Here is a 72089-nt window from a genome sequence, read left to right as displayed (position 1 = left end):
ATATTGCGCCACCATTCTACAGTGTTTAGCTTCCTCTGTGATCCACTGGACGCTGGCCAGTGTTTTGTCATGTACTAAAGCGAGCGGAGCGCTGTGGCTGCACATGGGTGGCTGGTCGCAGCACAGAGCTGTGGGGAGCATGCATGAGTGACAAAGAGGCTGGAGGCTTACGCAACAGAGGAGAACGCATGCACCGCAGTCGTCAGTGTGAGGGGGTGCGGAAGCTCATGGGCAGGTTGTGTGGCACAATAAAATACTGTAGCCTGTTCATTCATGAGCCCGGAGTCTTAAGGACAGCATGGCAAACATCTCACAGCTACACAATACGTGATTCTTTTATTAACATCTGAGAGCTTTGTGCAGGTGGAGGCAGTCTAATGTCACATTGTTTGAGGACTTTCATCATAACTGAAAACCATCTGATTCTGTTGCTTACATTTTCAACTCAACCAGTTCATTGAGTGATTTTAGTATTTTTATTATTATTATTTATTTTTCTTGTAGTTGGTAAAGGGTGAGATATCCTCACAGCAGTAGCCTACAGCCACTGAAGTCTCAGGAAGATGATGCCATGCTGGTATGTGGAGTATCCTCCGACTGCTGAGAAGTAGACAGAACATGTCAGTCGGCCTTGGCCCACACTCAGGGAAACATGAGCCTGGCCTGCGCACTGCTTAAGATAGCTCCAACACAAGAGTTTCCTTTCATCCGACAGTGTTGCACCTCTCTGAACGGGGTTAGACTACTGAAGGAACCACAGGCATTATCACATAGCCACTGCACAAACATTACCGTACCTGGGTTTATGGCTGATGTTATGGTAGTTTCATTAGCACATAGCCACTGCACAAACATTACTGTACCTGGGTTTATGGCCGATGTTATGGTAGTTTCATTATCACATAGCCGCTGCACAAACACTACCTGGGTTTATGGCTGATGCTATGGTTTCATTTTCAAAACCTTTGACATTAAGAGCAGACCACACATGATCATATTCATGGAAAAGTTTAATGGTGTTGATTATAATCAATGCGCAAATGTGATATTGTCATACCCAATAGGCCACCATGCACACAGTACATCATTTCACAGTCAACTCTGTAGAACACTTCTAGTCTATAAAATATATTTTCTCTCTAGCTGAAGTTAGTACAGTTTCTTGTTTTATTGTTTATGTACAGTGTTACATGTGTGTTTCTGTCAAGTGTGATTATGATAAACTGTAGGCCTACATTAGAAATAGATTTTGTCCACATAGTGTCCATATGTGATGTATTGGTGTGCGAAAGGTAACTGTGCAGTACAATACCAAACTAACTCACAATGCAAATGAATACAGCTTGCCGCATCAACAAGTACACAATGATGTAAAACACATTCACATATCAGCCAAGTGAAAAATGCAATATCTGCTCTGATTCTCATAAATATAAAACATCAGACAGACACAGTGGGAATATATGGAAATGTGTCTAGTGGTGACGAGTGAATAGCATCTCTAACATGGAGGATAATCTTCTACTCAAATCCCTCAACACCAATGCTTTTTAGCTGATATTTGATTTGAGCAAAACTTATTCTTTACCCTTCCTTTTTATTCTACCTGTCATATACCCTGATTCAAAACCAACAGTTTGTGTAACCCACAGATATAGCAAATAATCACCAACTTTCGAAGAACTTGCCTTGAATGTCCCTTTTATTTCTCTTAGCTGCACTGCTTGCTTCATAATTGCTTCATATTTTTTCAATATTTACGCAATTTTATTCTAGTCCTTAAAAATGCCCCAATTTATCATTTCATTTTTTTTTAACAGTTTCTACTTCCATATATATTTTAGGTTTTACATTTTAGACCTTTACATTCAACATTACTCTTTGACTTTCATTCCTTAAGCTTACCTGATACCTGAAACAGTTGCTTCCTGAACCTGACCGTGGCTTGAATCGGTGCGTAACACATGTAGAAGGCGTCATGCACATTTACAGCCCAACCAGTGTCATTTCAAAAGTTATGCATTAACTTCATATTCAACATCTGTGTCTAATTTTAATTACGACACCTCATTTTGACTCTAAGCCATTTTCTTGATGAAGCTGTTGACGTGTGAAGTGGTAGTGATGACAGCTCTGTCTCGGATTTCAGTTGGACTACTGCAAACCAGACAAATGCTTACTACAGTACATCAGCTCATCAATTACATTACCCTGCTTACCCGCAGAGGCGGCAGAGAGTTTGAATGCCTGTTTTTCCTCTGTAGTGAGCCAGTCCCTGGATACCTGGTGTTGGAGGTGAGAGGCTGTGCAGGCCTGAAGGGAGGCCCGTAGATCGTTGGCTTGGATGGGGACACTGATCTGATGGGGGAGGACACAGGCAGGAAATGAGGCTGGGGAGAGAGCGGAGAGACTGGACTGTGCCCCGCCGGCTCGTACGAGACCCTCTGCTTCCACTCCAGTGGCGGCTCGGGCAGTGACCTGCGGTGCATGGCCGCCGCAGACGCCTGCGGACCGTCCTGGAAGGCGAAGGCCTCGTCCACCAGCCCCAGAGGGCTCTTGGCGGCTGCCTCCCATGGAGAGAGCGGCTTGACGGGCTTCTCTACCCAAGAGGAGTGCCTCTCCAGTGGGGTCCGCGCTGGGCCAACACCATGGGGGTATGGAGAGACTGGGGACTTGGGGGACACAGATGACATGGACCTTCTGGGCAGAGAGAGAGAGCGGCTTCTGCCAAGTACCTGAAAAAAAAAGAGAATTAAAATGACAGTGAATTTCTATGAGAGGTCATAGGGGTTCATACCGACGAAAAGTGTGAAAATTATTTGCTGGTTGAGCATTCTCCCTTCTGGCACAGAGACAACATAAACTTTGCACTACTGCTAACAGAGCGGGATCATGCTATTCTTAGAACCTTATCCAGTTAAGAGGCTAGGAAGGACACAGAACACCACTGAGACAAGTCTAGAACTCTAGTGAAAATAATAATTAAAAAAAAAAAAAAAAAAAAACATGTCCTGTTTTTGAATATTCCTCACAAATTATCTTATTGGGTTTTCAAATGTTAAATATGTATCAAAACTGTTTGCAGTTCTTTGAGTTTTCACAAATGTTGGCCTCAATTTAATTTTGAGAGATGATCGACATAAGTACAAGATGTACCAACAGAATATATATATATTTATATATTGGGAACAACTGCGGCAGACAATTGGCCAAACATTACTATTTGGGATCTACTGCCACCCTGTGGTCAGTAAGCTTAGAAGTCCAAGGGTGCAATGTGGGAAGGTTTCTACAATAGTTGATAACACTATTGCTAATCCATACTTTACTTTCCATCTTTTACAAGTGTGCCGTGTATTGAAATAACAGGCAAATAACAAATCAATGATGGGAAATGAACTGCACTGTGTTTGTCACAGAGTGATTTATGATGTCCTTGCAGTGCCAATTTACTTAAGAGTGTGTAATTCATGGATCTACCTCTCTGCAAAAAAACCCCTCATCTGTCACAAAGCCAAGTGTACATAGAAAAACGCTTCAGTCTATATGATGCAATGCTGGAGAACATTACTGGGTAAAATGTGCTCATACCCCAAACATATCTCAACTTGATGAGATCGCCACACAAGAAATAGCCCTGTGGTTGCCAGCCCCCGGGGGCGGGAGAGAGGGGGGGGGGGGGGGGTCTCTGCACTTACCTCCATGTGATGGCACTCATGCCACATTCAAGCAAGGGTGGATCCTGCTGGGTTGCTAAGCAGAGATAGCTTTTTAATAGGGACTGCATGGTCACTCACTATAATGTAGGCTCTGCCTTATCATTAGCATCTTGCAAGCTCTAGTGTGGAGTACAAATAGACCACAGTGAAACAGATACTTTACGGTATCCTGTGACCAAAAAACCCTGTGAATGTATTTGAGTGTATTTAATTCCTGTGGTTATTGTGTAGATGGTATATGGTGGTTGATTATTACAGTTCTCATAACCTTTGGATATAGAAAACTGATCAACTTTCAGGCATTTCAGAACACCAACTCACCAGCAAATATATGTCAATATTTTTTAACAGGTGCAAATAAGCAAGTGTGTCTATTCTATTCTAGTCTAGGACACTACACAAACGGCAAACAACTTACAAGAGAATCTAAATATCGGTATCTGTGCTTCATGCTGTAGCCTACTAACAATAGCATCTAACTATAGCAGTGGATCTGAAGTTGTGTTTACATTGTGACATATCACCTGTCTAGACAGAAAATATACAACATTAACAGACTGGACATAAATAGAATGCAGGCAAGATGTGTGCATGGTCAGGCAGCTATGTGAAAGAACAGGAGAGAGGAAGGACATGTAAACCTTTCAGGGAGATGTTTAATTGCAGAGGAAGAATTCAGGAAGTGCAATATTTAAAAGAAGACACAAAAGAAAAGGACAGGAAAGATTTTTTTTCAAGTTTCATACAGACAGAAGAACATATAAATGTAACAGCAGCATGGTAAAGCATAAGACTTCCATTATGTAGTGTTGCATGTCTGTGCTATTCATCTCCAAATCATTCCATGTAGCCTACAGTATACTTCTTCTGTACTGAGCATGGACAGACCCTTTGAACTATTAAACCACTTGGATGGTTCATCTGAATACATTTGGTGACAAATTGAAAGAGGAACATTTCCACGGTTACATACAGTGCATAATGGAAGTCAAGAGGTGTACAGGCGTCAACAAAAAGACCTACAAACACACAGTGGTGCGTATTACATTGTGCCAGGATCAGTGAAGGCTTGCTTATATTACACCACTCAACTGTTTGGAATGAGACTAGCAAAGCAGGAGATTTTACATTCAAAACTATCGCTCCTTTGAAATGAATGTGGCATGACATAAGTCTAATTAAAATTAAAGTTAGGTGAGTCTATCCTGGAATAGTTTGGATTTGATAATGTCAACAAACGTGATGTCACAGCTCTCTCTTAAATGCATTTTTCAGGAAATCAAATAGTTAAACATGTGAGTGGTATACTTGCAACCACCTTCCAGTCTTGTTTTGAAACATTATGCCACGTCTATTTATAGTTTGTTCAAAACGCTGGCATGTTGATTTAGGTTCTCCTCATTCTTTTGGACTCTAACCACCCTACTTAGAACGTGTTCAGGGGAAGAGGGGGACTGTGCATATTAGTTTTGCCTGCCTTCACACTGATAAACATGGCCCTTAAGGACCATCAACAATATCACATTACAAACACAGGGACAAAGATTTTTGATTTTGTTTGCATTTCCTGAGAATTCTTTGCAAAGTGTCTCTGATAGTACAGACATCAAAGCCATTCATACACTTTTCAGTTTAGTGCACTTTCAGCAGCCAAAATGCTGCTCTTTCCAACCTCAGCGTCCGTCAGTGATCAGTCATCATGTCTGTTGCTCTTACTTTAGTTTCCTGTGACTCTCTCTTATAGTAACAGAGATATTCTACCAGGACCAGTGGCCTGTGTAGTTTACTGTGATGCTCCAGCAAAACAGTGCATGCAGCGGTGCAAACATACTCATTTGCAACCACACAAAGTGATGGCTAAAAGGTTTTGGATCAAAACATCCAAAGTCAACATTCATTTTTAATTTCCAATATCCTCAAGGTTATCAAAATAGGGATAAATAAATGTGCAGTGATTGGTTACTTGGAATTTCCTATTTTCAGATTTATCAAATAAAATATTTTGAGTTAAGGACACACAATTATGCTTGTGTGATGAGAATAATTAAGTCAGAGGTGCCAATTTTGTACGTGCCCAATTCTCTACCATCCCCTAGTGTAGCATAACTACAGGTTTCCATTGTTTGGCTGTAACTGCAGGCTTTTTAGCTGAGAATTTAGGTCTTGGGGCCAGTGGAAGAGCACATCTAGAGATTAAATCAGCGGGCAAAGGTGATGAAATGGGAAGCGTGTAGGAGCTGCCCCCCGTGGGTTTGCTGGACGCCATGTGAGGCAGAGTAGATGGCACAAAGAAGTTGGACTGGGCTGGGCGGTCATGCGCGGCAGGTGATGCAGAAAGCTTCTTGTCCGGGGCCTGAGCAGCTGGGGCAGACTGCTGAGTGGATGGGTAGGTGACACTTACCGGGGCGTTGGCTTTAGTCGGAGAGTCATGCCTCGGTACCTGAGCTGACTCCGGAACAGGAGGGACTGGGGAAGATTTGGGGCTGGGCTCATTTACCTCGGGAACGGAGTTATACATGAAGAGGGAGGTGTCAAGCTGATAGGGCTTATGTTTCATAACATCCAGGGCATTGAGATGTTTAGGGGCTGGTTTGGGTTTCTCCTTCTTTGCTTTGGGCTTAACCATGGGGCTGGTTGACGGGGGCTGCTTTGTTGCTCCGGGGGGGTAAGAGGGGGAGAGAATGGGGTTGTAAGAGTTGGGGGGTGGCGCACGGACACTGGATGAGTATTTCCAGGTGCTTGGCAGTGAGGGAGTTGGGGAAGGGGACTTGGCTATGTTGGCCTGCACAGATTCAGCATCCACCACAAACTTCTCCATGCGGGACTGCCTCCGAGCAAACAGTTCCGCACCTCTACCCTTCGGCTTATCGGTGCTTAATTCAGAGACGCGCTCCAATGAAGAAGCAGGTGGTGCCTTGGGTGCATGTGAGTAGGAAGTCCCACGTGGGGCTGGGGGACAAGATGCTATTGAACCCATATCAGTTTGGGGCTTTGTCCATGGGGCCTTTGGCTGGTTTGAACCAGCCGGTGTCGGGCTTACAGATGGCATACTCACTGGGGCTTGCTGTGGTTGAGGCATCCAGGACCGTTGAGGCTGTGGACTCGCCGGGGCCCAGTGGTTGTTGGGCGCCTGGGGATACCCTTGAGTGGGAGATGGAGACATGTGACCCCATGTGTTGCTTGCTGGTTGGAGCTCTTGCTTGGGAGCCCAGTTGGGTTGTGCTGGAGGATAGCCATGACCGGGCATCATAGTGGGCATCCCAGCCGGAACTGGGGAGGACGCAGGCACGGGGCTGCGAGGGGCTTGGACAGGCAACTGTCCAGGAGAACCAGCAGACCAAGGTGGACAAGCTTTATTTATTGTGGGTTTAGGGGCCACGGGTGGGGGTGCCCCCTTGTGCTTGACCCGTGGGGCTTGCATAAAGTTACAAGCTTCTGCCCCAAGGCTAAGGTAGTCCTCTTCAGGACCAGACTCAATGAAGGATCTCCGATCGCCTTTAGTCTGAAGCTGAGAATTCACGCCAGCGTTTGCTTTGTTTGCTCCTCTCCTTCTTGTCTCTGGCAAGATGCCTGTTTTGATGGCCGGAACAGCAATGCGTTCGTCACGAGAAGCAATAATGTCTCCAGTTGGAGACCAGACCTGTGGGGCTGAATTGACAGGAACGGGCACCTTAAAGATGTGGTCCTGTTTCTTTTGAGTTGGACTGGGGACACCACGCACTGGCGAGAAGGTGGTTGGCGCCCTACTTTGGCCACCCAAAAATGGCTTGGCGGTTCTGTTCGCCACTAGGGCTTTTGCTGCAGATCCAAATTGGAGGGCATCCAGACCGTTCATGCCATTGGGAGAGTAAGGATATTCTGGACTTTGGTACTGCTCCTGCTGCTGATACTGTTGTTGTTGTTGTTGTTGTGGCTGGTATTGTGGTTGCTGCAGCTGTTCTTGATGTTGGTAAGCACTGGCATCCATATAGGCCGGACTGGCATAGCTCTCCTCAGGAGTGAAAGGGTTGGGGGTTTCAGGTTCGGGCTCCATGACACCTTCGACAGGAATGCCCCTGCGCCTCATCTCCTCATGCTCGGCAGCAATCTCATCCATCCTCTGACGTCGCTGGGCGAACATTAACACTCCCTTTCCTTTCGTCTGTGGAAGCTTCTCCATTTTTCTCCAACTGAATGTGTCTGGCGGGTCGACTTGCCTGATGCCCCAATTGTAGTTATAGTTCAGATTAGCGTCAGATTTTCGTGCATTAACGTAGTACTCGTCCTCAAATTCAGAGTCGCTTGGTGTTGAGAGGGTGATCCGGATGCTTTGTCCGTCTTTGTCGTAGTATCTGTAGTCTTCGTACTCTGCAGCGCTGTCCCCCTCGTTCTCAAAGTCCGCCTCTCCTGTCCCGTAGCTCACAAGTGTAAACTTCTTGGCCCTTTGGCGACGTTTCTTAAACATTAACACCCCCTTGTTCCGGGGGTTTGGTGCATTGGTGAGGAGCGAAGCAATACGTTTACATTTAGACTTGGCTTCCTTCTGCTGCTTCTCAGATTGGCTCTGGCTCCGTCTCAGCCCTGAAAAAGGGGGAGGGGGGGTGTCAAGGAGAAATACAAGGTGGTCAGAGAGAGATTTGAAGGGGCAAATTAAGATTACCTCAAACTGGATTATTTCACTGATGAACAAGCATGCTAAAAAGGTTGTATTTCTGGGGGGAAAAGCTTGTAGATATGAAGATAGGATTCCGCAGTCATTCATTTTCTGTTTTAAGAGGTTCTTGACAGGATGTAAATAGTAAAGGGAACTTTGGATCATCTCTCATTCTAATATTAAATATGAGCCAATACTTATTCATAGTACAACTGATTGAAAACCCCCACCATATAATTGCCTCACACATGCTAGTGGGAAATTGATGGCCAAATTTAAAACATTTAACACACTCAGGTGCAATTTCACAGACCCTCATAAAAGTATTCCCACAAGAAATAAAACATCTACAAATTCCTGCAGTCACAAAAACTGTAGCTATTACTTAATGAAGACTACAACAGTTCATTTATCATCGGTAATCACAGAATATTATGGCTACCAGAACTCTGTGAAGTTATATTAAGTGTATTATACCTTATCTGGAATAGACTTAATTTCAGAAGTCAACTTGCTGAAGCAGCACCACTAGCTGTTAAGTCTTATTTTATACCATGGTCTACAGCACTTAATGAAGCACTTCAAATTCCTTGCTTGTATGACATCAGCATTGAGGATGCAATGCAAGCACCGCAGATGAAAAATAACACAAGGTATCAATATTATATTATATTTTCCTCTACACAAAGCCATCGCCAACAACACTTACAGTGCTATCTGTATTTCCAGAGTATTTGCCAAGTTTACTTCAGCTGACTAGAAGTTTGAAGGATAAAGACCTCCACTTGCTGCGTTTCATTCTACTCAGAAGCACCTGCAGCTTCAGCGGTCTTATTTTAGTTACACAACATTACAAGCAGCGAGCAATAAAAAAAAAAAAATCTCCCCTGGTGAGGGTCTCTCTGCAGATCTAATGCCGTCAGGCAGAGGGGGAAACTGAGGCGCGGCTCACTTTTCCACTGCGCTTTGGGCTAGCCAGGGGATCGGGTGACTCGCCAGCGCTGACACATGTCCGTGTCCGTCAAGCCCCTCTCTCAGCAGGCCACCTCATGACGAGCTGCCGCTCACTTTGGTCCGCCTCAACCAACATGGGATTTGGTGCATGTATGCAGCGTGTCCATTTAATGGAAACCACACAGTTGACACATGCCCACTCAAATAACAAGCCAGGCACAGTAATAACCAAGCCAGCATGACCTATTTTCTTGTTGCCCGTGTCCTTTTTTGTCCATTTGACCATGTATTTAGAGAGTGGACATGGTCAGGTCTGGAGATATCGCTCTGAACTGATGCTACACTGTGTATTTATAAGCACATGACAGTATGACTAAAGAACATAACAGTTCCAGGTAATAACAACATAACAAATCAACAAGTCTACCATGCTGGACAGGGAGTATGTGGGGAAATCGTAACATGTTTCTGAGGTACAAAAACATATGCATGTAAGTATAATGCCAGTGGTAGAGCCGCACAGCAATGTAATATTAGTTGCATGGCTATATATAGCGGTGCTGAGCAGCGAGATGTGCGCAGCAGTGAGAGAGGAGGGGACTTACGTGCGTCTCTCGGCCCGTTCCTGCTGGCTCTGTGGAGATCTCTCTCTCCCTCTGAGCCCCAGTCCTCTGCCGCCTCAGCACCCTGCACAGGAATGCCAAAGGAAACGCAAGCAGGAGGTGCCTGCGATTGCCCTCCTCCCTCTCCTTCCTCGTCCCCTGGGCTGCCTCCCGCTTCCTCCTCCTCAGGTGAGCTGGTGACGCGGCGGCCGGGGTCAGGCCGGGTCACCACCTGACCCGACAAGGAGGAGTCGGTGCGTGCGGGGTCACGCCGAGGCTGACCTGGAGAGTCACGGTCAGAGAAGGCATCCTGGGCAGGAGAGGGGGTGGCATAGCGCGAATCGGCCTCTGAGCCATGGGAGTACACAGGAGAGTTGCAGCTCCTGTCCCCAGTGCGGAGGTCTGATCCAGGGTCTGAGCCATGGGAGTACACAGGAGAGTTGCAGCTCCTCTCCCGAGCATGGAGGTCTGATCCGGGGTCTGAGCCATGGGAGTACACCGGGGAGTTGCAGCTCCTGTCCCCGGTGCGGAGGTCTGATCCGGGGTCTGAGCCGTCATACTGCTCCCTGCCAGGGTTGGGCTCGTCGCCACTGTAGTCAGAGAAGGAGCGCTGGCGAGGTGGAGAGGAGGGGGAACCACTTAGGTCTCGGTCAAGGTCATCCTGCAGATTCTGCTCAAGGTCATCCAGCCGGTGTTGGTCAAGGTCATTAAGCTGGTCTTGGTCAAGGTCATTAAGCTGGTCCTGAGCCAGGTCATCCAACTGGTCTTGGTCAAGGTCATTAAGCTGGTCTTGAGCCAGGTCATGCTGCTGGTCTTGATCCAGGTCATGCTGCAGGTCTTGGTCAAGGTCATGCTGCAGGTCTTGGTCAAGGTCGTTGAGCTCTTTAGGGTCGACTTCACTGTCTGTCTCATCATAATAGTCTTCATCCTGGAAGTCATCGAGCTCGGCGGGGGTGTTGGAGCCTGACCACGCATCGGGGTCAGGGCTTTCTCTGTCCTCAAGCACTGGCTCCATCTACTCTGAATGGGCTGAATTGGTGTCTGAACACTGCCAATCCTACAAAGACAAAAATCATACTTTTGAAGACACATCATCATACACATCAGGACTAGCAATCTTTCCTGTTTTCATGTAGACCATATTCATTTACTTAATTAATTTGTTCAATCATTTATCTATTAATTGATTTATAGGTCGTTGTATCTTTCATAATTCAACTTCACAAAAAACACCAAACATTACTTAACATTTTTAATTGTGTTCCTTATGAACAATTGCAAAAAAGAACCATTGGCCACCATTGAAAACATGATCCCTCCATTTTGAGAGTGAGGTTTGTCGTGTTAATGCTATATTTGTTCTTGGCCATGTTCATCATGTCAAAGAAGCTTACAGCTTGTTTGTGCAAGTCATTTTTAGAATTCAGAATGCAGAGGAGCACTGCACCAGTTACTAGGAAACCAAAGCAAAACCTGCGCTGGAGAGCCACAGGGATGACTCTGCTGGGCTACACACACCTAGACCAGCCACACAAGACACTGTGCAGCACAGCAACTCTCAACATGGGGCACGCACAAGACCGCAACCTCGTTAAATAAACACACTCAAGCAGTCGGTGACAGCCATATATAGAAACCGGCCGTCACAAAACAATCTTTAGCTCTCTCAGCACATTGGTCAAGAAGCAAATTCCAAAATTAATTTACCGGTAAGATGTTTCAAACAGATTTGGGTCATGAGACAAAATTGTGACTAAAGTTAGCATGATGACAAGCAAAGATCTTGACGATCTTGTGAGCCACACTCACAGCCACATTTTACAAAATGTTCCCCAGCGAGGGTGAGGGTGGGGGTGGGGGGTGACGGGTGGGGGGGTTTGGAATGATTCATCATTCACTAGCCTACTGGTGCAGACAAGTGACATAACAAGCCCAACATGTGCTGGACAGACCAGTTAACAATACAGCGAAAATACTTGTTTTGTGATATTTTGATAGCAGTGCTATGCACGTAGCTCAAGCATTGCTAGCCTGGAAGGAGAAGCTAGAGTGCATCAACTAATCAGTGCTCCTCATTCCTCTGCCTCAGTAGGGGACTGCAGCAGCCAACACTAGCCATTTGTCTGGGCCTACACTCTCTCTACATGGAATGGTATTCACTGTTTGGTTCTGCCACTAAACAAGCACTGGTTTCCAACAGTCCTGATAAAAACAATTAGGTGGGTGTTTTCCATGGTTGGATTTCAGCATGCTGTGGTGTTTTTCCCTCCCCCTTTTTCCTGATGGAGCTGATCCATTTGTCAGAGAAGTCTTACTCAGCCCATTGACATTTCCATTTAAGTACTTGCACAGACGCACAGTGCTCACATGTGAAGAACAATGTAATTACAACCAATGAAACGTTAATACATTTAATTGTGATAAAATCTTCTCACCCCTAGTGCTGTCTATAAGAGAATAATCAGGAGTTTGCATAGTCAGATATAATCATAGTTCAGTCCAATCAGGTGAGGAATATACTCTCTTGTTTTAGAACTGCAAAGGAACACAGACATCAATACCTAACTCTTCTATTATTCCAGTCATTAACTAAACATACATATATGTGAGCGTGCACACACACCGCACGCGCATGCACACACACACACACACACAGACACACACACACACACACACAGACACACACACTATACTAAACACACACACACACACACACACACACACACACACACACACACACACACTCCTCTACACTACACTACACTACACTACACACACACACACACACACACACACAAACACATAGTTTCATCATAGAGACACCCAGAAGTTGATCCAGACCACAGACACAAAAGGCTCTTATGCACATAATTCTTTCGACAATGAAGGAAACCAACCAAGATAACTTTTTGCAGCATGAATAACTGTTACAGTGGCACAGTGTAACATTTTGTCTTTTGTCTTTGTCTTTTGTCTCTGAAAACAAAGTGAAAGCTTTTGCGATTTGTTTATAGGACAAAACACTTTCAAATGTTGCTTGTTTTTGTCATAAACGACATTCCATTCCATGACGCAACCACACATTCCCCCGGTGGAACGGACAGGTGGACACTCCTAAAGAGACAGGCTCTGGTGCTATGGGACCCCTGACCTTCAGATGACAAGAGCTGCCAGCCTGGCTACTGGAACACTGGTGCTGCATCAGATGCTTGCACGGTTTCTTTGATATTTAATTCTCTCTCTCCGCAGCAGATCAGGCGTGTCATGCACTCTCATATGGATCAGCTCTCGCACGTCTAGTGACAAATCGGTTATGTGATCTTCAGTGATACAAGCCAACTGGGGACCAGCACATTCATGGCATACTGTAGTAGCATCCATGCCAATACGCATTGCCCGTGATTGATGATGTTGTGGAAAGTCCTATAAATGTAATTTCTGTTATTGTTTTGTAATAAGAATAGGAACTAATATGTTCATATATCTAAGATATTCCAAGTTTCTTGAAATACAACATATTATTTTGCTGTCGACTGACGACATACAGTAAGCCTCTGACACATCAGAATAACAGAATTGTAGTCAATTTTCCGTTTGTTTTCTGCTGAACACGTCTAAATAGTATACATGTTGTATGTGCACTGAGATAGGCTCCAAAATACTGTATATGGCCACATCGAATTTACTGTAACATCTTATATCCTGCACTTCAGCCCCCTCTATCGGTTATCAAAGCTAAAGTGCAGTGTTAAAACCAACCCCCCGCCTCTCTCTCTCTCTCTCTCTCTTTCTCTCTCTCTCTCTTTCTCCAGATGAATACAACGAGCCCTCTACTGTCTTAACATACTTTTACATAGATATGGTGTTTCCTTAATTTCTCCCAAGAAATGGTGACACCTTGAATTGAATATTTTATGATGGCTTTGAAAATACTGAAAACTGTATTTCCATGTGCTCAGAAATATAGCCATATGTCTTCCCTGGAATAATGCTATTACTGTAACTATACAGTTTGACATCCAGGAATGCTAAGAATTTCCATCATGAGCTATTTATCTGTGTGCCCATCGATCCAACAATGAGATTGGAATGATCTTTTTAATCCCTCTCTTTTACAGTAAATCTCTCTGATTTCACAGCAGGGTGGGTGGGTGGGTGCGTTAGTTCTGTCTCCAAGTAAGGAGATGTCGCACAGTGAGACTGTTCTATCTCTAAGTGGTCATTAGTGTCCATGCTCTGCTGGATGACCCCTAAAGTCTCAGTTCAGGGATTAACATTTTCCATCTCTCCTAATTGCCCCAGTATTATCTCAGTTCTTTCTGTTGACATGAAAGTGCTGCGACTTGTCTGCCACTCTCAGAGCTCCAACAGGCCATCACTTTTGAAACAGTATGTGCTCAGCTTTAAGGCAATTCAAACAGATGAAATTATAACAGAGCCCTTTCATGATTACCTTCCAGAAACTATCCCCTAGAAAAGTTTAGTTTTTTCATTCTAACATTTCATCTAGAGAGTACAGGCCTTTTAACAATGTGCCACCTTGGCATGATACACTTTGTCTGCTGTCACTTCACTGCATTGCTATCCTGAAACACACCAGAGAGGAGGAACAAGAGCTGAATTTGTCATTAATTATTTTCTAAAGTACACAGGAAGTTATCATAAAAGGCGGAGGCTGAACTTCTCTACACGTAAACAAAATGGAAGTTCCTTTCAAGAAAAGTAAACATCAGACCTGAATGCAAGAGGCATAATACAATTGCTGTCCTTCAGTGCCCAGGTGTCTGTGTTCAAATGCCAAATTCTGTTGGACAGCATTTTAGTGCCATCTGCAGTGCTGGCCACAGGCTGACAATTTGTGCACCACCTACAGTAAACTATATTTATGCACAATAAAGCAAAGACAATCATACCTCATGAGCTCCATAATGATGAGTATGGTATCAAACTCTATCACTCGCATACAGTACATACATGTATACAGCTGCAACAAGCAAAGGTTAATCTCTCGTGTTAAGGTTTCACAGTTTTACCTTAAAACGACGTCCTTTTGATGCTGCTGCAGATATCCTTCTGGTATCTCCACAGGAAAAGGGCTTCTCCGCCTGGCCTAGCATGCACAAGTCAGAGCACTGGTTGCCATCAGAAGGTAGAGAGCCGCCACATTGTGTGCAGGAGCAGATGGATGCAGTGCAGTCGGCTGAGGAAGGGAGCTTGCTGTAAGATATAAGTTGGAGAGCAGACCTCCAGCCCCCTGCTATTGTATAGAGCACACATGAGGAGGGAGGGGGGGGGAGGGTCTAGTGTCTGAAGGATCAACAGTGAGAGGGCTGCTTCTACAGTGTGGCCAGTTATCAGAGACTTTCACCTTCACAATGGGGATGATGTAATCCCATTAGCTCAGGACTGGCTTTGTCATGTGTTTTTTCGGTAATTAAAATGTCCTGATGCGCTGCTGAAGTTCAGTCTAAATATAGTCTGAAGTCAAATTCAGCCACGTAACCTTAAGTACAATAAAACTTAACGATCCAAATAACTTTTTCGCAATAACACACGGAGCTTCATCTCCTTTCACTCCATCTCACTGAGGATCAGCCAAAGGCAATCTGCTCAAAACTGCCATAGAGCAAAATCAGTTAGTTATGATTTACATTTCTCAAAAAAAGTATTTTAGGTTTTTTTGCAGCTGTAATGTTGTTACAGAAAATAATATTACATGGACAGCCTAAATCACATCATCAAGAATTAGCATGATTTAATAAATGCACTGACCTTCTCCTCCACTTCTGGCACGTGTTGCTTTTACGAGCTCATATGTCTTCCTTGAGGTCAGACCACAACATTAAGGCTTAACCATTATGCCCTTACATGGAATCAGTTCCTCTTCCCAACTGGGAACCTCAGAATCAAGCCCAGCTTGATTTTATAGCAGTCATCCCCCCATGAAGGGAGAAACATAAACTCTTCTCTGCTGGAGTCATTAAATCACTCTAAAATTAGCACCCCTAAATCTACTGTAAAATGGTCTCTGATTACTAATAGTCCTAATGAGAGAAGACAAGCCAGGGCTATAGTGAAAATCATTCGCCATCACCAATGCCTTTGAGTTATTCACTCACCTACACTCTAAACGTAAACTTTTAAACGTGAGATCATCACACAGCAGGCATAGTTATGCATATTTCAGTCCTGAAGCACTGTCTTCACATCATTCTTGATCATGTGTTTTCTGCTAAAAAAGGCCATAAACAACACCTCAATGTATAGTTTTTTCCTCGTAGTTCTAGTGGCTTATATGTTAGTGTACATTCGCAAAATAATGACTTCTACATTACAATGCTGCACTGTCACACCCTCTTGGCAATTGATCTATATTATCCAACAAGGTCCTGATATTATTTGGGCATGTTCTCTCTGTACTGTACCTTGAAATACAATACTCAAAGACCATTGCAAATATGTTCAGGTAGACTGTGTGTGTGTGTGTGTGCAAGCTCACAGTGTGAGCCCATTTCAGAAGAGAAGGTCTATGGACTGCCTTATGCAATCAACTTTGTATATACCTATGACTCTTGCCAGTCAACCCTAACTATGTACACATCACACATAATGCGAATGTGGTTTTGTCATGACTTGACTCTGAGTGTATGAAACTGTGAGTGATTGTGAAATGTCCTCCAATGAAAGTGTCATTAGAAACAAGACCGTCCAGCATAGAATCCTCTCTCTTTGGACTGTCATGTTCTTTGGGAAAAGGGCCAGTGGATAAATGTTTCTAGGTGTTCTCTCCTGAGGATCTGTCTGTTTATCTATAAACATTTTATGTAAAATACAGAAACAATCTTTCTGGCGATTAATGCCTTTGAATGTATCCATTCCACTCTGAGATTGATTACATCCAGATAAATGGATAATGGCATTACTTGCCCAGATGGCCAAAAGGCATGTCCCACCACAGCTCCCCACCTTGAACCGTTTGCACCATGGATTGATTAGATCAAGTGCCCTGGGCCTGGCCACAGTGCTGCCAAGTGCATCTCATGCAGCCTTTTGATCATGTGGCTAACTATTGTTTACAGTCTATGGGCTCAATCCAGGGTCACTGAGAGCTAGAGCAATTGTACTGTATTAATGAAACCTTCATGTCTTTAATTTATCCTCCTTATTACATTATGTGCATGGGCAGCAGTCTCGTCATTGCTCCATTACAGTCTGAAACACGTCCCATAGTTTTATATCCCACAATCTCTTCTGGGCCTTGATCAATGGGACTGTAGTGTTATCTAAGGGCCTCAAGGGATTAGATAGATAGATATATAGATATATAGATATAGATATATATATATAGATAGATAGATAGATAGATAGATACTTTATTGATCCCCAAGGGGAAATTCAAGATTGGCAGGTGGCAAATACTGTACAAAGGGATGGGCTCTGGGGTATAAAGCCAAACAGCTGAGAGTGTTCAGGCTCTTCTGCTCTTGTCCTGCTGCTGCCCTCCTGAGTGTGAGGGTCTTTGGGTCCCCTCATATCCTCTACTCTTTCACCTGCTGCCCTCCTGAGTGTGAGGATCTTTGGGTCCCCTCATCTCCTCTATTCTTTCACCTGCTGCCTTTCCTTCCCATTTCTCACTCACTCATCAAGTTGGTTTTGTTTATATCTCATGCCTTCAGGTTTTTTTTTTGTTTTTTTAGCTTATTCTGTTTAGATTGTAATTACTGATACTGTAGGTAATTTACTAATGGAGTTAAATTACTTGTATTTTCTGCAATATTCACAAATCTAATCTAATATTCACACACACACACACACACACACACACACACACACACACACACACACACACACACACACACACACACACACACACACACACACACACACACACACACACACACACACACACTCCAGGAATGTCATATGAGCAAAACAAGAGGACACTTTTTGTTCAACATTCTTGTGGACAATTTACTGTATGCATCTCATAATCATTAAATACATTGCATTTGATTAATTTAATAAATAAAATCCATAAATAAAATGGAGAACAGAGTAACAGGAAAATATGTATGTCAGAATCTCTGGTTTCTATCACATACCTGTAGCCCTGTATCTGTTCAGACTGTACAGACAGAGATAAAAATAAGGGAACTGTATTCTTGCCCTGACTAAACCAGAGGCTGAACTGTTCAAAACTCATCGCCTCTAACACTTGAATGCATGACTGAAAACCTCCAGGTTGCGCAAAGCATAGGTGAAGATCACCTGTGTTTCCTCCCATCACCTCTACTCAACTCTAATCATAATTTTAAGTCAATTTGTGGATTTAAAATACAACGATTCACATAATTCAAGTGAGAGCCTGCAACTTGCAACCTGTTTTATCTCTAACAGCTCCATGTCTGTTCTTTTTAAAATGCTTTTGAAGGCAATCTGGACCTTCACTAGTGCAGTCAACGTACGTTATGTGGACATCAGAGGAAGCTGTAGTGCTATAAGACCTTCATTCTTCACATTGAGAACATTTAAACATTTGAACATCCACGTGGGAACACTTACAGATACAATCTCTGCACCTCACAAACTTCTCTTTCATTTCTAGAGGGACACGAAGCAGACCGCCTTCTTTTGCCAGAGATTAGTTGCAGTGTAGTCTACAACCCACCGAACCTACACTTTCTCAAATAGCAAATATACTGCATGCACCATGCACACAGACACAGACACAGACACAGACACAGACACAGACAGACAGACAGACAGACAGACAGACAGACAGACAGACAGACAGACAGACACACACACACACACACACACACACACACACACACACACACACACACACACACACACACACACACACACATCGGACTTGTGTCCTACTCGCCTATTATAGTGCTGCTGAGCTTTCCTGTGTATTACAGTATAGAAACTCAGTTAATTATAAGTGCTTCATTAAGGATCCCATGTGGCCATTCGTCAACAACCGATTTTGTGCACATGTTGCCTATAGGTGGTGCTGTAGGCTCTCACAGGAATCAGGAGTAAAGTTGAATGAAGATGGAGAAATGTGGATTATGAATTATGAATACTGAAATACATTCAAAAGCAGTCATAATTTTGTCATTGCAAGTCAGTTTGGGTCATTTTGATTCAAATCATTAACTAAGAGTTTGCAACATTACAACATAATCTAGTTATCTAACATATTTACATCATAGTGTGTTTCTGTTGTAAAGCAGGGGATTGATGACATTTCACCCCATGGCCTACATTTCTCAGCTACAATAAATCTCACAGCAACTGTGCTAATTCGCAAGTAATCCAAGAAAGTTACAAAAGCAACAGAATTAATGGACATTTTCTAAACCCTAATACTTTATCTGGGGCTGTAATTTCCCAAATCCATGCTTTGCTTTGATATAAGTGCACGATTAAGAGTGTGTTTCACCATGTTTTTGCTCTCCTGTAAAATATTTTAGTGGATAACTGAGCATCTGGCCTGTCAAAAATAAGACAATACAATAAAAATGCATTGTGCCACTCTTGTAGGATGTTTGATACCTTCTTCCTATTACTTTGCATTTTTAAAATTGTTCTGTGTACGTAGAGCCACTTAGTTCTAGCCAGAGCAGAAAAAATACCTCATTCATCAGAGCTAATCTGCTGTTGTCTCTTTTCAAATGGAAGGAAATGCTCTCTCCAGCAGGATGGAAGGCTTGACAAGACACCGATGACCAGGCACTGGGTGATCATGTAGCTCTGCCCATGCATTTGCTTCAGATTGCATTTTCAAAAACGTACATAGACTTGACTATGTTTTCTTCCTATGGGGTAGAGAGGGATTATTTGGATAAGGTAATACCTGTGAAATCAATCAGAAAGTGATACAATCATGACTAAGGAATAAGGATTTACCTTTTGGCAACATTCAATAAATTCATCAATGGTGATCACGCCATCTTGGTTTTTGTCCATTTTCTGGAAAGGCATAAAGAGCAGAAAGAGCTTTAAAATGTTGGTAAGACTACATTAAGGAGAATAGCAATAATAAACATTAATGTCAATGCAAGCAATAGCCTGATAAAAAATAAACAAATATTCTAATACACAAACCATAACTCATAAGAAATGCTTAATTGACTAAGTGCATGCTGAACAGATATGCCTTTAGACCCCTCTTGAAGGACCCAAAACTATCACAGGAACCGAAAGCACTGCCTAACTCATTCCATTACCAAGAAACCACCAAGGAAAAGAGTCTTGAATTTGACTTAGCGTGATCAACTGGCTGGTCAACACAACAGACGCTCATCAGAAGACTGCAGTTTGGTGATATACAGTACAGCTTGATGATATTGATCTGATATTCCTAATGTTCCTAAGGACAAACCGACTGGATTTTTTGCAGTTGAGGCTACATGTTCAGAGAAGTTAAGTGGGTTATCAATTATAACGGCCAAATTATATGGTGATCTAGTTAGGGTCAGTGAAGATGAGTCAAGCTGGATGTTAATCTGTTTGGGAATAGCTGTTTTAGCTGGAAACATCAAAAGCTCAATTTTTGAGAGATAAAGCTGAAGTGCTGATCTTTCATCCAGACTGAAATATCCTAAAATCATGCAGAAAACTGATGGGAAATGGTCCACAGGTGGGAAAGACAGGTAAAATTGAGAATCGTCTGTGTAGCAGTGAATGATCTCACCCAAGGAAGTGGTGTAAATTGAGAAAAGTAGGGGCCCCAACACAAAATAAAATGAAAAAAAATACATCACCTGAAAGAAAATCTCTGTGTGCTGTCTCGGTGTGTCCTCTGAGAGTCTGGGGTTGAGTGACGTTCCCATCATTTCATATATCGCATTCATGATGTCCTGCATTTCCTAAATGTGTGACACAACCATTACACAGTGGTACTGTACATCAGAAAGCATATGAAGGTAGCTGGAAAAGAAGTTGCAGGTCATCCGAATGCTAAACAGACTTCAAAACAAATGTACTGACGAAGCTATATCCACCATTATCCTATTATCCTATATCCACCATTTTAATGAATTTTCATAGATCATTTTTTTTTTTTATCTTGGGTTATGTTTAGTTGATTTATCTTGACTCAATCAAAACAGAACAACTGCATTTTTATGGATATTATCTGAAATACACATTTAAATAACATGACTTATTAATATTTTCAAAAATGGATTTATAGCATTTTGGAAAATAGCTCTTCAATTCTAACCTCTTTTGTTATGCATCCATCTTTATTAATGTCATATAAGTTGAACACCCATGTAAGCTTCTCCTCCACTGGCCCTCGTAGCAGTGCAGAAAGACCCAAACTGAAGTCCTGCAGTCACATATTATTATTATTATTATTATTATTATTATTAATGGATAAACTGGCATTGAAGACATGCCATTATTTACAGAACACCAGATCCATTACAGAACAGCCTCATACCATACAAGCTGAGCTGGAAAGCTGTGATATAGCTATGTCTTTCTGTCTAGAGCTAAGAAGTTTTTACAACTTCAATAAATTATTGTATTTTCTATATTTCTTTATCAATTGCATTGACACTAGTCCTGTAATGCTCTAAATAGGTTATAGGATATTCTCACCTCAAAATTGACAGACCCAGTTTGGTTCCTGTCAAAAGCACTAAAGAGAAAATGGGCGTAGTTCGATGAATCTGAAACAGTTGGAGAATGAGTCAACTTGAAGGAGTGGAAAAGTGCAATAATGTTTACAAACCATTAACAGCAGGCTATCATGACAAAAAAATCATGCTAACCTCCATGAGGGAAAAAGTTAGCATAGATGCTTGCAAAAGTGTCTTCATTCACAAGACCACTTGGACATTCCTGTAAAATAAAAAAATAAAAACAGAATATGTCACTGTAGTCGCTGTTGAAGTGGAAAGCTACTGTGCTGATATATTGGCACAGATATGTGACACGGTAGAAAACAGACAAAGCAAGGTGGAGATGTGGACAGGAGATAGCGGTGTTAGTTGGCCTACATTTTTGAATCCTCTGTAGAGGATCTGCAGTTCTCTCCTGGTGAAGTGGGTCTGGGCCTCCAGGCTATCTAAGGTCTCAGGTCTATGTCTCTGAGCCGCCTGCTCCTGCTCCTCATCGGCAGGGTCTGGAACAGCAAAACACAACAACATCACCTGCAACTAATGGACTCATGGCTGCAGCCGTTCACATTCACAATATCTGTGCATTAAAAAAATAGAATATATACTTTTTTGATCCCATGAGGGAAATTCGTTTCTCTGCATTTAACCCAATTTAACCGAATTAGTGAACACACACAGCACACACACAGTGAGGTGAATCACACACTAACCCAGAGCAGTGAGCTGCCTGCCCAACCAGCGGCGCTCGGGGAGCAGTGAGGGGTTAGGTGCCTTGCTCAAGGGCAATTCAGCCGTGGTGGACTGGTCGGGGATCGAACCGGCAACCCTCCGGTTACAAGCCCGAAGCCCTAACCAGTACACCACGGCTGCCCAAGAAGCTCTTGCGGATGGCATTATGCATTGAAAAAGAAACATGTATACCGGTACACACAAATATGTGGGGTGAAGGGAAAACACAACAATAATGGCTCCTGAAGAGTGAAAAGGTGTTGTTGAAACACATGTCCAAAAGAGGGAGCTGCTGAGATCAAAAAGTCAATCAGATAGTAAAGTAACACCAAGGCAATCCATCTGTATCACAGTGTCCTTGCCTAATGGAATGAGGGTATAAGGGTACCTGTCAATCACCTGCGTTCCCGAGTTTGTGGTCTATATGTGTGTGTGTGTGTGTGTGTGTGTGTGTGTGTGTGTGTGTGTGTGTGTGTGTGTGTGTGTGTGTGTGTGTGTCACAGGCCAAAGGACATTATAGCTCACACAGTTCAAATATCCTAGTGCAAACAAAGACACGTGTCTTTTCAATGAATAATACAGAGTGGGTGAGTTTTATGACTGTTATGCTTGAAGAAAACCAATAGGAAGGGCAGAATCCTGAGTAAGTGGCACAAGATGCATAGGGGTCGGCAGAAGCAGGTTGGATACATCTCACTATTTGTCTTTCATTACAGCGTTCCAAATATTTCAATCACATCAGAAACCATATACCATGTGGAAGGCAAAATATAGTATTATTATAGGATGGTATTATATAATACATTTCATACACAGAGGCAATTCAATGTGCTTTACATATATGAAAGTTCAGTAAAAATATATAATAGCCAAAGTGAAAATACAGAATAGTTTGAGAAAGTACGTCACATTAAAAAGAATATCTACAAGAAAGTAAATACTCGAGACACAGAGAAATAAATAATTCCATGGAAGACCTAAAGGGTAACAGGACTTCATCGTCATCTATATCTGCACAAAAATATTATTACTTTGTGCACTCTGTAAAATTGGGGTTAGGATAAGACATCAATACTCAAAAATAAAAAATGGGCCATTAAAAAATGGAGATGGGTATACAAAATATCAGTTATATGATATACACGACCAGTGACATTTTCATTTTTGGATGATATTGTGTGTACATTTTTGTTTGGAAATAGAACAACGTCAATCACTGCAGTTTTATGTAAGACCGGCATGTGTATTTAGAACTGAATAGCATATCGCATAAGGTAGCCTTTGGGGATAGGTTGAAGGAAAACCTGTTTTTACGCCCTTAAACTAGGCTAAACATTTAACATCTATGCTAATTCACAAAAGAGCCAGAAACAAACATCCCCGCACAAACCCATCCATTAAAAAAAGAATTAAAAAGTTCCCACACCCAGGAGGGTGGCTGTGGGGTTGAGGTTTACCATCAGAATCTTGCAACCTGACTGAAGTCTTAATGGTTTGAGGTTTATTTTCATAATAAAAAACTGAGAGAAATAGAATAAATGTGATCAATTAGCAGAAAGCATCACTACAGTACAGTTTGTTCATAAGTCAAGATTTGAAACTGGTTACAGTGGGATCATCTGAAAGTTGGTTCCAAGCTGCATGGCTGCTAAAAGCTGCTTCTCCATGTTTAGTTCGGTAGGTTTTACCAACAGATTGTAGAGAAATAGGGCATACAAACTCTCTCCTAAAGATACAAAGTTAATTTATTACATTTTCAACTGAACCAAGCACTTCACCCATTGACATGGGATAAGCTCTATCCCATGTGACAAAAGTAAAGGAAGTCTGAAGGAAGTTTCCAACTGCGATCATGCTAATTATAACTATCCAGGTGTTGAAAATGTATCAGTTACTGATCAACTTCAAGGGCACTTGACAGGAGACATCTTATTATGGCATCCCAAATAACAAGCTAAAGACAAAATAAGCCTTGATTTGATGAATTACCCACAAAACCACATCCAGAGAAAGTGTGAAGGATTACAGCCTGGTAAACGCATTGGCTTATATGGAGCAAAGGAGAGGTGTTTTTCCAGGTGATAGAGGTCTAAACTCACGACACAGGGGGGACCTTCTCTCTCGTTCATTTTAATGAGCTTGATTAAATATTCACCACCACACCTCTTTTGAGCAGGTAACTGAATCAGTTTCACCAAAGTGCTTCAACTCATGTTAAGCCAGTGGCCCACTTTGCAGGGCTCAGTGATGACAATCCCCATCATCCACTGGGGCCTAGGCCACAGAACTCCACTCATGAGGAGCGTGTTCACAATGTTTGGCTTGCACTCAGACTTTGGCTTGGAGAATGTAGTTCTGTCTGTCAAATAAAAGGGCTTCATTAACCGTTTACAGTGTTTGCTACTGGATAAGCAAATATTCTGAGAGAGAAGAACTGTGGTAAAAAATAAATTCTCACCTATTTCAGTCACCCACACTCAAATCCTTCTCTAGGTGTTTGGTGACAAACCAGTGTGCTTTAAATGCTAGAATTCATACATATTAATGCAGCTTAGGACTCAATTTCAGTTTCATGAGGACTACATCTCCTGAAGCACATATCAATCACTCTGGTCTGGTGACATTTCAAACTGATAGAATATGTAGAAATATGCGTGACAAGATGAGACTGGTCTTATGCCTTCAAAATGTTATTACCTGAATAATTCATACAGGAATTAAAGTGGGGTGATTCAGCTTTAAGTGACATTGAAATTGACACCAACTTATGAGGCAGTAATGAAGACTGAAGATTTAATTTGTCTGTCAATGCCACTATATGTAGTTAGTGTGTTTTTCGAGCTGCAAAGGGAAAACCCATGATTTCCGTACCCCAAATAACATAATTGTTACAACTGCTGTCTGACTGACCAACTTCGAAACACATGACTCACAACCAGTGCCATGTAATCGCAGGTCAAGACAGAGCAAACAGATTTGCTTTCTGAGACGCAACCGAGCAGCTGAGATACCCTGAGAGGGCCAGATCGTATCGGGCTCTGGTCACTCTATCCCATATCAGTGGCAGCCAAAAGGGGCTCAGCCTTTGTCCAGCAGCGTGGCAGTTTTAAGACAGTAGGCATCGGTTCCAAAGGCCACAGCCTGTGTGCTGTTAAGGTATAGGCTACACAGCTCTGGTAACTTAACCATTGGATTCACACTAAATCGTTCAGTAATCGTTCAGTACCTAATGAAGGCATAAAGTTTTGCTTGATACATTTGCAAAATAAAACAATGAGTCACATTGAAGAGTTTGTGTGACTGATTTAAAATTGACCAAAATGAGAAGACATATAGTATAACGTTGTGTAACATCAGCTGAATTCCTCTCATCACCTGTGGTACAGAGTGTAACTCTGTAACCTTGATGAAAAATGCACTGTTGAAATCTGTAACATAAGTCCGCCATATGAACCTATTCAATGGTCTTAGCGTATAATAGATCTTATAGTACAGGAAAACTTTCTAAGGAGAGTAGTCAGGAAGAACTGTGGGAGTGCGCACAAATAATTCTGTTGTCACGCTGTTTAGTGTTCTGGATGATGTTTTTTATAAGCAATAAAGACCAATATTTACAATAGATGACCTGTAAATCAAAGGATTTCTTTCCAGTATAATGCTGAAACGTGTGTGTGTGTGTGTGTGTGTGTGCGTGTGTGTGTGTGTGTGTGATTGGCTAGCTCAAAGTAAAAGACTACAGCGTTGTCCTGTCCTGTCCCAGACGGCTGGTGCAATACCCATGTCTAGACTACTCATGTCTGCCTCTTTTAAGCCAAACCATTATCAAGACAGGACAGTCCTACTCAAGCATCAAAGTGTCTACTGTTTAAGATCATCTTGTATGTATGAAATAGTGCTACAACTAATTGCAATGATTTTCCCCCGAGATCAATAAGCATATACGGTAGCTCAACTGAAATCGCTTAATCTAAGTTCATCTACAGCTGAGGAATGCTTGGTGGAAGCAGACGCATTCCAGCTTCATCTATACGGAAAACTGGAAACAATGGACTGGGCTGTGGAACTATTCATAGTGAATGTCTTTCAATTGAGCAGCAGACCTCGCAGCTGTTGTGTATATTGGGAAAGGGCAGAGCCTACGAGACGAATAAATCAAAAATAGTTTACATCACAGGAGCCAAACAGGGGATCATTTGACGAGGAAGAGACACATAATAACATTATTTCAAATTGCCGTGTGCCATCAAATAAATACAACTGTCCACTGCAACAAGTAGGCCTATTGATTATACTGCAAAATTACCTAACTAAGTTTGTGAAATACCAAAATACCACTCAGAATAAACAAAACAATCCGCAGGTACAACATTTGCATTCAAATAGAGATGTGTGCAATGAGTGAGTGGACTGATTGGCTGTAAGCTCTGAATATTATCATAATCAAATTAAACAACTAGCATTATAATAATAGGCCTGAATGCAGGGACTTATGGGGGGGATCATGCAATTAACAATCGAGGGTATGAGGAGAATGCATGTATGCAATCCTTTAATGATTAGCATACAAATTACTTACTATAATGACAGTGCCTGCCATCAAATGCACCTCAGATATTGCATTCTTAATGAGCAAAGTGGTACCTCTGGCTGGGAGCAGTGCATAGGGACATTCCACAAAGGCTTATGCCCATGCAGGAGAAAGCTGTATCATTAAGAAAAATGTTTTTGGCTTTTACGTTAAAGGAAAATTCAATTGTTTTGTTGTTATTGATAACAACTTCTCTTAATGAGTGAAATGCAAAAGTGTGATCAAAAATATAAACAGGACATTTATTTCAGAAATAGAAGGAGAAGGCAGAGTGGTACCCCAGTTTTGACATTGAATTCCCATTAAAGTATGACACACCTATCTCTTTACCTCCTCTTCATTAATGCCTTCCTTCTCTGTCCCCACCCCCACCCCTGGGGTCAGCAGTGGAGGTTCTCTGAAACATTGCTGCACATAGGAGCGTCACCTGAGCTGCTTAGCCTCATTTGTATTTAATGTATGGCCACAGTATAGGCAACAGCATGCCCAACTGTCACAGTAAGCAGTGGCAGGGAAGAATGTATAGAAAAGTATAGCTATACACATTTGTATATGATTTTCTTGATGGTTTAGGCTGGTGGATGGTTTGGCATTATGCTATGATGACACGATGCAAGGTATGGCATGTACAAAGCCATACAAATTATGTTCCAAATCCAAGGTTCAGCCTCAATACAGAACTAAACCTACCTGAAAAGGGACGACCCAAGTAGGCTACAAGATGCGCCACTGTCATTCATGAAAGTCAACTGTCTTCAACCAAAAACGGTCTTGAAATTGGGCATAGGCCATTAATCAGTGAAGCTTCAGTACACAGGATAACTGACGATATAAAGCAACCCTCGTGATAACAAGTTAATTTAGCCTACCTGAATTGAGAGTCCCAGTAATAAACCTGACGACGTTCTGACCGAATTTCAGGATCTGGCGTTTGCATTTCTTCCTCCGACTGCTCATCTTTACGGTTCAGTAGTCAAAGATTCATCCGTTGCCAAGATTTCAGGTCAGGTTTTACTACGTGTCGTTGTGACCCGGTTTAACTTTCTGTCAGCTTGTGTGCGCCTACAACACAACACTGACACATCTCAGACTCAAACTCAGCACGTGTGGCGGTTCTTTTTTTCCCTCCCCATCTCGAGAAGGCTACAGGCTACAGCGCAACTCGCCCATTTGGAAGGTGATAAATAATAGTAACGTAATTAAAGAAAAGATGACATAATACATAATAATACATTGGATGTTGTGTGTGATAGCCTACAACTAAATCATTGACAACAAAACTGAATCGATGGCAAAACGAGCTTTTATTTTTGACATGCAAAAGTAGTTACAGTAAATGTGACAGCTTTTGACTGCAAAACAATGTGGCAACATTTAGATAATGTTTTACCCTTTGTAGGCTACATTTTAAAAGTAGCCTAAACAGAAATGTTCCCAACAGATTTTCTTTTGTATGAAATTTGAACAGTGGCACAAGAAACCATCCTTGAGTGACCAGAAATCTCTTCTGAAGATGTGTCTCACTATTCCATTTTCCAATGAGGGGCTGGTGCATGTGTTTCTCATTCCAACTAAGTTATGTTTGAAGTTGGTAAACCGTTATAATTTGTAGGCTATAGCACACACACATACAGTAGGCTACTATTCTGATCCTGTTGGACCTCAGTGCTGCTTTTGACACTGTAGACCATGGTACACTTCTAAAGCGTCTTGAACAGTGGGTTGGCATTAAGGGTATAGCTCTAAACTGGTTTCACTCCTACCTCCACCAGAGAACCTTCTCTGTATCCATAGGCCAGTGCACATCATCATCTGCCCCTGTGTCCTACGGTGTTCCCCAGGGATCCATTTTGGGTCCAATACTCTTCTGCCTGTACATGCTCCCCCTCGGTAACATCATCAGGAAATTCAATATTTCATTCCACTTCTATGCAGACGACTCCCAACTGTACATCCCACTTAAGGCTGGCAGCTCCATGCAGCCTCTTTTAGACTGCTTGGAAGAAATAAAGATCTGGATGGCCAACAACTTCCTTCAGTTAAATGCCAACAAAACTGAGGTCATTGTCTTTGGGCATTCAAGACCCAAAAAATCCATCCCTGTCAACCTTGGCCCCCTCACCCCCTATCTGAAACCTCATGCACGTAACCTGGGTGTCATTTTAGACTCCCACCTTAACCTGGACAAGCAAATTTCATCTGTTGTAAAGACCAGTTTTTATCAGTTAAGAATAATCTCCAAACTCAAGTCTGTCCTTTCATACAATGATCTGGAAAAAGTCATCCATGCCTTCATAACCTCCCGTCTAGACTATTGCAATTCCCTCTACCTTGGACTTCCTCTGACACTGGTGGCACGACTTCAGATGGTGCAAAATGCTGCAGCTAGGTTGCTCACCAACACAAAAAAGCGTGAGCATATTACACCTGTCCTAGCCTCCTTGCACTGGCTTCCAGTCCAGTCAAGGATACATTTCAAAACCCTGCTTTTGGTTTTTAAGGCTCTTCATGGCCTGGCACCCAGCTACATAGCTGACATCATCCATCCCCATGTAGCCCCCAGGTCCCTCAGATCCTCCAGCCAAGGCCTCCTCCACGTCCCACGGTCCCGGCTAAAACAAAAAGGTGACAGAGCCTTTTCTGTTGCTGGCCCCCAGCTGTGGAACCAACTGCCACTTGACATCAGAAATGCCCCCTCAATAACCCTCTTCAAATCCAGGCTTAAAACACACCTTTTTACATTGGCCTTCCCTGTGCGTTAATTGTCTACCCTGTTATGTCTGTAATTAAGTGTTGTCTGTTGATGTCATCTTAGCCTAAATCACTGTTCTGTATATGTATTTATTTGCTTATCTATTTTATCCTATTTTTTATTTGTTAGTTTATGCACTTTGTACAGCACTTTGGACAGTGTGAGCTGTGGTTAAATGTGCTCTATAAATAAACCTTACTTACTTACTTACTAATTATTATAATAATAATGCTGATAATAATAATAACAGCAATAATAACAACAAAAAATATATTGCTCATTTCAAGCGTTAAAGCAAAATAAGCAACACAGTATGCCAATAAATAGTTAAAGTCTATGCTTAAGGGGTAATATAGGCCTACAAATACAGCGATTAGAATTTACGAACGGATAAATGTGCTTGGTGCGCTCCGAATGGCAATTTACGAACGCGCCCCTAGATCCCGATTTTAATGAGGAGTCATTAGAAAAATACACATTTGGAGATACTGCAAGTGACTCGGGATAGCCTATGCTGTGATGGTCTGGCAATATAACAAAGGGGGAAAAAACAGTTATTCCAAGCAAACTGTTCTGATTATTTAGTTAGAGGAGGATATATTACAATAACTATCCAATCTGTCTTGTCATCTGCACAATTCTGAAGGTAAGCCCATGTAAACAAAACCCAAATGACATAGCTCAGTAGAACCCTCTTCTGGACAGTTAGTGCAACTGATTTAAGATGGTAGTTCAGGCCTACCGTTTGATATACAGGAGTGCGCCCCCCTCAGACCTTCTCCTGTCAGTGCACGGGGAGAGCAGGGCTGGGCCTGGTATACCGTACAAATAAATTGACTTGACTAAAAGAAATCTTGAAATTTGGAATATGTGGATTTTAATAAAAGAGCGCTCCATAAGATAAACTGGTAGTGGTAGAACACTGTGTCAGTTTGACCTGGCCGCACCAGAGATAACATTGAGAGAGAGAGAGAGAGATCTTTCTGTTGGTTATTCTGTACTTATTCATCAATCATCTGTTTTTTTGAAGTGTTTGATATTGTTAATCGGGTGTTTCCTCATCTATTACTACAAAAGAACTAAAGAGGAGTCTATTGTAAACATCTTTAGACCAAATAGAAGCCTAATTGAAGATTGAGGTGAGAGGAGAGTTGAGAGGAGAACGTGGCTGCTTCATGGAAGCCATGAGAGGCATCTTCAACACCGTCTGAGACCAACAGACCAAGGAGAGCACAACAGAGGACCAAGAATTATAGGACCTGTCACAACTGTGCCATGGCCAAGATCAAGTCGGAGAAAGAAAGATAGCAACCTGAAGAAATAACTGTCATCTGTGCTGAACACGAGGATAACCAACAAAAACCACTCAGCTAATATAACGTTAAAACTGGGAACACTGCTGAGAGAATGTTTCAGGAAGAAGAAGCTCCTGGAGAACTCAAGGAAAGACTGAAGTCTTCTCTACAGGTTTTTCAAGTGACACTGGGTGCTCCAGAGAGGCTGGGGACAAATCAACATGGGGAGGACCCTCAGGCCAGAGAGGATCTTTGGCCTACTGAACCAGCCAGTGAGAAGGGGGATATGGAGGATACTTGTGAACCAGATCTTCAGCCTGCTGAACCAGCAAGTGAGACGCAAATAGCATAGACCTCGAACTACAAATTTATGACCACAGTTTAGCTTTTTATGGGCATAGCATTGACCATAAACCGCTTATTCATGCAACAGCTAACCTTTTTCAAACCTTTCTAATAGGCTGGGCTGTGGCCAGATTTGATGGGACATAACAGACCAAGATGATCCTGTGCTTTGCAGCAACATGGCCATCATATAGGCTACTGTAAGTAAATGTTTTTAGTACTTATTAAATGTCCTTAAATTGCATAAATTCATTGCACTCCTCCTCACGTCATCTCCGGTCCGGACAATCACATCTTATCCAGCAAAACAGAACCAAACTCAGGACTATGGGCGACCGTGCTTTCAGCTCTGCTGCTCCCAGTCTGTGGAATGCTCTCCCTGACCAACTAAGGGCACCACAGACTGTGGATTCCTCCCTTCGGACCCCACGTCCATTGTAATGGACATGATGTTTAATTGGGTCTAAACCAATAAAAATCTGTCATTTCACCATTTGAAAAATTATGTGTTACTGATTGGATACTGATGATCCAATCAGAATGCAGTTTTGACCTGTAACTTGATCTGAGAGCACTTCAGACATCAGATAAGACAAGCATGGCACTGAAGCTTGACAGGAGGAGGGGTAAGCGTGTTTTAACCCTCATAATTATGAATTTATGTGTATGCTAGCCTAATAATTTTGGACTCATTATACTTTTAACCATGTTAAGTGATGATATATGAAGTAAATTTGAAAATATTTCATAACAGTGTAGTACAGGATTTTTTTAAAGTTGAATGTCCATTGCAATGGCCATCAGGTGCTCGGAGATGTTAGCCAACACCTAGTTACCTAGTTGTTTTCGTATGGGTAATTTTCTGTCAAGGATTCCTGGGACACTGAAAGACCAGGGTGCACTAAACTTGGTGGGCATGTAGGCCCACAAGGATAGCATGGAACCATAGTTTTTTGTTTTGATGCGTGACCCCCCTGCCGGACTGGACCCCCGAAAAGGAGGGTAGGGCGGACATGGTTTTCTGCGAATATCTTGAGCCCCGTAGGATGTAGGAGGACCATATTTTTTTACATTTTGGTCTTAAGAGGTCATGTCAAACCATCCCATAACCACTCTTTTCATGTATAGGGCAACCTAATTAAAAATGATGAAGCAAAATTGAGATGTTGAATCTGAATGCATGCCAAGGTTCATGGAACTCCGTTCATGGGGGGCCATATAATAAATGAATTTATGTGTACATTTAGTGACTGTACACCAACTGGCCTGTATATGGCCAGACACAGTTTTCTGTGAATATCTCCAAAACCATAGGGCCTAGGGGCCATGTCAACCCATCCCATAACAACTAATTTCATGTATAGCGCCACCTAGTCAAAATTGAGAAAGTTAAGCGAGGCATTGTAATCGCAGGTATCTTTGGTTGACAGGTTCCAAACAGCATGAAATTTTAAGTGTAGGATCATAATGAGACCCTCTGAATGTATGCCAAGTTTGGTGCAATTTGGTTCACGGGGGACCATGTAGTGTGCATGTAGCGACTGTACATTACACACACACGCATACACACACACATATAAAGATACATGCACACACATGTAGGCACACACACACACACACACACACGAACACACACACACACACACACACATACAGATACAGAACCACACATAAATACACACACACACACACAGGCACACAGGCACACAGGCACACACGCACACACGCACACACACACACACACACACACACACACACACACACACACACACACACACACACACAGAAACACACATACTTGATCACACAGCTATCCTGATTGTTTCCTAAGAAACTACAGGGTCTCAGCTTTCCAAAGAGGTCATTTGATGGGCCAAAGTATGTAGGAGCAATGCCCTCCTAAGTAGATGATGTGCAATGCCGGGCAAAAAATGGGGCATATGCATAAGAGTTTAAACACAATCATACATTATTTTACTTAATGTGCATGTTTTGACCTGCTCTCAGACATATAAAAACATTTAGAAACATGAAAACATTCCGTTCTAAATGCATAAGTCATGTGGGAGTATTTGTTTCAAGACTACTATGTTAAAAACATAGTGTTTTTCCCCTAAGTTCTCACGTCACTTTAGTCGAGATGTCCACTGTAATGGACATTAAAAAAATCTTAGAAAGAAATAATTTTTCAATTTTTTTTTTTCACATTTATTTCTACATTGGATAGGAGTAAGAATCAGCTGAATATTATTTTTTTTGCCCAACAGAAAAAATGCGGGTCTGAAGGGGTTAAGAAAGGCCTAAAAACACATCTTTTTTAAAAAGCTTTTAAATAAATACTTTTATCTGTTTTAGCTTAATTTTATGCTACTTTTAACTTCCTCTATGGTGTTACGTTTATCCTTTGTGTGTGTGTATGCATTGTAGCACTTTGAGATCATTTATTTGATGTAAAGCGCAATATAAATAAAATGTATTATTATTATTATTATTATTATTATGTCCTGCCTGTTTGATTCAAATGTTGTTGTTGTTGTTGTTTGTTCTGGCTCCTGCTACCATGTCCCAGCTGACTGGGCTCTTGACCACCTGATGGAGGAGCAGAGGTCATCAGTGAACTAGGATGGACCGGTCAGTGAGAGGGTAAACAAGGAGGAGGCTGAGACCAGAGAGGATGTGCAGCCTGATGAACCAGCAAGTAAGAATGCATGGAGCATAGAAATCACTCCGCTAAGTTATGCCGACAGTTGACCTTTTATGGGAGTAGCATAGATTAGATAGACCGTAAACTGCTTATTCATTTCCACAGTTCCTGCCAACCTTTTTCAATTTTTTTCTAATAGGCTGGGCTGTGACCTATGGCCAGATGTGGTTTGGTTTTGGGAACAATCAGCAGAAATAGGTCAGATGATCTAAGATTTCTGATAGGGAAGTATCTAGTAGGTCAGAGGGGAAAAAAACAATGGTTGCGTGTCGTCACATCGCTGCGCAACAGTCATAATTTCTGTTAATTTTAATCAATATCTTGTTAATGCTCCAGGGTGGCTGGGCTTTGTGAATGGAGGACAGTTGGGTAGAACATGGGGAGCAGGACAGGCCTTACATCATTGTGGACAACCAAGAAACATCTACTCTCAAGCAACATCTAACGTACTGCCCTCAACTCTTCAGATTGCTACAGACCTACATGATATTACATCATTATTGCACTATTATCATGATCACTCTCATGATGTGTTACCTCGCAGTTCAGCAATTCTTGCTCAATCAAATGCTACAGGAGAGGAAGGGTGGAGAGAGAAGATGTGGGTGTGAGAGAAGAGTGCCTACTTTCTGAGAAATAATGGCCAATCTGCACATCCGCTTTTTGCAATTGGTATTTTGTTAATCTGTGGTACAACTTTCACATACAGTTCACAATGGCTCAAGAGTGGATTATTGTGCAAGTCAGTATTTTCCTGCCAATTCTCTTTAACCAAGTTTCTTCACTTAACTCAGATCCTCTCATCTCTGCACTCCCTTTATCAGTTTCCCTAGCGTTGCGTTGTCAAGCTGTAAATTGGTACTCTGGGTTTGGAGCCAGACATCCCCAATCGCCCACTGCACTCCTCTGATGAGCGTCTGTTGTGTTGACCAGCCATGAATTCAAGTCAAATTCAAGACTTTTTTCCTCAGTCATTCCTCAAAGTGCATGAAAGTGTGAGACCCAGAGGTATTTATAAGTAGTCTGGCTATCACCATACTAAGCTCAATCTTTCAAGGTTGAACAAGCATAAGCCTAAAGAAAAATGATGTAAACAAGGAATGAAAATTCAACCTTTTATTTTTGTGAATACATACAGAAAAGACAAATGATATACATAAAATGTTTAATACTTAAAATGTAAACATATAATACACAAGAAATATTGACCAAAGTGGATCACTTGATTTTCATAAAAACCCTAGGACAAAAGAATCCTGTTTGAGAGCAAAACCATGGCAACAAAGACTGACATTAAAGTGCTTAAAAAATTGGACCAATGACACTCACTCTCTCTTGATCTCTCTCTTTGTATCTCCCCACACAGTGACTGGTGAACAAATGATTTGATGTCGTAATTAATCTGCTGTAGCGCATGAATTTGGACACATTTCAGTGGATCTGTGGAACCCAACAGTTGGTGGCACTTGACTTGAGTTTTTGGTCACTTTGGGGCACATTCACTGTGGTCTGTGGTGCCAAAGGGAAATCAGTAGGCGTGACTAGTAACATGGTTCAGTTGGAAAAGCAGTCACAGAGCATGAGCAAAAACTCACATCAAACAAAAACCATCGCCGTCTGCTCCACCTGGAACATGTCTTACAGTACTGCACGATAGAAAAGCACAAGTTCACACCAATTACAATAGTATAGGAGATGTCACACCAAAACCATTGTTTGATCACCTTGAGAGGATGCCAACAGAAGTCTCCTGGCTCACCATGTTTAATGATTTTGGCACTAAACTGTTACTGTTAGATTTACAACACTGACACAGCCTTACATCTCCTGTCTTGTATCCATTTGTTTCTTTTTTTTTAATTCTTCTAAGATGAGAATCAAATCAAGAAATTCTGACAAAGTCAGAAGAGCATCAAAGATTACAGGCATTTGAGACTCGAGAAAAAAATATTGCGATTGCTATGACATCTTTCCTCTCCTTAAAACAGAACAATGCACATGCTTTGTTGCACATATATGGGCAAATATGTGGCCAACAGAAAGCATGCAATATAGTTTTAAAAAAAACTCCATCTAGCCAATCAAGCACGAGCAGACCTACCTTCTCATGTATCTGTCGCAACTGACAGAAACATCACTTAAAATGATTGTGGAAAAAATGTGTGCTTTAAATAGCCTACTATCTAAATGAGCACCATATGTCCAGCAACAGATTGGCTAGTTCAGTCATGAAAGGGTGCATTGTCTTGTCTTTTCTCTACGTCAAAATCCAGTAAAAGTTTGCTCTTCCAATGCCCTCGCTCATCGGAGTGTTAGATCCTCACTCTACTTTTTCTGGTACTGCACGTGACATCAACTGACAACAATATTGAGACATTCATGTTACAATTTTTTACTTTAAAAAAGATTGTAAAATATTATCAATAGTCTGCTGCTGGGATTGTTACTGTATATATATATATATATATATTTTGAAAGTCAAAGTCAGTAACTTGGTACAAAGATGAGACTTAACCCTGAATCACATAGTTGGTTGTTGGCAGTGGCTGATTGAAACTAGTATACACGTCACCAAAACCAATGATCATTTGAGCCAAAGCCCTCCTCCATGATCAGGACCTTACTGGCGAAGTGCTGGCCCACGTGACTTCCCGTCTGATCCCTGTGGTGCCAGCCCGGCGAGGGGCACCAGGCTCGTCCTCGCTCCACAACACTAGTGGGCATCTCTTCATTCTCTTCGCTTGCATTGATTTGCATTGAGTTGTGTTTCAGCACGGTGCTTCAAGTTCAGTTTAGTTCAGTCTGCACACGTGACTGAAAATCAATGGGGAAAAAAAACGACAAAAAAAACGGAAAAGCAAAAGTTTTTAGAAAAAACGTGACACTAGAGTGCCTGGCAGAAGGGAGAGTGGTGGGTCCGTCACACAAAGCTCTCCTTGGCTTTGTCGTCCTCCAGGAAGGCGCTGAGCTGGGAGAGGTCCACCACGGCATCCTTCTTGGAAATGTCTTTTGAGTGGTCCTCGTCACTTTGGTCCTTGGCAAAGTTCACAAATACCTACAGAGCAAACGCACGGTTTGTTGTCAGTTACAAGAGACCAAGAAATGTAAACAGTCCATTTATCGATGGAAGCAGCCTTTTTTATCTCTACATTGCGACAGAAATATTTGCTCGGCTTAAATACTCGACGTACTTCAAACACAGAACGTGTTTGGAAAGAGAGTTACAATTCAGAGAATTCCAGATCTATGAACTATAAAATATTCCAAGAATGACATTTAAAAAAAAAAAAAAAAAAAACAGAAATAAGGCCACGATCGGGTCAGGCGGAGACTCTTACTTGGTCTAGTGTTGTCTGCGAGACGGAGTAGTCCTCGATGCGCAGCGCCTCCTTGTGGTTGGAGAGCAGACTGAAGATGCGTGCGAGGGAGGTGCGCGCGGAGGACAGCTGGTACTGCAGCATGTTCCGGTGCCTCTCCTTCAGGGTGCTGCCCGGCAGCTCGCGCTCGATGAACTCCATCACCGCACTCAGGTCAGGGGTAGGACCCGCCACCCTCAGGATGATGGTGTACCCATCTCCAAACCTACACACACGCACAGCACACAGCACACAGCCGCAGTGAGAATAAGGTCTACATTTCACCTCTGACAGCAGCACACATGGTGTGTTTGCCTATTAAAACACTGGTTACGGGCAGCTGCCCAGAGATTCTATTTTCAGCACTTTAATACGAGGTCTTGCTTCCTACCTGTTTTTTAAGTGCTGCACGCTTCCCAAGCACCGGAATCTTCCGTTGACCATAATGGCCATGCGTGTACACAGGGCTTCACACTCCTCCATACTGAAACAAACAAAGGAGAGAGAGACATTTCAGAGACTTCATCCAACCTGTATTTTCTGGTAAAAACCGCTGACGAGATCTCGCCTCCCTCTTCACTGCTGATTATACCTCACAAGACATGGAGAATATGCATGATATGAATAAGAAACTTTGGTGACTGCTGTCTGCTGACCATGTATGCAACAACTATCTTTCTTTTTCTCTCTCGTTCTCAGTGCATGCAGCCGTTGCTATGCATTTTCCTGAAGACACTGATCATATATAAGTCACTGATCACATATAAGACACTGATCACATATAAGTCACTGATCAGATATGAGACACTGATCACATATAAATTACTGATCACATATATAAGAGGGCCAGTTCGAGCCGGCGTGGATTACCTGTGGGAGGTGAGCACCACGGAGCGTCCCTCTTTAATGATGCTGAGGATGCAGTTCCAAAGAGCCCGCCGGGCCTTGGGGTCCATACCAGTCGTGGGTTCGTCCTGTCACATAGAGCACAGCCAGGTTAACCGTGGCCCACAGGTTGAGCAGGAAGCACAGGCAGAACACGGCAAAGAGAGGGAACAGAGTCACTACTCCACCGAGAGCCATGGTTGACCGTCCGACACACAACAGCTACAAGCACTGCTCTCCACAGCCCCTGCACTGAGCTTTATGTGCTTTAGAATGACCCAGCTACCCACCAACTAATGCCCTCTGTATCTGGAGCAAAAAGTGGCCCCATCCAAACAAAAACAAGCTCTGTAATAGCTTTCCCTTGTTGGGGAATGCTGCGATTTGAGGCGATTAGCGGTTACATAATGGTCAGGAGGTCAACAAAGCTAGTAGAAGCACAGTTCTACTGCAGTTCACCTGGCCCAGCAGCATTTCTTTAACAGATCCTACCACAATATACTATGATAGCAGAGACTATGCTGTAGCATGAGGGAGCTCACCAGGAAGACGACGGGCGGACCTCCGATCAGAGCCATGGCGGTGGAGAGTTTGCGCATGTTTCCTCCACTGTAGCTTCCTGCTGCTTTGTCCATGTACTTCACCAGACCCAGTTTACGGATCCCCCAGTCTGCCACCTGCAAGCCCAGAGAGAGAGCAAGAGGGAGAGAGGGTTGAGAGTTAGAGAGAGAACATGCACTCAACAGCACACTTCACATTATTTGTGGTGAGGAATATTTAGGCATCCAGTAGCTCATACTGTAGGACACATACAGATACACTATAAATGTGAAAAATACAATTGTGAGATGATAGATAGATAGATGATATATCTGTCAGATTTATGTAGCATACAAATATGTATGCATGTGGTTACCAGTACAAGAATAGAATTGATATACATAATCTAAAATACAAAATGGTAAAAAAAATAACGGAAACTACTTGTAATAATAACTATATAACTATATAAATCGAATACTAAAAACACACTCTAATATAGCCAGTAAAAGAAAGTCTTAAATGAGATAGATATGGTGTGGCATGGGCAGGGTGAATAGACTGGAAGCAAATACAGTTTTTGAGCATCTAGGAAGAGATTAAAAAAAAAAACCACTTACCTCACACACTTCCTTCTCAGGTACTCCTCGCAGAATGGCATAGAATTCCAGGTGTTCTCTGCCAGTCAGCAGGTCATTAATGGCATCGAACTGAGGGCAGTAACCCATGTTCTGATGAACCTCATCGATCTCCGTGAGCACACTAAAATAAACACACACAAACACATGCTGTTATCACTGCATATTGGTCCCACGCCAGCAAGACTACTAGGAGAATAAGTATGTCATCTGCGCTGGATGTCAAAGGTGCTCATGTTACGCAGGTTCTAAACTAAAACTTTTTATGTCACATTCAGCAAACATCTCCTCACAATCTGCTCGCTGCCTGCTCCCTAAATACATTGCAACATTGTCCACAGTCTCTGTGAACAGCCCAGGCTCCAAAAACTGCAACGAAAACAGCCAGAAACTGTTCCAGCCAATCACCGACGACGAGATGCACGTTCATGTCAGTTTCAATTGCACAGGAGGGAGGGGCGAGCTTGCTCTCTGTTTTGTTTGAAACGTCAACAGAATTGACGTTCCTTAGAGACCCTTTCAAATATAACAGATATTGATCTTTGTGTGCTCACCTTTTCCCAGCAAGATAGGCTTCCCCACTGGTGACCACTGAGTCCCCGGTCAGCATCTTGAAGGTGCTCGTCTTCCCAGCTCCATTCACACCCAGTAGGCCAAAGCACTTCAAGAGTTAACAAAAACACAATGTCAGAATGTCACGTGTGCGTGTGTGTGTGTGTGTGTGTGTGTGACTTGTGAGTAAGTGGCAGTGAGTGGCTGTGGGACTGCTGACTATGTCTTACCTCTCCTGGAGGGATGCCCACACACAGGCGGTCAACTGCTGGCTTCTGCTTGCTCTTGTAAACCTGTAGACACCCAACATTCATCATGTTAATTCAACATGATGATTCAACATGGTCCCTATTCCAGGTGCTCACTGCAAAATTCACACATTTCTGACTTGGTCTCTCTTCTCTAATTGCCCAGCTCACCTTGGTGAGCTGCTTGAGCTCCAGGATGTCGGGCTGGCCTGCTCCGGTCAGGATCCTCTGCCTCTCTCTGGCCACGTCCTCGTCCTCGTCCCCAATGGGCTTCAGGTGAGTTTTGATGGGCCTGGAGAGGTCAAGCACATGGAGCATTGTGAAACAACAGTTTGGTGACTGCTGAGATCATAAGCATGAATGCACAGTAATATGTGTTGTTGTTTCTTGCTCTGTATTTGTTACCTCCGCCAAGGAGTTTGTTTGTTCGCAAAATAACTCAAACTGTTATGGATGAATTTCGATGAACATTTCAGGGAAGGTCTTAAATGACCCAAGGAAGAAACAATTACATTTTGGGAGTGATCCATATAACTGTCTGGATCCAGGAGGTGGTTATGTTTTCGCTTGGCGGAGGTCTGTGCTCACGGAATGCTTTTCTAGTTTGTTCGTTTATTTGTTTGTTTGTTTACCTGGCCTTGATGCAGAAGCGGTACTGGATGAGCACGGTGATGGTGAAGAAGACCACCCCCTCCACAGCCATGGCGAACAGGTTCTTGCCCACCATGTCCCAGGCCAGCGGCGAGCGGAACCGGTTCTCTCCTGACAACATAAAAGTGACACGTTAACCTCAGTGCCATGTGACCAGCAGCACCTCAGGTACCAGCAACCAGTGGGTATTTCACCACCTTCCCCTGTGCACTCTAATCCTTCATGCATGAGCAAGAGCATAGCGTGAGCTTAGCATAGCGTGAGCAAGAGCATAGCGTGAGCTTAGCATAGACGTTAGCAAGAGCATAGCGTGAGCTTAGCATAGACGTTAGCACGGCTTTACTGCATGAGAGCACCAAGTGAAGAGAGCAATAAACTGGTACAGTGCTACACTTGAGTATGTATTGGGCCTTGGCCAGGAAAAGTTTGAAAATTAACGATTTGTCAAGGGGCGCGTGGGATAATGTGGATTTGTCAAGGGACACACTGTACCTCATAAATCCTTGCGACATTAGTAAATTAGCAATGAATGGTTCCTCACCAAATCTTTCCAGGGCGTCTGCCATGGCTTGGTTCTTCACCATGTCGATGAGGCCACGACCAAGACAGAAGTGAGGGAAGATGAGGAACACGTTCTTCAGGATGTCGTTGATGCCACCAATCTCCTGTGAAAGCAACACAAACATCAGGCATGTATTCAAGCAGTCCTAATCTCATATGGCCACAGTTTAGAAAAGCTGTGGAGTCATCTCTGGATTATGAAATACAGACACAACCAGGCATGGACTCATTGGCAGACTCCAGATATGTTGTGCAGCAGAGCTGGCCTAGAAGACTTGACTTACATTGCTGCCAAACAGCTCCAGCACAAAGGTGGAGACGCTCCCATTGATCCCAATAAGGATGTTGACACTAGTGAGGACTACATAGGCTGTGCTGGGGATCTTGAAGAAGAACGAGGCTGGGTACATCAAGGGTGTGATGGACCACCTACACTCCCACAAACACACACAGGCAGAGGTGTGATTAAAAAAACAACAACAACAATGTTACCTCTTAAGCAATAGGGAGAAGTACTTCCCTAACATGACATAAGTTCTTAAGTATTATTAACCTAATGCTTTATTACGCAACATTAGATATACCACCACGGTTATGTAAACCTCCTGAGAATCTCTTAGAATCATGTGATTAACGATAAGTCTGCAGGGCTCAGTGACAGGAAGCTCACCCATAGAGGAGTAGCAGCAGAGCCAGCACAGGCAGGTTGGTGGAGGACACATACGCCTCTTGTTGGAAGCACACGAAGATGATGATGACGAGGGTTGCAGGGACGATGTAGTTGCACTAAAAAAAGAAACATAAAATTATCCAACTTGAACGCTTTCATCTCCTCACAAATGGCTGCACCATAAGCAAGAAGAGATTAGTGGAGGTTACATGGATTTCTGCTCTGCTGTTAGGAGCTACAGCCCTGTGAAGGTGCAGAACAACAAACGTACCATATCCCAGACGTAGTTGGCCAGCCAGTAGAGGAATGGCTGCACACCACTGATGAACTGCATGTGTTTGGCCTTGCTGACACGCTCTTGAATGAGGAAGACCACAAAGCTGGCCGGGACAAAGGACATGGCGAAGATCACACAGATGGACACCAGCACGTCCACTGAAGTGGTCATCCTGCGAGGCGACAAAAGGGTATGATTAAAAGGGTTTAGGGTGTCTATGCAGGTCGTAAGAGGCCTTGCAACAGTTTTGACTTCCAAAGAGCCAGCATGCCCGTTGGTAATGCCCACTTACAGTGCCACCTGTGAGAGCTGCTCCTTAGTGAGGTTGAGTGGATGGTTGAAGGCATTGATGCCATATTTGGCACGGTCCTCTCCTTTCAGACTGGACTGCAGAATGGCATTGTTCATCACATTCAAAAACGACCCAATGCTGTGCCAGCCTTTGTTGTTAAACCAAATCTGTTAAGGGATAGAATAACAAATACATTATAGAGGACAGATATTCAACATGTATAAGGATTAGCAAACGAATATGGCGCCTTATGCGGCAACTCATTTTCAATATATTGCTGGATGGTTGCTAAACCTGCTATGAGAAAAGCATGTTGTCCGCAGTAGGAAGGAGACAGTGTTTGATATGGGGCCCTGAGGTTTCCCACAAGAGGAACAGAAACTACCGCACGTGCTCAGCTCAGCTCAAGACCCTTTTTCCGCTCTCTACAATAACAGGAAGTTAAAACTGCCCACTGTCAGGACAAAATGTTCTACTGTGGCACATTTACACATGACTGCAGGGTTTCAGCCAGCACTCACAAATGAATCGTTTCATAGCCACCTCTCCCCAGCAATTCTGAGAATACATCAGCAAACTAATAGACCTTTGAGTTTTCATTGTCTTATTAAGATGGACGTTCCTGAATGAATACCCTGGAAATTCAGTTAATGTGTTCCAAGAACATCTCTCCCATGCATCTGTTGTTTTACACTCAGCCATTTTTGTCCCGTTCGTTATACTAAGCGTATTCAGCGTTTGCCTGATGATGTAAAAAGTGAACTTTGTAGGAGCTGGAATAACGCCATCACCCTGTGCCCATAATACCTCATTACGCAACACAACACAGAAGATATTAACCCAGTTCTACTATACCATCTTGTTAATCCAATGAACAAAGAATTGGCTAGCACACAAATAGGTGTCTTCTGTCCCTTATTCGACACAGCAGTACACTAAACTCTGGGGGCTGTGTGTGTGTACCTACCTTAACATTGTTCTTGGTGTCCAGACCTTGGATGAAGTTAGAGAGGCTACCAAGGAAGCGGTCAGACGCAGTTCCCTGAGGAGACAGAGGATGCACGTTCAAGTCTCCACAGCCTCCAGTACAGATAACTTAAAACATAAGACAGCATCCCTGTACCTCCTTAACCAACACATGTCAAAGGCATAAGGCTAAGAGAGACACAAAGTCTTGAGATAGGAGTGGTCCTCACCCTTCCCAGGCTGAAGCGTCTCTTGAGGTGAGTGATGGCATCATGGATCTCATCTGGAGGAGGCATGGCCTGAGAACTCCTGGCACCCAGAGAGAATCCTCCATACCTGGGAGTGAAATACACACACCGTTTATGTTATAAGATGAAATATCAGAAATGTAATTTCTTTTTTAAGCGATGTGTAAACATCAATGGTGAGTTGTTTTTACCTGAATTCATTCACCCAGAGTTTATTCTTCAGGCTTTTTCCAATGATCTGAGCGTAGGTTTTCACGAGGTAGTCTGAGATGTTTCTTCCACTCAGATTCTGCAGAGTGTCTACGTCGCTGACTTTAATCTAAATGCAGAGAAAATTGAAAGAGAAACCCTGTGAGAACTCAAACAAAACTGTGCGCTTGCCCTCTTCACACCCTTGACTCTCGGCGGAAGCAACCAGCTACCTGTGGGGGTGGGAGACCACCCGCTCCAGGGGGACATTCCGGAAGCATCTTCTTGCGGCCCTCACAGCTGCACTCGCACAAGGGCGACGGGTTTTCCATGGACCAGTTCCCATTCAAGAACAAGTCGCTCACAGAGACGGGAATCTCGGGGACAAGCCAATCCTTATCAGGCGTCTCACACGAAGGGTCTCCTTCAGGGCAATGCAGTCCAAGTCCAAAGCGGTCGGTCAGGGCACCCAGGAGCTCGTTGGTGTGTGTGTCTTCAGGGGCGTCATTGCTGTAATGGCAGGGAAATCATCAGCATTCAGAATATTCAGTAAAGTTAAATAAAGAAACAACTTGTTGAAGACAACCAGTTGAAAACGCAAGGGAAAATGTTGGTTGTTTGTTGTGTGCTTACCTCACAAAGCTGAACTGTTCCTCATACATGCTTGGTTCTAGCTGCAGGCTGGGGTACTTTCCAAACGGTGGGACAATGAGGCTGAAGACCAGGGCGATGCAGACAAACACAGCAGGCAACACAATCTGAAAATGAAGCGTCAACACAAGAGAATGATTCAGCAAATTGTAAATACACCCTGGCAATACTGAAACCTATGATTTTAGATGGTCAGAATGATCAGAATAGTGGAACTCACCTGAGCAAAGAATCCTTTTCTGGAGCGCTGAGCATACAGGAACCTTTTCCAAAGCAAGGCCACAAACTGTTGCCTCTTCAGGCTCCAACCCTTGACCTGGTATGAGCCTTTACCGTCTGCGCCACCCAGCCAGTCTGTCTCACGCGATTCTGAGGGAGAAGCCAAACCATTGGGAATTCAGCGAGACACTCATTTTGAAAATAACTCTTGACTCATGGGGAAAATGTAGCAACTGAGGTTGAAAATATTGCCAAAATACAGATGGGTGTTATTGGCTAGTAATTGAGCATTGTTGCAAAAACATGTGGGATGGCAGTGAGTTCGTAGACTAGGGGAGGATTGTCCATCGATGAGGAAATGATGGGTAATAAAACTACCTGGATCACCTTCTGAGTCATTGAAGTCAAATTCATCTTCGGTGAAAGGCCTTAGGCAGCTCTGGTGGTCCCCAAAGGCATGCCTGCGGTTTCTGCGTGTTGGAATGGTACCATCTGATAAAGAGAGTAAAGCAACTTAGAAACAAACAAACCCATCTTCTGTGTAGGAGCTAGTCTGACTAGGGCAGATTCTGCTTACCTGAAAGGTCAGCATCAACTCCACTGTCCTCGGCCACTTTCAGGAAAATCTGATGAATTACATAAGCGCCATGTTAGAGTTAGGCTACCGCTACAAGCACGTTTCAGCCTGTTTCAGCTGGCGGAGCAGAATGCTAAAAACATTAAAGCCATTCCCTCAATACCTATGGAGAACAAAACGTGATAGAAATGTACTATATATTTGGACACTACCATAATTATGTTTAGATAAGAGGATTCCCGCAGAACGACTAAAAGGTAATCACTGAAAGACCAGGCAATAGTAGCAGTAGCAGTAGCTGTTTTTGTGTGTGCAGTTTGTCTTGTTTCTATCCTCTCACCTCCTCCAGGGTGGTGTCAGAGATGCCGTAGCTGGAAATGCCCAGGTCAGTCAGGCGGTCATCAATCTCATGGAAAAGCTCCACAAAGGCCCCTGCCTTAGCGGACTCGTAGGGCAGGACATACGTGAGCTCGTGGCCCAGATCCTCCACCAGCCGAGCAGATGGGACATGCTTGAAGATCACGTTTGAGATCAGAGAGACATCTGGACCGTGAGAGAGAACAAAAGACAGGTCAGGGATTTGACCAGTAAACAAAGGGGAGTTATAGACAGATTAAAGGATATTTATAGAAGGGTTGTGGACTGTGGTAGCAGGGATATGGAAACAGGATGCTATTTATTAAGAAAGAAGATGGGTGGCAAGGGTGTTTAGTGCTTACCGATGGTTGTAGTTTCACTTTCATGGTCACTGCCTAAACCAGCATCAGAGCTGCTTTCTGAGACACTATCCTCCTATTAAAACATAGATCAATCAAAATTATAACATGAACAAATAAAAACAAGTACACACATCAATAACCATACTGTGGCTTATTATATTGGCAGTCTCAGGCAACTAAATTCTGTGATTAAATATTGATTTAAGTGAAGGTTATGTCAGTAACCTTAACATGTTTGTACTTGTACACTTGTACAGCTTGCTGCTTGGTGCATTAACTGTAGACAAAAAAGGGTGGATGTTGTACCTTCTTGGTGTAGGAGACAGTGCTGCTGGAGTTCCTGCAGGAGCTGAGTAGGGGCTCAAAGTCCCTCTTGACCAGGGTTAGGTAGTAGCCCGTGCCCAGCTGGGTCTTCAGGAAGAGGGAGGAGCCCACGCAGCACAGCTTGCCGTGGGAGATGATGGCAATGCGGTCGCCCAAGATGTCGGCCTCGTCCATGTGATGGGTGGACAGGATGATGGTGCGGCCTGAGGAAAGACGAGAGATGATATTGACCACTTTTGACATTTGCTATTCGTATCACACCAAAATGTTTTTGTTTACCAGGGTTCCCTCATATTTGTTTACAAATATATGGTCAAGAGGGTTACCTTGACGGTACTTGAGCAGAAGGTCCCAGATGCCTCTGCGGGCATAAGGGTCAACTCCAGCAGTGGGTTCATCCAAAATCACCACTTTAGATCCTCCTACAAAGGCCAGTGCCACAGATAGCTTCCTCTGCATCCCTCCTGCAAGAGCAAAAAACACCTAGTCAGTGCTTGAACACAAACAGATCAGGCCTGTCCCATACTGGATTTCAGGAGAAGTGGAAACTCACCAGAGAGTTGGCTGGTGCGGGACTTCCGTTTGTGCGGCAGGCCGACGTCAGTGATGATCTGCTCCATTTCTGACTTGACCTTCTCCTCAGAAAGCCCCTTCAGACTAGCATAGAACCAGATGTGCTCCTCTACAGTCAGCCTGGGGGGAGGGCCAGAGCAAAACAAAAACAATTCAGTGTTCCATCTGTTGTCATCGGTGACAGATTAGGGGTTACAGTTCACCATAGCAACAGGTTAAGCAGGGCATTGGTGAGCTTACATGCTGAATAAGACGTTGTGCTGTGGGCAGACACCAAGGTTCTGACGGATGGTGCTCAGCTCGGTTTGAATGTCTCTACCCAGGATGTAGGCGGTGCCTGATGTCGGAGGGAACAGGCCTGTCAGGATGGACCTGGAGAACACCACAGCACAAATTCACCAACATTGTTGTGACAGTCTTTTTTTCTAGGACATGTTTTCTAGGTCATGTCATGTTATGTTATTTGACAATGTTTGCTAAGCTTCACTTACATGGTAGTGGTCTTTCCGGCTCCGTTGTGGCCCAAAAACGATGTGATCTGGCCTTCGTAGAATCCCAGAGTTAAGTCATCCACTGCCAGTTTCTTGCCATGGCTGTACACTTTGACCAGATTCTCAATATAGACTCCACGCTCAAGGTGGGCCGGCTCCTCCTCCATACACACAGCTGTAGAGCAAGATAAGGCATATTACTAGACTGTCAAATGCCCACTTTCATCTGCTCATTGTAACAGATGACCAAAATAAACAGTTTAACCATTGATATGGTGTAGGTGAACACATTGTACATGATCAAGTAATGACATGAAATCTACCTTCGGCATTGCTCTTCTTATCCGGAGAGCTTGAGGTTCCTCCACACTCCTCTCCACACCAGTAAGTCTTGGTGAATGGGAAATACCAGGGCCTAGGGATGCCAAACTGGCCTGTGGGGGGGGGGGGGGGGGGGGCACATAGTAAAGACATCAGTCCCAAATGAACTACAAGGGTCAAGCAGTTATCCAGAGAGCATGTTTGGATTTGGATTTTTTATTTGGATCCCCATTAGCCTGGTCAGACCAGCTATTCTTCCTGGGGTCCTATAAATCATTTACTTACATCATAATTTACATAGGAAACATGCCAGAGAGCATGTGGTTAAAGGGGGCCACCAGTCTCACCTGGGAAGACTGCCTCAATGTACCAGGTCATGACAGCGTAGAGGAAGGCGTCGAACAGCATGAGGCTGATGGAGGTGGTCAGGCTGTAGTGGTCCTCCTCCATGGGGCTGGCCAGCAGGTTGGTCCACTGGATGCCCACCCCTTGCTCCTCGAACAGCGCAAAGTACTCGCAGCCAAACCCAAAGGCGACAGGGGAGAGCAGGCTCTGCATGTGGGTGAAAGAGAAGAGAACGATTATTGACAGAATTTACAAACAGTAACGCACACACAAGCCAGTTTTGGCTGCTGTTGGTTGAACTTTGTAAAATATTCAGGTCATGGCAACTCTTACCGCAAAGACTTTGGCCCCAAAACCCACATAGTCCTGCCAGGCCACACAGAGCACGTAGGGGAGGTAGAGGGTGAAGTAGATGATGCCGCCGCAGGCCGCCGCCAGGTTGGCACGGGAGAAGAGCGTGCTGATGAGGAAGCACTGCATGATGGTCACCACCGCAAACGAGCCCAGGAACAAGAAGACCACCCCCGGGTCACTGTACGGCAGGAGGTTCCCCATCTGCAGGTGACAAATGGATAATGAGAGGGTGGTGAGGGATACAAAGAGAGAGAGAGAGAGAGAGTGTCTGTGTGTGTCCTGTGTCCTCTTGATAAGATAAAGACCTGACCTGATTGATTCCTACACTGTGTGTGTGTGTGTGTGTGTGTGTGTGTGTGTGTGAGAGAGAGAGAGAGAGAGAGAGAGTGTGAGTGTGTGTGTGTGTGTGTGTTGCTGTCTCCATTTTGGCGTTGCAGGCGTGGACACGCACCTTGAGGATGAGCACGAGCAGGCCGGCACTCATGAGCAGGGGGATGAGGCTGCTGATGAACCAGCTGAGCCACAGTGTGCCGTTGTTCAATCCCATGATCCTCATGGTCTCCTTCAGCCGCGCCTCCTTCTCGTAGACCACGCCCTTGATGATGATGGCCACCGAGTACATCCAGGCCAGGGTCATGAACAGGGGCATGGAGCGACTCATCACCCGCAGAAAGCTACGGCACAGACACCAGGCACACCAATACAGTTATCAACACATGACTCAGAAAGCACTCAAAGTGTGTGCCTCTTATTTACTCATGTATATTTGCAATCAAACAAACTAATTGCTTTGCCCATCTATCAGTGTCATTAAATGAGCATGCCTGGGGTAGTAGAGGTTTGACCTACTGACCGACAGAAGCTTTATAACGGCTGCCTCTCAACAACCCTATCCTAATTGGTGGCAACCCTCTGGGCAATAAACTATGATTGCGGAGGTGATTTATTGACTCATTCAGTCTAGCTACAACCGCGGTAGTGTATTGACATTTGTGCAAGCAGTAAAGCCATAGACATAGTATGATAACACACATCTTATCTCTGCTCTCCTAACGTTCATGATTGTATGGTCGCTATAGATTGCTTCCCATTTTACAAGGGTAGCTTCCACTGAGAAATGCACTAAGAGAACCGATGACCTTTAACCTATATGTTACATATTTGGTCCTGCTGTCAACAGGAACTGATTCTGTGTACTAAGTCTCATTTCGCTGCGCTGTAATTTTGGCCACAGAACAACCGGTCTATCAGTATATCAAATCTAATTTGATTTTACTCAAGCAGACCCACAGCAGAGACACAAACTAAATGAGAATAGCTAGAACAATCTGATCTAATCTAGTCTAATTTCTTACATAATCATCACAACTGGGCCAGTCTGGGTTACAGTGAGTAAACATTGTTAGTTATTTCCTGTGACAGAATGGCTCTTACATGTCGTCCACATAGCACGGGTAGGGCATCTGCTGAATGTAGACGCCGGTCTTCTCCTTGCTGCCGGTCAGGGCTCGGACGATGCTGTTCTCAATGATGTCCTGCAGGTAGGAGAAGCCACCCCAGATGTAGCGCAAGTCCTCGAAAGGGTCCGCCCTGGGACCAGGATCCCAATACCTACAGGGGGAGGAAAAAGCGTGAGGGTTCTGTGTGTGCAGACACCAAGACTTACTAAGACATTGATTACAAGACAACAGTGAATGAATCAGTTAATGCTGCCATACTGGAACCTTGAATTTCCCCTTGGGGATCAATAAAGTATCTTTCTATCTATCTATCTATCTATCTATCTATATTCTATTTAATCTATAGATATTTATCTATCTATCTATATTAAAGTACATTTACACATGTGATAGAGTACATAAAGCCTGCATCCAACATGATAACGAGTCCAAGATGATATCAGATTCATCTGTGTTTTGAGTGTAATGACATCCTGTGACGTACCCGTCTTTGATCTTGTTAGTGCGCTCGACGTTATCAATGTCCATGCGGATCTTGTAGTTGACGTTGGGTGGGAGGTCTGAGGTGTTGGCCTGCATGTCCGGGAACACGATTCCCGCCCAGAACTTCCGGTCATCTAAAAGGCGCATGGACTTGTTCACCAGACGTTCCTCGTTGGCAACAGGCTCCAGCTTGTCTAGGTTTACACACTTTAAAACAAACAAACAAACATTTATCTCATGATGTCACATCATTGTGTTTCTTTTCATTTTGAGTATGGTGATAACTCAAATATATGTTTCTTTAAATTACTGGTAACACTGGTATATTCTTTACAAGTTATCTTTCCTGTTTCTATGCTTCATTTAAATAGTAGAGCACATTAACTAGAAGTGGCTAGAATTAATTATATAAAAAATAACAAAATGAATTTCGCAACATAATCTGAGCACAAATGCGTACAAGTTTCAGTCTGACCATGGTTTCCGTCAGTCCTATGCTCAGTTCCTCAAAACCAAATGACACGTTCCTGGGACATTTCCCCTCATCCTTCCCATTTCCCCTATATTTCATGCTAACACCGCATGTGTGTGTGTGCGTGTGTGTGTGTGTGTGTGTGTGTGTGTGGTTGGGGTGTTAGCATGTGGGTGGGGGTGTGGATGTGGATGTGGGGTTAATTATTTCCCAACGTGCTTGGGTGCTTGGTGTCTGTGGCTAACCTCCATAAAGCGGGAGATGGTCAGTACAGCCTGGTCCGTCTCGTTAAAGACCTCTCGCCACGTGAAGGCGCTCCCTGGGGCCCGCTTGGCCTCCGTGGCTTTGGACAGGAAACGGGCGATGTCCTCCACCCGGTACTCCGTCCCACTCAGCTTGGCGTTAAAGAACCGGGCGCTGGCGTTGTTCTGCAGGAGCGTCTGAGAAAACAACACCCAACAGCACAACACCACTCAGTCTGGGCCGTTCACCCTCACAGCAGTTTTTTTAATACATTTAGCAAACGTGCGAAACGTGGACATTAAAAGCTTATCAGGTGTCACAAATCACAGATAACTCTTTTCATTTCCATAACTAAAGGCTGATGATGTAACCGCTTGCATCAAAACAAAATCTCTGAAGTCTGTGTTTATCAAGGTCACAGGGTGTCCGTGTGTGTTTGGGATCATATGGATGATGAGCGTGTGCCAGCTGTTTGTCTACAGGACGCTCTGTCATAAACAATATGTCTGGGAGGGCTGCGAAGGACTATTTTGCAGCGCTGCAGGAACTGATTCATCGCTGGTGACGCATGACGGGGAGCACATTGAGAGACATGTGAGCGTAGCCACTCGGGTAAATACCACATCTGGCCACAGTGGGACAGCATGGCGCAGCGCAGCGCCCATGCAGAGCCAGAGCTCTCTCTGTGTGTGTGTGTGTGTGTGTGTGTGTGTGTGTGTGCTTGTGCATATATGTGTGTGTGTGTGTGTGTGTGTGTGTGTGTGTGTTTTTCTTTGTGTGTGTGTGCGCACGTACGTATGTGTGTGTGTGTGTGTGTGTGTGTGTGTGTGTGTGTGCTCGTGTGTGTGTGTGCTCGTGTGTGTGTGTGTGTGTGTGTGTGTGTGTGTGTGTTTGGTCACTCACCCGGACCAGGTCCATCTCCTCACTGTTTTCCATGAAGTCCCATAGCTTTGGTCTGAGCTCATCCCACATACCACCCAAATCACGCAGCACCCCCATCTCCTGAAACGTCTTGTTCACCTGACACACACACACACACACACACACATTGATTAGATATTGACATCAGAACTGGAAATGCGCCAAATTCTTATTCTATGACAGCATTTGGGCTCCATTTGCTAACTCCAATTTACGCAAAAACAACTGCCATTGTTCTCCTATTCGGCCACTCAAGAGCACAAGGCTGTTCCTCACTTATTGTTCTAGTGAAGACATCGTGTTTAATGTGAAAATATATAGTGTGGTGTTTGGTCTGAAGACATATAGTGTTTGGTGTGAAGATTTATATAGTATAGTGTTTGGTGTGAAGATAGTGTTTGCTCTGAAGACATATAGTGTTTGGTCTGAAGATATACAGTGTTTGGTCTGAAAATACTGTATAGTGTTTAGTGTGAAGACATATAATGTTTGGTCTGAAGATGTATAGTGTTTGGTCTGAAGGCATATAGTGTTTGGTCTGAAGATATACAGTGTTTGGTCTGGAGATAGTGTTTGGTCTGTTACCTCCTGTATAATCCTCTGTGTTGCCGGGGTGTCAGGTGTGTAGAGGATCTTCCCCATCAGAAGTGGCTTCAAGGCCTTCCAGATCATACGAGAGATAGGACTGGACTCCAAATTCCTCATCATATTGTTACAGTACGGAGCTGGAGCAAGAGATACAATATTATTAACAAATACAACATTCAGTCTATGTGGAGAATTTGTTTGTGATTATACACATAAACTAAAGTAAATACAACATAATGGACTGGGACTGATCACTAGAAGGATGGCTCAATGGCATTCACACAGAGGAGAGATGAATGAACAGATTGATGGTGGATGATATGGAATGTAGGTGAGAGAACGGAACTCACTGGAGGAGTTGTCATAGGCAGACACGGGTTCATCTTCGCTGCTGTTGCCATAGTTTCCAAACAGGGCTTTGTAGTTGTTGTCTTCGTACCAGTTGAGGGATTTGATCTTGAGGCCGCCGCTTTCGGGGTGGCCGCACACGATGCGGGACACAGCCTGGTACATGTGACTAGGGGAGCGAGTGGCGTTGGCCGTCAGGTACTGGATCTCTGTGCGCATGTCTCGCCAGCTCTTCATGCTTACCAGCTGTTGGGACACGAGCGGAGAGAAGTGACTCAAGGTTAATGCCGTGTTCCACATCGTTACAGAAATCTCATGTTAGCTTTTGCAATGGTGTCCATGGAGCAGGGCAACTTCCAGGCGCTCTGCCAAGCACTCCCTGGCTGTGACTAACAGTTTGTCTAAAACGTGCTATCTGCCAATGAGAAATTTCTAAAATTGTGAAAGTGAACTCTTTTAAGAGACACACTGACTATGCATTCTGGGTCACCACACAGGCAGCCTCAAATATGTATACAGTGCAAGCTGATAAATGAAGCAACGTCACCCTACTGAGCCCCAGACACCTGTGGCGGTTTCTAGAGATAATTTGTCCGTGAGTTCAAGTGGTTCATGTTACTTTGTTTTCTTAAAGCAAAAAGAAGAGCTTGGAGGCCAACAAACATTCCACTCTCCACTCCAAAAACCACATTGACAAAAACGCCCTGCTAACATTCAGTCTGGAATTGATAAGGGCATACTTTGTGCAAGGTAGCAAGTATTTCTTTTCACACTGGGCCATGCTGACAAAACACATTCAAAGACCTCTCGCCTGAAGGCAGAGCGCGCTGTGTTTGTTCCTAGTACATACAGTCACAAGGTGTCATTAGCGTCAGGACTGTCTGTGTCTGTGTGCACTGATAAATGAACCTGAAATAGAACAACAACATCTAGCATCCAGCCACACTTCTACACGTCTCTCTGGCTCTTTCGCCTCACACTGCACATGTGACGTTGACTGGCAGATAAGGGGGGGTGGGGGGGGGGGGGCATTGCACAAAAAAATCCGAAATAAATGTGTGGACTGTGTACAGTACATGTGCGAACACTGAGGGGGGGTGGGGGGGGGGGGCATCAGAGTGGTGGGCAAAAGAGAAATGCATGAAAACAAAAGATTAATTGAGAGGTTTTAGGCTAATCTCACCGCTTACGGCAAGAGGTGTGAGACCAGTCACCAGGTGTTACGAAAACCAGTCACACTCGAGCCTGTTGCTGCACAGCGAGTGTGAAGAGGAGACATGTCGCTGCACGCAATCACAACCCTGGAGTTATTATCGGTCATTCAGCAAATAACCACCCAGGAGCCTGTTTATCCTATGCACACATCACTAACCACTTAAACAGTTACGTCACGATATTTTCCAAATGTGTGACTTACTTACAAACACGAGTTCATTGACCTTTGTGGAGAGTGACAAAACATCTCCAAGGGGGACGAGAGGACATCTAGTTCAACAGAAACACTGGGAATGCATGCCATGCTCTCATGAGAGACATGGCCATTTCTCCTACATGATTTCAGCCTTTGTCTTTGCCACACTGTCTTGCTTTGAGAGCAGTGGGTAAAAGGTCACACACACACACACACACACACTTTCTCGCCAAGAATCAGTCACTGGTCAGCAGTGTCCAAGAAAAAGGAGGAATAATGAAACCGCAGCAGCACATCATCATACGTGGGCAGGGCAGCTCGTTTGCAGAGGAGCCTCATCAGCACATCACATGCTCCACCGTGACAAAAACAACAACTCCACATCCTTAAGGCCACACAAAGAACATTCCCTCTAAGCGGGGGAGGGAGGGAGGGAGGGAGGGAGGGGGGCGCTGATGCCAAGGTCACACCGTGCCTCCCACTCTTCCTATCTTGCAGTCGCCACAGGCTGCTGCGGGGGGGGGGGGGGGAGACTCCCCCCTCATTGTCTGCCTGTTTTCTGTCTCCGTGGCCTTGATGAATACAAGGCACTCGTGAGGAGGTGTCGCGGCAGAGTCCAGGAGAGCAGACAGACGAACATGCAAAAAAAAAAAAAGGGGGCTGAGTAATGCGAGAGGATCGAGCGACCTAGAGTAACCTCGCCGCGGCTGGCTCAGCGCGGGGTTACTAGAGTTCAGCGCAGCGGAGGAAGCAGCGCTCAAAGCCACAAGCGCCTCACCACAGCACAAAGAGAACACTGAGCAACTGTTGCTGGGTTGGCTGCTGGGTCAGATGCAGCTAAAGCAGCTAAATGGATCACAAGATTAAAAAAAACCCTCAGAAGTACAAATTAATTCGAGGGAGAAACGGTATAAAGGGTGGAAGTAAGGACGAAGCCTGTAATGAGACATCTCCCTGGATACACAAAGAAATGACACTCCGGGGTGATTAATATCATCTTGACTCAAAATGGTGATGATGGTATATTTGTTCATGATTTTGTTTAACTCATCCTTAGTAACAAAAAAGTGTCAACTGTCGGTTTCCACACTCTTAAAACAACTTGCGTTGTTTTTAACACATCTCTGTTTGTGTTGTTTCCTTTTCTTATTTGTTACACAATATGTGTTGGAAATAACACAACTTTGAGTTGTTGTTTTTTAACACATGTCAATGATATGATTGATTTTAGTACATGCACTTGTCTTTGTTGTCAGAGAGCACACACATGACTCTAACCCTCCCCCATGAGGAATCTGCTGTGGTTTAGTGACCCCTGGGCCGGGGCCTCACGCTGCCAGGAGGGACGCCCAGTGTTCTCCAGCAGCTGACCGCCTGCTGCCTCACGTTTAGCGAACTCAGCTGTTCCACCCAAACCAAACTCTGACTGTGGTGGTCTCATGACAGCCTAAGCTAAGCTAGATTCTGTTCAGTCATTTTCAATGTGGATTTTTGTTTCTGCACTGTACTTGCAAAGTCACTGGTGTCGCGGTTTTCAGTGCTATGCTGACTCTACAGCAGGCAGCTATGCAAACCAGAATAGGCGCTATCTTCTTCATGACACCACGGGGAAAGAGGAAATCAACCCTGGTTGTGTAACGTTCTAGAAACCATCTTTTGGGACCAGAGCCGGAAGACGGCTTGCAAGATATGGGATTACGTGACACTTTGAAGTTCAGATCTCCATATGCTAATAATTTTAATGACACATTCCAGCCGATGAAACATTACCAAACACAAGAGGCACTAGCATAGCAGCATGTCAACCCTGTTAACTGGCCCACTTAGACATGTGAGCTGCAAGAGGGAACTGGAGGATTCTATCCATATGTTATAATCTGGAGACATGGAGCTCTAGATGCTATCTGTAACCCTATCTCTCTGGCGAGTCTCTCTGGCTGCTCCCTCCGGACTCCGGCTCTAAATGTAGCCCTGAGATATTTTCAGGGACCACTTACCTCCACAGCTAAAGAGCCCAGGCTCTCAAGTAGGTTGTCTGTTGCCGAGGACACATCCTGAACAACCTTGGGGTCAGACTTCACATCCTTCTGTCAAAAACAAAAGCGATTACCATTAGTACATTACTGTTAGCACATTGTCATTAGAACAGTCTGACAACCAAATAAAGATACCAGTTTAAAAAGAAAGATTTAAAAAAAAACTAACAGTGACCAATAAACAATGTATTATCACACTGACTCTATGTAACCTGTTAGACATATGTGTCAGTCTGTCAGTATTCTCCATACTATTCATATCATAAAATGGATACAATCCCAATGAATAGTATACTGAGTCTGTCAAACCACCTTACTGACCCCTCATTATTCTGGCCACACAAAGGAAGGCATTCACTGCTAATGTGGGTAGAACTGAATGAGACACAAAAGTACAAAGCTTGGACACTTGCCATCACTTTATTTTTAATATACAGAAATCTATTCATCGCCACTGGCCTAATTGTCCCTCTTGGCGCAAGTTTAGCACTGCACTCCATGACCACATTATGTAAAACTATTCATCAATGTACCGCAAAATCATCTGACCAGATCAGACTGAAAAGAAATGTTTCACTTGACTGCATAATAAAAATATGCTTGAAACCCCTCTCATGAAAATAGGTCTTTTGGGTAATTAGTTCAATCGAAATGGCTGTCTTCTTTGTCCTTTTCTATTCAGACCCGACAAAATGTTTAATGTGTCCATTTACCCAACAGAGTCTGTTTATCTGTGCCAACGGTCTATTGTTGATGTTTCAGTATATGCAGGTGAAGCTTACCCGTATTGGTTTGAGAAAGTCCAGGTTTGACAGGAAGTGTCTCTCTGCCTGATTGAGCCACTCTGGGGAGGACTGGCAAATCATCTTTTGGGTCAGTTCTGAAACATCCTTGTCTGCGATAGCCACAAAGTCATCCAAGGACGTGTTGTTGCAAAGGTCTTTCAGATGCACACCAAAACCTTTGATGAGGACCTGTTCAAAAATACATGCACATATATATATCATACATATTGGTTATATTTAACAAACAGGATTTTATATGATTTCTGATTCAATAATGATATACAACACAAGGTCCCATATGCAGTCTATAATATTGTGACTGATTTAGGAATTTGAATCATTAGCTAACAGTCCTATGCACGCCACACTTCAGGCAGAATGTGTGAGCATACTTCAGTGCTTAGGAGAGAAATAAGGGCCTTCCTGGGCATCAACAGAGGACACGTGACTTTGTTGAGTTCACTGGCCTGCGCTCAGACATTCTTTAATGTCCTCAAGATGTTCCGCTCTGCCCTGCCCCGCCTCAATGATCGCTAACACCAAGAGAGTTACTGTTATTTGGAGTGTTATGGTCTTGTCCTATCATGTTGTTTATTGTGTTGTTTGTTTCTTTATGACATAACGTAACAAGTTAAATAATTTAATCAGATTGTGGATTGTATTGCTCTACTCAAATGAATCACTGTTTTCCCTAGCCTTCATTTTAAAATACTAAAATGTTTACTTCAAGGACATTTTTTTTATTCCCCAAAGCAATGGGCCTCAAGGGTCTGTTACATAAAAAAATACTTAAAAAGTCTGCACACTTCTCGTTTTATTCTGTCATTCTGGCTGAACAACGTTTCGACCCTCCGGTGAAAATAAGTCATGACCTTGGGGGTGTTTTTCCTCCATTTTAAACAAAATCGAATTTTGCCATATCACCATACTTGACCTTCAGCATGCACATGTGTGTTTGTGTGTGCAATGCATGTATGTGTGTGTGTGTGTGTGTGTGTGTGTGTGTGTGTGTGTGTGTGTGTATATTTGAGCGAAAAGGAGAGAGCTGAGTGGAGAACCATCTGCTGAATATCCAATAAGCCATGGGGATGCAGGCAAGAGTGTTGGGCACGTGAGCCCACAGAAGAAAAAAGGGGGAAAGGGGGGATGGGGGGGATGGGGGGGGGGCTGCGATGGTGGAAAGTCATGTGACGGCTGGCCTGGAAAACAGCAGCCAGCACAGCACACATTCTTGCGGAGCAGATGAGAGCGCCGTTCTCTCCCCAGCACAGACGCTGCTCCTCAGACACTCTGCCTGTACTGCCCGCTACCCTTACATTACGCTGCCCGGCCTATGGGACTCACTCGGGGGATTCCCCTGACAGTTAAATCACCTGCATTATAAACATTACACCAGATGATTGACCTTCATAGGCATGATGTGACTTTTGAACCACTTGGCATCAGCAGCAAAATTCACTGTCCTACTCAAATAGCTAGCTAGAGGTTGTGTAATATGGCTAAGTGAAAAAGGTCAGAGTGACACAAAATGACATATTTAAATATTAAGCCTCACTTCTGGAAGCAAACACTGTTTTTTTTTTGTTTTGTTTTGTTTTTTTTTAAATGCAGCTTGACGAGGGATGTAAATCAGCTACCACAAGTGTGTTTAATGAACAGACTGAATGTCATACCTTCTCCAGGTTAACGTCAGCCTCCACAATTTGATGGACGGCGTGTTTCGGAAGAGTCGCGTTGTGCTCCAGGAACTCAGACAGGGTCTCATCATCACGGAGAAAGTCTTTCAGCTTGAAACCTGAGTAAATGGAGAAAGTCCTTCAGCTTGAAACTTGAGCAAATGGAGGCTAGTTACTGCCACGAATATGGAACATCAGTGAGGCTTCAGTCCGCTAAAGAGCTGCAAATAGATTGCCAGTGCTCACCATTTAATTGCTAAGCTTACATTTTCATAGAATTTTTTTAACAGAAACTTATACTTTTTGTTACAATAACATTGAATATGATATTTAATTCATCCATGCTCATTGGTTTCAGATAAATGTCTTCAGCCCTGTACAAACATGACATCCGAATTCTGATAAATGAGATGTGATGGTTTTGTACTGGGTGGCACTTCTGAATTAACATCTATGGAACTAGATATACGAGAGTCTGAGCTAAACAAATGGGTCATTGAGATAAGGCATATTAGGAGTCTGTCTGTGTTGCATGCTACTGGCTGACTGTGCGGTCCGTCTGTCCACTCAGAAAGCCCCATTGTGTTCCATGTGTTAGAGGAACATTCCAGAAAAGTCATCACCACTGAAAACCGGTTTGAGTCAGCCGCTACAGCTGGAGGTTACTATGGGCCATTCTCCTTTGTACAGTAATACATCTCAAGTTCACAAGTATAAGACTTGAAGAGTTCAAGAAGTGTTTTGACATTTCTGAATGTTTTCAAAAGACAAGAAGGTTTCCTCTATTGTATTGGCTTTCTTTTCTTAAAATAAAACGGGTCCATAAAATGTTTGAGATTCCAATAAATAACGGTACTGTTATCACTCATTATAAATCTTTCAGTGGGTTGTGGAGTTCAGATTCTATTCAATTCTATTACAGCATTCTTGCGTATGAGATGAGACGTTAGAGAAACACTCCACAAGGAGCTTGTGTGGAATCAATTAACACACCCCAGGGCCCTGTATGCAGCCGGTGGGAGATGACAGGGGAAAGGTGGAGGACAGCAAAGACATCCCCAGACGAACAACACCAGCCACTGGGGAGCCTAATGAAGCTCCCTACACTACCAGGTGGGATGTGATACCTACAGTGACATCATTTTAAAAGACGACTGTCAAGACTATGCAACAGAGAGGGTAACGAACCTATAGCTTTCAGTTATTTTGCGAACACAAACTTGAGCTTTTTAAGCATGCTATAGTCATGATGTGAAACTGATGCAACGTCATGAAACATACAGTGGGCTGAACAGAGTGACACATTTCCTGTCAGGAACAAACCCACACTAAGGGCAAGACAGAGGAGAAATGAAACCTTTGAGGTGCATAGAGCTTCAGCTAAAATGGAAGTTATGGAACTAAAATCCATGCAAGGGCATCTCAATTAAGCTTCCGTGCAACAGATTTAGGGAGAGGAGAGTTCAATGAGTTTTCTGGGAGCACTCGGCCTGTCCTCAGTGAGAGGTGTAAGCGCTGCCAGACAGCCAGCGCTGGGACACAAAGAAAACAAAAGTGGGAAATGAGTCTGACCCATCTTTGGATCGAGCCAACAGAAGAACAAAATGTACAGAGAGAACGAGTAATCGAGGGGGAATGGGGAGAGGGGGGAAAGGCAGACTGAGAACTCTTTCAAAGTTCCCAAATCAATTCCCAGAATTCCCATGTATGCCATTACCGTAATTATATTCAAATCCTTTGACAATAAAGACTGCCTTTTCAGTTCGTAATTTTCGCTCTAATTTTGAAAACACTTTTAGATATGAATAGTTATTAAATACAATGTTATTCTAAATGAATTGTTGGTCCACTTGTTAAAATAGTGGTCAGCAATGCCAAGATAATGATCTGTTTGCATATCAATCATTTACGGATGAGTCACAGTTTACCCAACATTTTCACTAGCCTACTTTACAAAAAGTTGCAGTATAACTTCATGTGTGAACAAACGGCTGTCTTCCAGTCCGGTTTTTGACCCTATAGTCTTGTCCACTAACAGGAGCATGTGGCAATTTGTTTAAAACTTGTATTTATCTGATCAAAGATCAAAAAGATAAAAAGGTATCCACAAACACAAAAGCCATTCATGCCTAGATGCCATATGATTTAAAAGCATTATTGGCATATGCGTTCAAAAGAAACAAAGATTTCTTGTTACAAATCTCTCTATTAAGAGAAAGTGTGTTAATAAACAGCTTTTGCTTTTGTGTGTTTGACACTGATCAAAGCATTCAATCTATAATTTCTTTTGAAATATCAAAACATTTGGAAATTTACTTCTTGAAATGATTTCAACGGCATTCATAGAAGATGGCTGTCATCTATTCTGTCTTCATCATTACAGGAGTGTGTGGACAAGCCACCATTTGGCCTGATGACCCTGTCAGCTTGTAACCTGCCACTGATACATTACATTCTACATAATTAGAGTTACTCATTTTATGCCTAATGTCTGCCTAACTTTAAATGGGTGAAATGTAACATTTTTATTTACTTTAAATGGGTGTTTTTGTGTTCATTTCTGTTCATTTCTACGAAGGGCATTGTGTTGAACATTTCCTACCTGCAGTGTTACGTTGCAATTTTCTTAGGGCCCGAACTAGTCTCTTGAATCCTTCAAAGCTCTTATCATTCTGGCTGTATAGGAGGATCTTCTTGGCATCAGTAAACAGTCGCGAGATGCTGCAAATAAAAAAAAAATATGATCACATTTGAATTCAGATTTAGGACCAGAGTTAACAATGTCAATATGAGTGCTAAAAGATGATTTAAAGAAAAGACATTCATATTCTTTCCACTGTGTATATGGCAACATAGCTTACATGGAGTCATTGAAGTTGCCCACAACTCCAGGTGTCTCTCCAGGGGTGGGGTAACGAAAGCAGGGGTTGTTGGCATTGCAGATAATGCCCTGCACCCAGGGCAGTGTGCCCGCAGATGGCATGGCCTTATTTGGAAAATGGCCTAAAGAGAGGAAGGGCAAAGGACATCTTTCACACACATCCATTTAACGGTTTGGTTGATGGCTACAAAAACTACCATAGCTAGCATCCAGTCATACATTAGACTTTCCCAAAGGTATGCTAAAGCGCAGGAGCCGTTGTGTCTTATAATTACTCATTTCCGGGAGTTATCAGCACATTTGTAGTCTTATCTTATCACAGGAAGATGAACTCTCTCCGACCCTCACACAACCACCGATTAGGCAGATTAAAAAGTAAACCAGGCTTATCACTGACCATCAGCAGTTAGTTTGCAACAACTTCAAGGTAAATATAATGAGGCCACCCTAAACTGTATGCCGGGTGAAAGGGTGAAGGGGCAAAAGGTTTGCGTGGGGCAAAAGGTTTGCGTGTGGCAACTAGAGGCAGAATAATAATCGATGTAAACGAGCAGGCAGATAACAGCCATTGATCCCACTGATGGACACGTGAAAACAAAATGGTGGCACATGCTCAGTGACTCAGATTGACACAGCAGTGTGGTTACTACAACTAAAGTCATACTTTCAACATATTGTTGAAATATTTTTTGAAAATTGTTTATATACAAAGTATGTCTAAAACACAATGATTTGCACCAGTTTCCAATATGTGGTACACATAATTTTACAGCTGGAACGATGCTATAGGCTACATTAATTTAATGCCTGTAAATACACTGTAGCAAGTGTAGTAAATTGAGATGGTGATATGATAATATGTAGAATGCTTTGTATAATTTGTGTATTATCTGTGTATTAAACATTTTGTTTATTATATGTAGCTCAAAGCCATTGCATTTTACATCTAGAACACTCTTCCGATAAGGTCAATATTTGCTCTGCTGTGGAAAGAGCTGGTTCGTGTAGTCCTGAGAAATGACCAAGGACACAGTAACAACTATCAGAAAGAGGTACAGAAACAAGGCAACACAAAAAATGGAACAATACAACAATGTTACAGAGTTATTTTGTAACACGCTACACTCTCAAAAAAAAAAATGTTTTCACTGCAATGCCCTCTCATATCAATCAGAAAATAAATAGCCTGTTTCAAGTCCAAGTCTTGGTGTTTGGCGGCAATACACCATAAGACAACGTGATATTAATACTCCTAACTGTGGTTTCGCGTCATGGGGCAGGGAAGATAAAACATGGAAAGAGGAGTCAGATTCTCCCTTTAATACACACAGCTCATGTAAGAAAAAGACATTAGAAAATGATGTTACTCACATTCATGTTGTTCATAAGGAGGGTAGTACAGCCGAACTGATATCAGAATGAAAAAGATGAACAGGGGCCATATGACCTCAATAATCAACTGGAGCTGAAAGCAATAAAACAAGGGAATCAAAGATCGTTCAATTTTCTCCTTCTCGTTTACAAACACATCTATATGTTACCATTGATTATTCAAGTTTGTCATTTGATACCATGTTCTATTTTTGCACATGGTGTACATTTGTGTAGCACGTCCTGCTCTCATTAAGTCTGAAAGAGTAACTGTGGGTCCATGTGTGAGGAAGCCATTTTGTGGGGCATTCAAGCTGCTGGTTTTGGTAATCTTGCTTCTTTCAGTATGCTGGGGATATGGACAGAACAACCCCCCTGACATCTGTCACATACCCCCACCCAAGCACATGTTGCCTTATCTACTCACAATAAGCCCACTGCTTAAATTGTACAGCTGTTAATATCTCCATATAGATAGATAGATAGTTATAGATATATATACCTTACTCATCCCCAAAGGAAAGTTACAGTGTTCCAGCAGCCACACAAACACATTACTCACATATACATTAAAAAATATTCTAAAATATTGTCACTTTGGACAGAACCGTCTGCCAAATCCCATAACCATAACCATTAAATATTATTTTTCTCTCTCTCTGCTCAGGGGGAAGTCATTATAAAGTGATTTTGCAGAAAAGTCTTTCTGCAGGCTATCTGTCTTTCTTACAGCTTAGTTGGCATAGCCTCCAACTGAAAACACTTTGTTGTTTAACCAGCAAATTGTATAGTGGATGTGAGGTACTGTCAAATATATTCATACCTCTGACAGATTTTCTCATAGATTTTAAATATACATTCTGATGTAGTTATTGCAAAATGCATGCCAAGCAGTTAATCCAATGAAATATGTCTAGAATGTGAAATGTTAGTTGCATTTATTCACTGATCAAAATATCACTTTCGTCAGCATCAAAGACTCACCGTTTGTCTCCGACGATAAGTGAAATTCTTCCACAAAAGCAAGCCTAGCTGAGTAGATACAGACATCTTGCCTCGGGACCTCTCCAACTGTACCACCTCACCACTGCAAAGACTAATTAAACAAAGAGAGACAGAGAGAAACAGTTCACTTCTGGGGCACTCAGAATCTGTCAGGTTTCAAAAAGACTACTCGTGATCAAGCAAACCTGGGGTTTTATAAGGTGAGGTAGTAATGCACATCCAAAACAGTAAGGTCTCGGTGTTGCAAAAGTACATAGAGACTTTGGTACTTCTAGGTACCACCCACACACTTTGGCTATGGGGAAACATTGCATTTTTGGTTGAAGAAAAATATTCTTGCCTGCATTAAAATGTTTAGCTTTGAATGACTTTGGCTATTCAAAGTAGACTATGAGTGATTCACAAACAGGCTATGATTAACATACAAACAGCAGATCTACTCTGTAATCAGAATAGCTTTAGAAGCATCTACTCCCCCAAGATGGATTTTCCATATGGAGCAACCTATAGAACTAAGGATATAATTACACCATTTCATAAATGATGGCTGTGGGAAATAAACATTGTATCATCACTTTATAGTAAACATGTTATATACACAACAGAAAAGTGCTGTTTTGCGCCTCTAGTGGAATGTATAGGCGATGTATTTTTATCATGTTTACAATATTGCCTTAACCAACCCCCATCTTCTGACACTCTCCTTCATGAGCACGGGTTCGTTCATCTTCACACGCACTCATAAACAACCAAAACAGTTCCTCTTTTTCATACACGGCTATATTCCCGAGTTTGGTGAAATTCTGACCTGGATTTATAGCTGTAATTAGGATGTTTCTCCAATTTTAGTGTGATACATTCTGAAAAGTTGATTGACAAGGTGTATATGACTGACAATATCATTAGGAAGCCTAATAGGTGACGCTAGTGTCCCATAATGTGCAACTGATTATAGGGTAAGCCATGCGTCCAGTCTCTTCACATTTGACACATAATGATCTCTTCATATGGCTGTTGGCAGCAAATTTGAGCGAGAAACATGATATATGCTGATCCATCAATTCTAAAAAAAATGGACCTTATGGAAAAACATCTGAGTCAGGAAAAAAGGTTGAATGGTGTCAAAACGCAAAAAGGTGGTTTTGGGGAAATAAACATCATGGTGCTGCATTGTTCTGTGGAGAGGTTACTCTCGGTTATCGAGCAGTCCCCCCACTCGACAGTAGACAAAAGATGCTCATATTCATTAAATAAACAAACTGCGTTGTAAACCTTCAGTGGATTAATAGAAGTGTTGTTGAGATGTTCACGTAAGCCACTGGTTAATGAGATAATTACTTAAAGAAGTACCCGACCAGTTAAACCAACGGCAATTGAAACATATTACTGAAAATGAAAAAAAAAAAACAGTTATGGCAATATGTGCAGTTATAAGTTCCATAGCCAACAGTAGAAGTAGGCTATATTCTGTCTTTCATGACACCTTTGCGAAACATAGCCTTTCATTCCTATCTCTTCACAACTTGTTCGAGACAAAGCATCCTGCTGAAAACACCAGTTACACTACAGGCTAGAACAACAAAAACAAATGTCCTTACCTTCGCTCTGCTCTCCCCAAATGTTTTATGTCTCGTCATAAACTGTAGTCTTAATTCCGTGAAGCAAAGAGAAAATGATCCTTCTTCACCTTTTTGTCCCGTTATTGTCTCAATACTGTCGTCTGTTCTTACGGAACTGCTTTTTTCTCTCTCATCCTTTTATAGCGGAGGCGATGCTGCTGCTTTGAGAAAGAAGGTTACTCTCGGTCAGAAGCTGCGTGGCTGTTTGTATTGGTCATTCCTTATAAGGAAAGCACGTGCAGACTCAAAACACCTCTTAAAGCGGCAACAGTGGGACCGCTCGTAGCCTATGCTAGACTGCAAGGAGGTCCTTCCACATAGCCCATAATGTGAAAAATAGGATAACAAAGCAATACTGAAACAGAGACGCATACAATTATTCGCATTAATCATCATTGTATATTTAATTTATCATGTTGAAGATAGACCACTAAATGCATTATGCAAGATCCATTTTATTTACTGCCCTTATGTAGAAAGACCAACTCGTGTTTGCTTGATCAAGGAGGGTAGCCTAGTACAATGGGAAACTCGAAAAAAGGATGTGTTGAAAATAACACATTGATGTGTTTAGGTAAGGGCAACAGTCTGTGTTGTTTCCAACAGTTTTAGTATATGTGTTGAAAAATAAGACAACTTGTTTTGGAAACAATAGACAGAGTCATACCGAGTCTTATTTTAACAGTAGCCAGTAGCCTAGGCCTACAGTGATGTATAGTATATATAGGCTACTTGATCAAATCCAAACATGGCCCCAGTGTTGGTAGCTTACACCAAATCCACCTGTGAAGGTTTTTGATCCACCTGAAGGTTTGTTATGCATTGTAGCATAAAGTGATTGAATTTACAGGAGGAATTATCAAATGTTGCTGTAATTTTGAGTTCAGATCTAATGTAATAATGCCGAAATTGTTGACACGTATTAGCCTAATGGAACATATATATTGCAGACATAAAGCAGCCTGTGTTGCTCCTTGAATGTGAAGTCAGAGCACAAAATTGAGAAACTGACTATCAGTCTTGTGAGGAGTCTTTTTTTCTTTGCATGTAGCTCTCTCAAACTTTTTGTAATTTGAAGTGCACTAGGCCTACTATAGCTGACTGCATGCACGTTCTTGGTGCTCTCTTCTGAGGCCTATGGCCCAAGTCTCTTAACTCCTCAAACTAGCCGTCCTATCGCTTTGTCAGTTGCCCTTTTAAGAATGTAGCCCAGCACATTTCCCAGTTCTGTCTTAACTGCAAAGAAAAACAATTTTGGGGAGGTTTACTAGTCTCCTTGGCCATTAGGCCTATTGGCAATTTTGCATTTTATTTTCATTTATTTACATTTTTTGTGTATGTGACCTACAGCTAAAGGAAAACGTAGTTTGCACTTTTAATGCGTGTCATTGCAATGCCCCATTGTGATAGCTGCAGACAACCAATCAGGAAACTGAAATCGTTGCCAAGTAGAACATTTTAACCAAAGCACCGACATAGCTGCGAAACGTTCTGAGTTGTTTTAACTCGATGTTTCGGCACAGAATAGCCTAATCAAAAGGAGATTGTGTCTTGGTTATTGTTAACAGAGTGAATAGTCAATTACACATCAGATGACATATTCACATTATCTTAAGAGACTGGACGTAGGCTAGGACTAGACATAACACAATTGTTAATCTTGTTGTCTTTCACCAATAGCCTACGATAACGAGATGGACATGACTGCTGCGTATAACGTTCTATTTCACACACCAAATGTGTGTGTTTAAGGTAAAGCTTGAAGAACCTCGCTTCGTTTTAAACTATAGGCTACCGTCTATGGTTCTAACTCAAACAAAGGAGTTCATCGTGTGTCCGTGTGAGAAATATCAGACCTGGAAACCTATGAGCAAGGCTGCGAGCTGTTTGTCCGATAGTAACCTCGGTACAGCGAGGGGGGGATGGGTAGATAAAACTGTGGGGGGTGATTTTTTTCCCAGTTTAGAACATATAAATACGTCGACGTGAGAATGTATGTTGTCTATTTGTGATAATTTCTCGATTTCTGCCACCTAGGCATGTACGACTAACGGAATTCTTGAAAGCAGCGGCGTAGCGATAAGATTCGCATTGCCCGAATGACCGAAAGTAACCTCTTTAAGAGTCGTAGGAACTAGGTGAAAGGGAACATGATGTCATTGCGCTCTAGACTGTGTGGACTACCATACGTGCCATAGTCTATCTGTGATTTATAAACATTTGTTGGGAGGCTTACAGGAAACTGCCTGTGCCAAACATCACTTTTCTTAGCCTATTCCAATATCAAAATGATTTCTAAAGAACAATAGGCTTATCATATGTTGCCAATGTTGACTTGAATTTAGAGAGTCACTGAAAGAGAGTCACTATTGGTGTTTGTAGGCTATAATTGCAAGGCAATGGGGAGACACTAATCTCATCTGTGAAATCCGAATTTGTTGCCTGCAGATGAAGGGATGGGGTGGAAGTGTGTCCACGGAGACGTACTAAATGACCCCATGATGTAAATAAGCTGCTTTTGTTGACATGTTCAGATGGTAAGAGTTGGTAAACATGTACTTTACAGTCATGCGTGTTCCTAAGGTGAGTGGCATGTGTGGCTGAATTGCCAACAGCTGACAGGACAGAGTCTACAAAAGACAACTGGTTTGAAGGGAGCCTCGGTCTTTATTCCAGCTGGCCGGGGGGTTGGGGTCCTTCTCTGGCCGCACGTGCCTGCCACAGCAGCAGTTCACAATGTTCAGTCTGTCATACCGGCAGGTTCAGTTAATGGCCTTCTCAGACAGGAGCCCCTCCAAATAGGCTGACCCAGCACAATGGATATCTTGGTGTTCTTATTATTTCAAATATCAGCCATGCCCAAGTCCTCATAGCCTATATAAATAGGCCTAACACAAATCTTAAACTTGGAAATTACAGGCAGAATTTTACATTAATTCTATTTAATTGTATGTGGGTAATAAATGATCGCTCTGTTCTGGAAAATGTCATTGGAAATGGGTATGGGCATTAGCCTACTTTTGTAATAGCAAAAAGTGTTTCATCACTGGACACTGGATCATCTGAGGTGAATCATTTAAACTGGTCATGAAGATGTTTAGAACTTACCAAACCTTTAAAGCCTGTCTTTTCCTTGAGAAATAGAACAGAATAACATTTTGTTGAATGAATGAATGAATGAATGAATGAATGAATGAATGAATGACCAGCATTAAATGAAAGAAACTGTGACAGTTTGAGGTGAGATGAACATCAATTATAGAAACATTTGCTCGATGTTGTCTTTCATAAAGATTGCATGAGATGACACGTCTAATCACTTTGCACTAATCACAGATACACAACTGCTTAAGCTACTGGCTAATGTAACCACTGATGTTAGCTCAACTGGTATCACAAACAGCATGATTCACAATGTGGTGACATTGAGCAATTAACTCAAAGATCATTTGCATATGAGGAGGGGTTTGAGGGCATGTAGCCAACTAAAATGCTTTAAGTAAGGTACAAGTACATCTCCAAGTCATGCCTGTTAAAATATCTGTATAGGCACATCTGCCTGGATATGTGGCATGTTATATCTTCTGTGTGTTTATTTGCACATTTATTATGCTCGTATCTGCTCTGTTTCTGAATGTTTTTTGCATTATGCCGATGATACTTGACTCACTGAGCCTACTTTAGGTCTTGATTCACACAAATACACACACACAAACACACACAAACACACACACACACACACACACACACACACACACACACACACACACACACACACACACACACACACACATACACATACACACACACACGTGCACATTTGCCTATAAATCCCTGGAACTGTAGACAAACATTTGAGAAGAAAAACAGGATAGAAGCAGTAACAGGGAAAGGGGCCAGTGATGTGTGGTGGTCCATTTATGACAGGTCTATCAGGAAGAGAGAGGTCGGAGTAATCCCACGGGAAACCAGGAGCATGCCCAGCTCAGCAGCAGCACGTGATGGGAGGAGTTAACAGATCCACAGTTTCCCTCATCCTGTTCTCCCTGCACCCCAAAGTATGGTATGTCCCACTATAACACAATGAAAATAATGGCTATTTCTGAACTATATATTATTTGCAATCACTCGACATCTTCCATGCTTTCATTTATTTGAAAAATTAAATATGTTTAAAGGTCACATTTATATTGAATGTACGTTATAAATTTGCACCTCTGTACCCTGTAGTCTACTAAAACTCTTTATCATATTGCGAATGGCCCAAAATAGTATAATAGTCAATGATGGTGAATACATTAAGCTAGTAAGAAAACTGTGTCATATATGAGTCATGATCTCATACTGTTTATTCATTGCCAGGAAATGAGTTTGACTGACAGAAAATGATCCTTGAACTGCTCATTTTTTCCCTACAATTGGGGATGGAAAATAAACAACAGAATCTCAGCACATTGCTAAAATGATCGTTCATCGCCACCTAGTGGTTAATTGGTGCTATTTTCAAGGACAGTAGGTCTAAGGGTAATACATACAAACCTTTGGTCATTTGATAGTTGCTCTGGAGAAGGTCTGCATGCTAACCAGGTTAGTCTACAACCTATAGGGTACAACCTATACTACCTATACATTCTTGATACAGTATATTATGTAAAGCAAAAACAATATGGAAAGCAGATTAGAGCAGAGCTGCAGCTGAACATGCTCCCAGATTCACTGACTGCAGCTCTAACTGTTGGCTGCAGTAACTCTCCTTTAATATGTCACTTTAGTTTGTACTAAAGTTATACTTTACTACAACCCCAATTCCCAAAAAGTTGGGACTCTTTGTAAAATGCACAAAACAACATAATGTATATAATCTTCAAATCTCTTCAACCCACACAGTAGCTGTAAGACAACATGTCAAAAGTGACCAATTTGACTCATGGAAAATAGGCTATAAGCTCTTTTTGAATTTGATGCAAGCAACACATTAAAAAAAACAAGAAAAACAACTAAAGGCTGGAAAAGTTGTGCACTGATAAATACAACAGAGGGAGAAACATTTCACAACTAATTGGGCTAACTGGCACCATGAATGACTATAAAAAAGAGCATCTCACAGAGGCAGAAGTTATGGAATTTAGCAGACATTTGTCCAAAGCGATATACAAAATTAAAAAAATATGACCGTTAAGATTAACATTAAACAGTTTTATAAGTTATAATAAGAACTGTTTCATTAATGATATGTCTTTAGACCCCTCTTGAAAGACCTAAAATTATTGCAGGACACAGAGCAATGGGCAACTCATTCCAACAAGGAAATGAGTCTTCGATTTGACCACTGCTGTTCGACACAACAGATGTTCATCACAAGACCAGCAGGCGGATATAGAGTTGGATCATAGAATTGAAATGGCAGGAAACAGGTGAAGGTGAGGTATTTCATTTTAATTCTATAGGCCAATGAAAAGTAACTAGAGGAGTTACATGTGTGCATTACATGCACATTAGTGTCCAATTTGGTTGATTAAAGACGAGGTGTGCTGCAGCATTGCATCAATTGTAACAATCTCACACAAACAGGCAGGCCATGCAGCTGGGTGAATTACAATAGGTCACTTAGGAGATGACCACGGCCTGCACAAGTTGCATGGGGTCTTGTGCCTGATAAGGTCTAATCTTTGTAATGTTGTAAAGGACAAAAACCAACATGATTTTGCAACAACATGCAAATATGGCTACATGCTCAGAGAATTTAAGTTGTCATATGACGCCCAAGTTACGTGCCGATCTAGTTTGGGTCAGTGAAGATGAGTCCGGTTGGATGATAATCTTTTGGGAAAAACTGTTTAAACAGGAAACACAACGAGCTCCATTTTGAAGAGAACCTAATCTAATCTAATCTAAATAGCGAAAAGATGCCAAGGCATGCAATATTCTGTGAAAACCACGTGGGCACATAATGCAACATCAATACTCCTTAACGAGCAATTATAGAAAATATAGGGATTTCATCATCTACAGTATTTAGAATATGCAGATAATCCAGAGAAATCTTTGCAAACAGTGCAGGGACACAAAAACCACACTGGATGGCCGTGTTCTTTAGGACCTCAGGTGACACTGCATTGAAACCAGGCTTGATTCTTTCAAGAAAATCAATGTAAAGGCTCAGGAATACTTCCGACA

General features: G+C 42.8%; 3 protein-coding genes across 5 annotated transcripts; all 3 read right to left on the bottom strand.

The window, feature by feature from the left end:
• Positions 1–4357: 4357 nt before the first annotated feature.
• synpo2b (synaptopodin 2b) lies at positions 4358–10965 on the bottom strand. Its single transcript, XM_062524477.1, has 2 exons — positions 9912–10965; positions 4358–8279 (listed from the first exon to the last, which is right to left on the bottom strand). The coding sequence occupies exons 1-2, from the start codon at positions 10921–10923 to the stop codon at positions 5812–5814; spliced, it is 3480 nt and encodes a 1159-aa protein (XP_062380461.1). The 5' UTR covers positions 10924–10965; the 3' UTR covers positions 4358–5811.
• Positions 10966–17878: 6913 nt separating this feature from the next.
• On the bottom strand, positions 17879–27911 carry LOC134068757 (Kv channel-interacting protein 4-like). The gene is made up of 8 exons (XM_062524511.1): positions 27740–27911; positions 21932–22056; positions 21704–21773; positions 21531–21601; positions 21148–21255; positions 20687–20791; positions 19830–19892; positions 17879–19738 (listed from the first exon to the last, which is right to left on the bottom strand). Exons 1-8 carry the CDS (start codon positions 27825–27827, stop codon positions 19691–19693), a joined length of 678 nt encoding a protein of 225 aa, XP_062380495.1. The 5' UTR covers positions 27828–27911; the 3' UTR covers positions 17879–19690.
• Positions 27912–35067: 7156 nt separating this feature from the next.
• On the bottom strand, positions 35068–66032 carry abca1a (ATP-binding cassette, sub-family A (ABC1), member 1A). Of its 3 annotated transcripts, none has more exons than XM_062524449.1 (48): positions 65892–66032; positions 64273–64384; positions 63289–63382; positions 61898–62039; positions 61639–61757; positions 59034–59155; positions 57358–57549; positions 56537–56626; positions 53131–53374; positions 52778–52917; positions 52175–52291; positions 51274–51468; positions 50558–50763; positions 50048–50224; positions 49065–49287; positions 48593–48814; positions 48262–48466; positions 47917–48027; positions 47594–47768; positions 47343–47474; positions 47083–47222; positions 46856–46993; positions 46512–46732; positions 46206–46278; positions 45827–46029; positions 45487–45535; positions 45288–45401; positions 44911–45059; positions 44673–44797; positions 44273–44549; positions 44042–44169; positions 43833–43938; positions 43604–43678; positions 42637–42803; positions 42339–42516; positions 42068–42183; positions 41682–41826; positions 41378–41501; positions 40818–40947; positions 40357–40477; positions 40168–40230; positions 39940–40046; positions 39368–39509; positions 38750–38884; positions 38193–38296; positions 37714–37806; positions 37305–37548; positions 35068–37021 (listed from the first exon to the last, which is right to left on the bottom strand). In XM_062524449.1, the coding sequence occupies exons 2-48, from the start codon at positions 64336–64338 to the stop codon at positions 36887–36889; spliced, it is 6774 nt and encodes a 2257-aa protein (XP_062380433.1). In that variant the 5' UTR covers positions 64339–64384; positions 65892–66032; the 3' UTR covers positions 35068–36886. The 3 variants fall into 3 exon arrangements, with proteins under 3 accessions (XP_062380433.1, XP_062380450.1, XP_062380442.1); XM_062524466.1 differs by having other exon boundaries at positions 45297–45401; XM_062524458.1 differs by having other exon boundaries at positions 56537–56623.
• Positions 66033–72089: the final 6057 nt, after the last annotated feature.

This window comes from Sardina pilchardus, chromosome 2, assembly GCF_963854185.1.
Source record: "Sardina pilchardus chromosome 2, fSarPil1.1, whole genome shotgun sequence".
Lineage (NCBI taxonomy): Eukaryota > Metazoa > Chordata > Actinopteri > Clupeiformes > Clupeidae > Sardina > Sardina pilchardus.
Note: the sequence above shows the minus strand (reverse complement) of the source record. Positions and strands in the feature narration are given on the sequence as shown.

What these genes read in the sequence shown, in the direction of transcription:
- synpo2b (XM_062524477.1), bottom strand. Translation starts at nt 10,923, where the DNA reads ATGGAGCCAGTGCTTGAGGACAGAGAAAGCCCTGACCCCGATGCGTGG. An exon ending in GAACGGGCCGAGAGACGCAC is followed by an intron (nt 8,280 to 9,911) that starts GTAAGTCCCCTC and finishes CCCCTTTTTCAG; the next exon opens with GGCTGAGACGGAGCCAGAGC.
- LOC134068757 (XM_062524511.1), bottom strand. Translation starts at nt 27,827, where the DNA reads ATGAGCAGTCGGAGGAAGAAATGCAAACGCCAGATCCTGAAATTCGGT. An exon ending in TAACTTTTTCCCTCATGGAG is followed by an intron (nt 21,602 to 21,703) that starts GTTAGCATGATT and finishes CAACTGTTTCAG; the next exon opens with ATTCATCGAACTACGCCCAT. An exon ending in ACACAGAGATTTTCTTTCAG is followed by an intron (nt 19,893 to 20,686) that starts GTGATGTATTTT and finishes ATGCCTTTCCAG; the next exon opens with AAAATGGACAAAAACCAAGA.
- abca1a (XM_062524449.1), bottom strand. Translation starts at nt 64,338, where the DNA reads ATGTCTGTATCTACTCAGCTAGGCTTGCTTTTGTGGAAGAATTTCACT. An exon ending in CCGTGCTATGTGGACGACAT is followed by an intron (nt 49,288 to 50,047) that starts GTAAGAGCCATT and finishes TCTGTGCCGTAG; the next exon opens with CTTTCTGCGGGTGATGAGTC. An exon ending in AGCTCAAGCAGCTCACCAAG is followed by an intron (nt 40,231 to 40,356) that starts GTGAGCTGGGCA and finishes GGGTGTCTACAG; the next exon opens with GTTTACAAGAGCAAGCAGAA.